This window comes from Lactuca sativa, chromosome 1, assembly GCF_002870075.4.
Source record: "Lactuca sativa cultivar Salinas chromosome 1, Lsat_Salinas_v11, whole genome shotgun sequence".
NCBI lineage: Eukaryota > Viridiplantae > Streptophyta > Magnoliopsida > Asterales > Asteraceae > Lactuca > Lactuca sativa.
In genome coordinates, this window is record NC_056623.2 from 5,444,617 (window position 1) to 5,516,705 (window position 72,089).

The window sequence follows — 72,089 nt, forward strand, 5'->3', positions numbered from 1 at the left end:
TGTACATACGCCCATCCTTGTTGTTTCTCCTTTCTGGATTGTTCCTTCGTTCCTCTTGAGTCCCAACTTGACTCACCATGCGACTATTGTTCCCTTCCTCCGATTGCTCGGGAATCAATTCCGGTTCCTCAATAGGTATGATAGGTTCATCCCTATTATTATGCAACATTTGTCGCATCTCCTCCCTTTGTTCGGCTAGCATAGCCCGAATCATGGCTTGCACCGCAGCCATTGTTATTGGTTCTGGTGTTGCTGCTACAACAGGTATTTGCTCAATCACTGGCGGTTGATTCCTGTTTTCATCTGCGTTTCCAACGCCACTCCTTGTTCTCACCATTTTTGATCTACACACCGAATAATTTCACCTTATTACTCCAAACGATTACATGCTAGTTCTAATATCGTATACATACGCTTAGAATCCTAAACACATAAACCTTCAGATCCGGTTGGCAACAAACCGTAGATCCGAACAAATAATATCATATATGGCAACATATAACATTTAGCACATAAAAGCATTTTAGGCAACTTTCCTAAAATAAACTAGTGCTCGTGTCTAAAATCCAACAGACACACATCTCATCATTACATTTAGCATTCTAAGTTTAAGTCTAGAAATCCTACAAATTCCTAGTTCGCTTAAACTAATGCTCTCATACCAACTGTGACATCCCCAAAATCTCGGCCAGAAAAGACCGATTTTCATTTATGCTTTTAAATATTTTCAGAGTAAATCCTTTTGATTTGAAAGAGTTGCGGAATTTGTTCCCAAAACAAAACATGATAAAATAATATTTATCAAAGCATTTCATCAAGAGATGCATTTCATTATATAATCAAAACTCGGGATGTCATGTTCCGATACAGACCATAAAGCATAAACGATAAACATTACAAGTCATTCAACGAATATATACATATACAGACTTGTAAACAAAACAACAAGATGATCCATCCATCTTACGCCCTCGTGCCACTTCCTGTAATACAAATAAAACTGAGTGGGTCAGGCTTGGGAGCCTGGTGAGCACATAGGGTTTTCAACCCACAATAAATAAGTTATATTTAATTCCACCAACCAATCACTATCCCGATTACCCATTCCCGTTATCCTCACTTTACGTCCCTAAAACAACTATCTCAAGGGACCTAATCTAGGATTTTCATCGGGACGGACATCACTGCGAAGGGGTTTCCTCAACAATAGATATCCTAAAGGCAACCATGAGGGGGATAGAGTACACCGGTGAACACATCGTTCACAACACCTACAGGTTATGAACCTGCTAGTGTTCCACTGGACTGTCTAGAAAGAGTCCGTGGTCGTTATCCATACTCCGCTGAATAACTAGATCAACAACAACAACAACATCGAGGCCTCTCATCTGTTTATTACACACCAACTATCTACCCATGTTCTACCCAACATATTAGTAGATAAAAATATATATTTTCATACGTAGTTTAAAGAAAACCTGTATAGCATGCTTTAATCAACACATATGTCACATAACAGATGAGGCACACACACATAACACATATCTCATAAAGAAATAAGCAGATCTATAAGATAGAAGAGAGTGAATACTCATTCACACATAACACAACCAAATATATACACATAGCACGTATTTTTATATAAAATACTTCGTATTATTGTATTAGAAGAAATAACTACACACTCACTTGATCAGAAGATGATCCGACAGCACTACGGCTTATAGAAGTAGTAATCCACAGCAGATCTGGAAGATCTCCTCGAAAATCGAACTTCTCGCGGGCAGAGCTTCGACTCGGGAACCGCGCTTCTCGGGATCTTCGGGATCTCGGGACTTGCCTCGGGGCTAGAGTATGATACCGGGGCTTCGGGGTAGCTTCGGCACGAAAAACGATGCAAAAGACTAGAGAGAAGAGAAGAAAATGAACAAGAAATGAGGCTGCCTTCGGATCCTTTATATAGAGGCTGGAACCTCGGAGTACGCGGGGCGTATAGGCGTACGCAGCGCGTATGCGTCCGAAATCGTCACTGCATGCGTCATCCGAAGTGTCGACACTATGCGGAGTACGCGATAGCGTACTCACGTACGCGGGGCGTACCATGGATCAGACGGGTGACTCGGCTTCGGATAATACCTCCGATTTTTGATTTAAAAATAAATACAAAATGATTAATAAACTTCGGAAATTCATAACTTCATCATACGAACTCCGTTTTCGACGTTCTTTATATCCACGGAAAGGTGAGACCACGCTCTACGACTTTCGTTTAGACTCCGTCGGCTAATTTTGACTTTATTTTTATTAATTATTTTTAATAGGCCGCGACAGAAACTTTCGTTATAAATTCATAACTTCTTCGTTTGATGTCCGTTCTCGCCTAACTTTTTATCGCTTCGATACCAACAATGAGACTTTCGATTCTCATTTAGATTGCTTCGGCTAACAACCGCTCGATCTTAATTCGAGTATTTCAGGCTGTATACCGCTAAGCCGGAACTTCGATAAATCATAACTTCCTCATACGAAGTCAGATTTGGGCGTTCTATATATATTCGGAAACCTCGTTTCGACTACTACAACATTAACCAAAGATATTAAGTTCATTTTAAACTTAAATTTCGACGCTTATTTTTATTCTTAATTAATCAAACCACATAATTAAGCAATTAAGCACAAAACACATAATACTCAAATAATACAATCTTATTATTTCAAAACGGGTTACAAAGGTTAACCTAGACTATTATATTGCTAAAAACGGCAATCCCGGAAACACAGGCGTTACAAGTGAGAAGACCCCAGGGTCCGATGGTCTCACCTTCAAAATTTTGAAAGAATATTGGAATTTAATGCAGGAGGATATTATGAGGTTCGTAGGCACTTTGAAGATATGAATTGGGAGGAAAGAGGATTCAACTGTTTTTTTATCACTCTCGTCTAGAAAGTAAAAGACTCTCTCTCCCTCGTTGACTACCGCCCATTAGCCTTATCGTGAGTCTTTATTAAATTACCGTGAAGGCTCTTGCCTCTAGATTGACTGATAAAGTCTAGACGAAATTTATTGTGGGTCGTAACATCCTTAACGACCCAATGATCATAAATGAAGTTTGTGATTAGGTTAAGTAACCTAAAAATAAGCTCTTCTTGTTCAAAGTTGAGTTCGACAAGGCTTTTGGCTCTTTTAGTTGGAACTACCTCGACTTGATCATAATGCAAACAGTATTCAAAAATATATGGAGATTCTTGATTAGGGGTTGTCTTGTCTCTGTAAGAGCCTCCCATACGAAGGAATTTCCCATCACTAAAGGGGTTAGGCAAGGTGATCCTCTCTGACCCTTCTTGTTCATTATCATCATGGAAGAGATTAACTTTGAAATGAGATCTTCCTGTAGCAATTCTCTGTTTCAGGGCGTTAATATCGGAACAATGGTCCTTCTCTTTCCCCCTTATTCTATGTAGATGATGCACCTTTTATGGGTGAGCGGTCATGGTTAAAATTTGTTATTGTGGCCCATATTCTCATATGTTTTCATGTTTGCTCTGGCCTAAAGGTTAACTTCCATATTCTCAACTGTAAGACGACTTCTTTCTCACTTATCTACTTAGGGTGTAACATTCGGATTCCCAGGTATTCTATGTTGTTAATTATTTTTGAGTTAGAAAGCGAGAGACTCGATGAGTTGGCGCTTAGACTCGTCGAGTAGGATCGCGATTTGTTGACTGGATTAATGATTGGACTCGACGAGTCGGAAAGGGTTGACTCGACGAGTCCTCGCTGAGGTCAGAAACCTTAAATCCCCGGGCCTGTGCCCTATTTAAGGGACCTTTTGGCCCTCATTTGCGGCCACCTTCACCCTTGAGAGCACCCAGAGAACCAGAGAGAATTGTGAGTGAGAAAGGATGCCATATTCACCATTTCTAGTGTGTTTTTGCAAGAAAGAAGAAAGGAGGGCAAGCTAGGAGGGTTGTGGAGCTCAGATCTACTTCCATTTGATCAGAGGAGACTGTTGGAGCCTTGGAGGTATTAATCTATGCTCATTCTCGTGTTTATGGTGATTTGTGTGAATCTAGGGTTTTCTTATGACTTATTTAGCTTGAATTCGTAGTATGAAAGGTCCCAAGGTGGAATGCTTCTTAGATCTACTAGTGAATCTATGATTACTAAGTGTATATATTGGAGCCCTATATAATTAAGATTCTACGGACTTAGGGTTGGTAATTTCGCTTTAAATCCTTTTCCTTGTTTGGATGTGGGCTTAGAATAGAATCACCGATTCGACTATCTTTTCAATCTTAATTATATACGACTTATAAACACAAAGAGATGATAGATGAATCAGTTATGAGTCATACCATGAACTCCATGACAAGTTACCCATGACAGTGGATGGACATGCTACCACTTGAGCGATCGTAGACGAATCAACCAAACCCACGCACTTTCTACCGACCAAGGCTACAAAGAAAAATAGAAAAGCTGACAAGAGCATATCACAAGAAGATTGCGAGACTGCAGAGTATACCACTATCTATCATTTTGGATAAGGGACAGGTGATTCGCCTCGTGTTTTCGATATTCATTAAAGAAGTCCTTAATATCACCCTCAAACTGACAGACAAAGCGGAAAAACCATTCATCGAATCCTTATACAACAACAACTATTACATTAATATCAAAGTCGCGTCATTCGAAGCTCTTTATAGAAGCAAGTGTAGATCGCCTCTGTACTGGGCTGAGGTAGGTGACACGCAACTAGCTAAGGGACAAGTTCCTAACAACACTCTCACCAGCCCCCAGATCATAAGAGAAACTATAGAGAAGATTGTTCAAACCCGTGAACAATTGAAGGCATCCCAGGATCCGAAGAAGAGCTTGTCTGATGAGACTCTTGTTATTCCAATTGACGAAATTGAAGACAACGAGAGTCTAAACTTCATCGAAGAACCGGTGGAAATCATGGGTCAGGAGGTCAAAAGGGCTAAACAAAGCCGCATACCCATAGTGAAGGCCCGTTGGAACGCCAAGCGAGGACCTGAATTCACTAGGGAACGCGAGAATCAAATGAAAAAAAAAAGAAACATCCCCAATTGTTTAGTGATATCCCGTCTACAAGTTGAATTTCGGGGCGAAATTCTTTTAACGGGGGGAGAATGTAACAATTGGTAAAAATAGGAACGATCGTACGATGATATGTTTTGATTATTAAGCAATATGAATATTTTATCAAAAATGGTTGAAGGAATTTAACCTCTTTTATTTAAATAAGTTCTTGTGAAATATAAAACAAGTAACTAATGATAATTTCGTTATGATGTATGACTACGAACCATCACCGGTTTGTGAAAATTAGCATATAACATCATTTGAACGAAACAAACTTAATTTTTGTATCAATATATAACTAGTTGATAATTAAGTTAGGTTCTATGTAAAACGTGTGCTTAATAGTTGTGGAGGATCTAAATTTGACAAATATACGAACCAAAGTGACAAAACGTGTTTAACGATATGGTTAACCGGTTAAATGTCACGAAATTATACATTGGTCAATGAATTTTATATTTAAATAAATTAAAATATAAAATAAATTATTATAAGGTATAATTAAAATGTATTTAAGAGTTTTTGAATAAAAAGAATAAAACATAAACATTAAAGTTCAAATACACAAAAACTACATTGTTATTTTATACTAAGTATACATGTATGTATTTGTATATATGTATTATTATCTAGTGAATGACTAGTTATGGGTCATGAATTAAAGTGATTTCATGTAAGTTTTATGATGTCAAATCAATTAAGATAAGATAATTGGTGGAGATAAGTGCCAACTTAACTAATAAATGCTTAATCACTTAAGACATTTTACTAAGAATGCTTCTTAATCCCTCTTCTATTTTTCGAGATTAATACATTCCCTCTCATTAACTAGAACTCCTAACTAACTAAATAACTAGTAGTTAGTTAGTTAACTAACCCAATCTCTAAGCAACCACCCAAGCAAGTGGCTAGACAAGATCACATCACTTAAACTCACATCCCATCACAAGCTAGTCTAGGTTTTGTCCCCTTATCCTCTTCCACTCTTTCCTCCTTCATATCCACAAAATTTCCTCTTCATTTTACCCTCATTTGACCAGCCAATACTCCAGAGAATTACTCTCAACCTTCATCTCATTTTCAAGCACAAGAACTTCCTTCCAAAGCAATCAAAACCATAAACTAAAGGGCTGCTGTCCCTTTTGTGTTTCAGCCACCATTTCACCCATCTACACCTTCCTTTTGCTTGATATTTTTACCACTAAATACCCCTGGAAGTTACTTGTTATGATACTCAAAATTATTGATTCAAAACAGTGAGTAAACTACCTTTTTTCTTGCTCTTTTGCTGTGAAATTTTCGTGACAGCAACATAGCCAAAAGAGTGGCTGTTTTGGAGCATCAAACCAACAACCAAAAGTTTATCTTCAACCTTCCATTCTTCAAGTATTCACATAAGGTGAGTTCATACCCCTACATTTTCATGTTTTCTTCAAGTTTTAAGGGGGGGAATACAAGTTAGAACACTAAACATAACTTAATTTTAAATGACAGCTTTCTACAGAAAAGTTGAGTCCTGTTCACGGACTGTTTTGAACATCTTAAACTTAATATATTTCAAAACTGTACAATATGAAAATAGTTCAAGTTTATACCTTTCTAAGGACTACTCCCACGCATTCATACGATTTTTCTAAAATTTATGGCGATTTTTATAAAACTGCCTGTCATTTCAGAAGTGATTTCGGACCAGTCTGTGAAGATGTTCATTTTCACACTAGTTTGAGACCACTAAAAATCATAATAAAAATTAGGAACAAAGTAGACTCATTTTATAAACTCTCAGAGGTGACGGATTCAGTTTTTGACTTACGATGATTTTTCTATGAGTTTTCTAAAAACAGGGACAGTAAATGGTAAAACTGTCAAAAGTGGTTTATAGATTTATTAACACCTTCTAACATTTTTGAGCAATGTTTATATATTAAGGAAGTTAAAACACAATCATTTAAATATGTTTAATTACCATTTTTACAAAAGTGATAAGTACAAAAAGGTCTTTAATATCAAACTTAAGGATTATTTCATGCAAAGTTTCTAATAAAAACATAAGAATATAAACAACAATTACGAAACATACCAAATCATCTTTTAAAATTTATACATATATATAACCATATACATATATATGTTTTGTTTACAAACTTGTCTTCTACATCGAAAATATACATATATATGTTTTGTTTACAAACTTGTCTTCTACATCAAAAATTACACTTTTCATAACAAGTGAACATTTTACTAGGAATTACTATGCAAACGAGACACATTTTTAGAAAACTATAATAGGTATAGTTTTACGAGAGCATTACAAACTTTTACATACTAGAAACACTATTTCAAGAAGTTTACTTTCATATACAAGAACAAACGAACATTTTCATACGTAAATATGTTTTATACTAAGTTTTGTGAGACATCAACTTCACGTACGTTCGAGTACGCATTTCAAGTCCTATATTATATACCAGAATCCCTTGGAGGGGGAGCATGGTGTTTGTGTATAGATCTATACGGGCTTGACAACCCGCGCCCTGACTGTTAGCTACAGTCCACCATTTGGGGTGACAAACGTCAGAACATTCCAACGCCTGAAGAACGTTGTGTATAGGCATTTCTAGTCAATAGCATGGTTATAAAACTCACATGGAGTATTGAAAACATTGATTTACGGGGTTTTTCAGACGTATTGGAAATTTTATACTTACATACATTTTTAGAAACAAACATTGGTCTTGAGAGAAGGCTACATTTATACTAGTAGAAAATATAGGATTTTCTAGAAGCAAACAAACAAGAACAAAACATTTCATTTCATACAAACATTGTCATTTAATACTTATGAAACTCACCAGCTTAAATGCTGATCTACTCTTTCAAAACTACTTGTATGTCCCAGGGATTCAGTAATTACAGGTAACAAACAGCTTTTGAAGAAGGGACGCTGCGGCGCCAGTTTAAATTCATATTTTGGCATCATATTGTAATTGGTTTTTGTAACAATTGGTAAAAATAGGAACGATCGTACGATGCTATCTTTTGATTATTAAGCAATATGAGTATTTTATTAAGAATGGTTGAAGGAATTTAACCTCTTTTATTTAAATAAGTTATTGTGAAATATAAAACAAGTAACTATTGATAAATTTCGTTATGATGTATGACATCGAACCATCACCGGTTTGTGAAATTAGCATATAACATCATTTAAACGCAACAAACTTAATTTTTGTATCAACATGTCTCTAGTTGATAAGTAAGTTAGGTTCTATGTAAAACGTTTGCTTAATAGATGTGAAGGATCTAAATTTGACAAATATACGAACCAAAGTGACAAAACGTGTTTAACGATATGGTTAACCGGTTAAATGTCACGAAATTATACATTGCTCAATAAATTTTATATTTAAATAAATTAAAATATAAAATGAATTATTATAAGGTATAATTAAAATGTATTTAAGTGTTTTTGAATAAAAAGAATAAAACATAAACATTAAAGTTCAAATACACAAAAACTACATTGTTATTTTATACTAAGTATACATGTATGTATTTGTATATATGTATTATTATCTAGTGAATGACTAGTTATAAGTCATGAATTAAAATGATTTCATGTAAGTTTTATGATGTCTAAATCAATTAAGATAAGAGAATTGGTGGAGATAAGTGCCAACTTAACTAATAAGTGCTTAATCACTTAAGACATTTTACTAAGAATGCTTATTAATCCCTCTTCTAATTTTCAAGATTAAGACCTTCCCTCTCCTTAACTAGAACTCCTAACTAACTAAATAACTAGTAGTTAGTTAGTTAACTAACTCTATCTCTAAACAACCACCCAAGCAAGTGGCTAGACAAGATCACATCACTTAAACTCACATCCCATCACAAGCTAGTCTAGGTTTTGTCCCCTTATCCTCTTCCACTCTTTCCTCCTTCATAATCACGAAATTTCATCTTCATTTTACCCTCATTTGACCAGCCAATACTCCAGGGAATTACTCTCAACCTTCATCTCATTTTCAAGCACAAGAACTTCCTTCCAAAGCAATCAAAACCATGAACTAAAGGGCTGCTGTCCCTTTTGTGTTTCAGCCACCATTTCACCCATCTACACCTTCCTTTTGCTTGATATTTTTACCACCAAATACCCCTGGAAGTTACTTGTTTTGATACTCAAAATTATTGATTCAAAACAGTGAGTAAACTACCCTTTTTCTTGCACTTTTGCTGTGAAATTTTCGTGACAGCAACATAGCCAAAAGAGTGGCTGTTTTGGAGCATCAAACCAACAACCAAAAGTTCATCTTCAACTTTCCATTCTTCAAGTATTCACATAAGGTGAGTTCATACCCCTACATTTTCATGTTTTATTCAAGTTTTAAGGGGGGGGGGGGGGGGGGGAATACAAGTTAGAACACTAAACATAACTTAAATTTAAATGACAGCTTTCTACAGAAAAGTTGAGTCCTGTTCACGGACTGTTTTGACCATCTTAAACTTAATATCTTTCAAAACTGTACAATATGCAAATAGTTCAAGTTTATACCTTTCTAATGACTACTCGCACGCGTTCATACGATTTTTCTACAATTTATGGCGATTTTTATAAAACTGCCTGTCATTTCAGAAGTGATTTCGGACCAGTCTGTGAAGATGTTCATTTTCACACTAGTTTGAGACCACTAAAAATCATAATAAAAATTAGGAACAAAGTAGACTCATTTTATAAACTCTCAGAGGTGACGGATTCAGTTTTTGACTTACGAGGATTTTTCTATGAGTTTTCTAAAAACAGGGACAGTAAAGGGCAAAACTATCAAAAGTGGTTTATACATTTATTAACACCTTCTAACATTTTTTTAGCAATGTTTATACATTAAGGAAGTTAAAACACAATCATTTAAATATGTTTAATTACCATTTTTACAAAAGTGATAAGTACAAAAAGGTCTTTAGTATCAAACTTAAGGATTATTTTATGCAAAGTTTCTAATAAAAACGTAAGAATATGAACAACAATTACGAAACATACCAAATCATCTTTTAAAATTTATACATATATATATATAACCATATACATATATATGTTTTGTTTACAAAACTTCTTTATGCTTTTATATTATAAATTGTATGCCTCTATATGTATAGTTATATAAGAAATGTTTAAAAGACTTAGAAAGGCTATCCACCCTGTTTCCTTTTCCTCGATTTGGATGTGGTCTGGTGGGATATCGGGTACTCCTCCGAAGGTCGTTTAAATATTAGTTATATATCATGTATACATATATGGTCATAAATGTTCCACCAGTTAATTTAGTTTCGATACTCCTGGGTAGCAAAGGTGTATAAACCTACTTGGACACTCATCAATTACATTCTAGTAAACTATTATAGGAATAGTTTAGAGTAAACAAAACATTTTCACTACTACAAGAAATTACACCAGAGTCAGTTCATTCATGAGTCCAGACTACATGTTATATGAAGGAATACTTTTACATGAATACTTATACATGAATGCTTTTACATAAACATTATATGGCAAATTACTACTACATGTTATATGAAGGAATACTCTTACCTGAATACTTATACATGAATACTTGTACATGAATACTTTTACATAGACATCATATGGCAATTTAATATTACATGTTATATGTCTAGATACGGTTATATTGTTCGCCTTTCTATCTTTACCTTGTGATTCAATCACATCATCGACGAGGTAGACTGGGACTTTATCTCCTAGTACCACATCATACTTTGAGGGACTAACCATTCCGATAACCACTGCTAGCTACAGAGGTAAATGAACAATCTACGGATGTTCTAGATTGATACCATCGTGGGTATACAGAAGGGACTAACTATTCCTAAACCCGGCTGTTAGCAACAGAGGTAAATGAACAGTCTACGGATGTTCTAGGTTGATACCATTTCAGGTATACTTAAGAGACTACTAATAAGAGTTAAACAAGGAAAAACCATCACATTTTCAAGAGATGCGTACTTTCAAAACAGTCAGGTCTAGGTAAAAGACTACTTTCAAAACATTCGAGTCTTGGTAGAAGACTACTTTTATACTAGTAGGAAATATGGGATTTTCTAGAGCTTTTCGTACTTATACTAAATGTTTCATCATTCATTTACCAGTCTTTCATATCAACTAATCAAAGCAATGACATTAACTACTTATGAACTCACCAGCTTAAATGCTGATCTACTCTTTCAAAATAACTTGTATTCTCAGGTTACAAATAGACAGGTGTCGATACAAGGTTCAGAGAAGACGGAGCAGTCAAGACTCGTCTTTTTCTTTTTTTTGATAAGTTATTATCATATCTTGTACAATGAAAGAAAACACTTGTAACTAAAATTATACTATTGATGCAATGGATGATGTTGTTGCTTGTTTACTACTTTACATTTGTTGTGATGCATACATGACGTCCTCCGCCCCAGAACGTTTCCGCCGTTCGTGGTTTTGGGGTGTGACAGTTTTGAACATGTACCTTTTAACAATGTAAACTTTCAATTATATATATGATGGTTGTATTGCTTTCTTCACTATGTATTCATTTGTTACGTTACCACATGAAGTCATCCGCCCCCGAACGTTTCCGCCGTTCCGGTTTGGGGGTGTGACACTTAAGCAGGGCACTGATTCTGTTACTGTGGTTACCAGGAAGTTTCATGAGAGGGCGATGTTCTGCCCTGAGCAGGTGTCTACCGAGCAAGCACGCATGGCCGACATTTGGTCATTTTGAGGAGGGATATTCCCAGGAGTTCTTGTCGAACTCGACTTACCGGAATTTGCTGAGCTCTAGGCAAATGCCCGGAAGAGGGAGATTGAGTTGGAGACTCAGGCCAGGGAGGAAGCCGAGTCTCAGGGGAAGGATCGACGGCCGGCACAGTCTCAGCCGGCAGCCAAGCGGGCAAAGCCCGCTGATTCAAGATCTGGAGGCTAGAAGGGCTGCACTTGTGGGAAGTGCGGCAAGGGACATGATGGGGTTTGTCGATCAGGTGTTTGCTACAAATGTGGCAAGGAGGGGCATATAGCCAAGGATAGCCCCAAGGGATTCATGGTTTGCTTTCATTGCAACCAGACGGGCCATCGGAAGGCTGAGTGTCCATAGCTGCTACAGGGCTCTGCGTGAGTTACTGAGGGATGGCCAGTGAAGGCCGAGGCACCGAAATCTCGTGGGAGAGCTTTCCAATTGACAGCGGAGGAGGTCCGCGCAGCGCCCGTTGTCGTGGCTGGTACGTATTCTTTCATTTAATTATGCTGAATTGAGATGTGATGCTTATTTTATGATATGTTTAGGTACTTTTCTTTTGAATTATGTACCTGCTTTGGTGTTATTTGACTCGGGTGCGAGTCGGTCATTTGTGTCTTTAGCGTTTAGTCAGCACATCAGTATCCGGCGAGAGGCGTTGAGTCGACCTCTACGAGTTTCTATAGATGACGAGCGAGCAGTGTATGCTATAGATGTGATTCTATGATGTGTACTCGAGATCTTCGGTGTTGAATTCCTGATAGATCTGGTCCCGATTGCGATGGAGGACGTGTGTGTCATAGTGGGCATGGATTGGTTGAGCCGATTTGGGGTTGTTATAGACTGCGAGCGACAGTTGGTGACGATACGAGACCCTAGTGGGGGAGTACTTACGGTATACGTCGAGGGTACCCGATGTGGGTCCACATTCTGTTCGGCTGCCAGAGCGAGACAGAGTTTACAGCAGGGCTGCAGCGTGTTCGTAGCCTATGTGATGGATACACGAGTGGTCGATGGTGGGCCAAGTTCGATTGATGATGTTCCGATAGTGCGCGAGTTCCCAAATGTTTTTCCCGAGGAGTTTTCGGGTGTGCCTCCCGAGAGGCAGGTAGAGTTCCACATCGATTTGGTTCTGGGCGCAGCGCCTATTGCCAAGGCGCCTTATCGCCTTGCGCCGCCAGAGATGCAAGAGTTGTCCTTGCAGCTTCAGGAGCTGCTGGGGAAGGGGTTTATTAGACCTAGTAGCTCACCGTGAGGAGCGCCGATCCTTTTTGTCAAGAAAAATGATGGTTCACACCGGATGTGCATTGATTACCGGGAGTTGAACAAGTTGACGGTCAAGAACCGTTATCCATTACCGAGGATCGACGATCTGTTCAATCAATTGCAGGGAGCGTATTGGTTCTCCAAGATAGACTTCAGGTCTGGATATCATCAGATGAGAGTGCGGGATGAAGATATCCATAAGACGGCGTTCAGAACTCGTTACGGGCATTACGAGTTTGTGGTGATGCCTTTTGGGCAAACCAATGCACCGACAGCGTTCATGGATCTCATGAACAGGGTGTGCATGTCGATGTTGGATCGATCAGTGATCGTGTTCATCGATGATATTCTGGTATATTCGAGATCTAGAAAGCAGCACGAGGAGCATCCGAGAGAGATTCTCGGGGTATTGAGGTCGGAGAGGCATTTTGCCAAATTCTCCAAGTGTGATTTTTGGTTACGAGAGGTCCAGTTCTTGGGACACCACGTTAACCAGAACGGTGAGGCGGTTATGAGGTGGGAGGTGTCGAGATCACCCACTGAGATCAGGAGCTTTCTAGGATTGGCCAGCTACTATTGGAGATTTATCAAAGATTTCTCCAAGATTGTCGTGCCTCTCACCAGGATGACCCGGAAGGGTGTTGCTTTTTTGTGGGGTCCAGAGCAGCATACCTCGTTTGAGACACTTCGCCAGAGACTATGCGAGGCTCCAGTGTTAGCCCTACCGGAAGGGATGGAGGATTTTGTGGTGTATTGTGACACATCGATATCAGGGTTGAGTGCAATAATTATGCATAGGGGGCATGTGATAGCATATGCATCAAGGAAGCTGAAGCCTCATGAGACGAGGTATCCCACCCACGATCTGGATTTGGGGGCAGTGGTGTTCGCCCTCAAGATCTGGCGTCACTATCTGTATGGGGTTCGGTGTACCATATACACTAACCACAAGAGCTTGAAGTATTTGATGGATCAGCCCAACTTGAATATGCGCCAGAGGAGATGGTTGGACGTGGTAAATGATTATGATTTTGAGATCCTGTACCACCCGGGCAAAGCTAATGTTGTAGCTGATGCCCTAAGCCGTAGGGCGGAGAGTGCCCTGATTCAAGACATTTGTATGCGGTTGACAGTGATGACTCCGGTGTTGGACACCGTTCGGGAGGCCCAGGCAGAGGTCGTGATACCGAAGAACCGTAAGAGAGAGCGGGCGATCGGACAGGTACCTAAGTTCGTTACCGATAGCCGCGGGCTTATGACCTTTCAAGGTCGGATTTGGGTGCCGTATGCAGGCGGGGCACATACCACTTTGATGGAGGAGGCGTACCGATCGAGGTTCTCGATCCATCCCGGGGCCAATAAGATGTATTTGGATCTGAAGAAAGATTATTGGTGGCCCTGTATGAAGAGGGATGTTGCATGGTTTGTTGAGAGGTGCTTGACCTGTCGCAGGGTTAAGGCTGAGCTCCAGTATCCGCACAACAAGTTGTAGCCACTTGAGGTTCCCCAGTGGAAGTGGGAACATATTTCCATGGATTTTATCACCAAATTGCCTAGGACTGCGAGGGGCATCGATGCAATTTGGGTTGTCTTCGACCAGCTGACAAAGAGCGCTCACTTCCTTTCTATCAGTGAGAGCTCTTATACAGAGAGACTGGCAAAGTTGTATGTGAGGGAGGTGGTATCACGGCATGGAGTATCGATCTCGATTGTGTCAGATCGAGATGTACGTTTCACTTCCAGATTTTGCAAGAAATTCCACGAGGAGTTGGGCACGAGGCTGCATTTCAGTATCGCTTACCACCCACAAACGGACGGACAGAGTGAGCGGACGATTTCGACGCTCGAGGACATGCTTTGGGTATGTTTGTTGGACTTCGTAGGAAGTTGGGACACGTACTTACCGTTGGCTGAGTTTTCCTATAGAAACAACCACAATTTGAGTATTGGTATGCCTCCCTTCGAGTTGCAGTATGGGAGGAGGTGTCGGACTCGCATTTGCTAGGGAGAGGTAGGGAAGCGCGTGATGGGCAACACTGAGATAGTGCTTCAGAAGACCGAGCAGATACAGTGAGGTTGTTGACGGCTCAGAGTCGCCAGAAGATTTATGCGTACAGGCGACGATCCGAGCTTGAGTTCCAGGTGGGAGATTTCGTACTCCTGAAGGTGTCTCCTTGGAAAGGAGTGATACGATTCAGGTAGAGGGGCAAGCTGGGGCCCCGATACACTGGGTCGTTCAGGGTGACCGCGAGGGTGGGCATGGTAGCTTATCGGTTGGAGCTACCTATGGAGTTGAGCCACATTCATGATACCTTCCATGTGTCTCAGTTGAGGAAGTGTATAGCCGACGATTCGGCGGTGGTATCGTTGGAGGATATTCAGGTGGATGCGAGCCTGAATTATGCTGAGAGACCAATCGCGATCCAAGATCGGAAGGTCAAGTTTCTGAGGAACAAGGAGGTGCCCCTGGTTCAGGTCCAGTGGCAACATCGGAGAAGGTCCGAGCTGACTTGGGAGCCGGAGTTGGAGATGCGGAAGCAGCACCCCGAATTGTGTGCCGAGCGAGACCTCGAGGACGAAGTCTGATTCTAGTTGGGGAGAATTGTAACATCCGGATTCCCAGGTATTCTATGTTGTTAATTACTTTTAAGTTAGAGAGAGACTCGAAGAGTTGGTGCTTAGACTCGTCGAGTAGGATCGCGATTTGTTGCCTGGATTAATGATTGGACTCGACGAGTCAGAAAGGATGGACTAGACGAGTCCGTGCTGAGGTCGGAAACCCTAAATCCCCGGGACTGTGCCCTATTTAAGGGACCTTTTTGCCCTCATTTGCAGCCACCTTCACCCTTGAGAGCACACAGAGAACCAGAGAGCATTGTGAGTGAGAAAGGAGGCCATATTCACCATTTCTAGTGTGTTTTTGCAAGAAAGAAGAAAGGTGGGCAAGCTAGGAGGGTTGTGGAGCTAAGATCTACTTCCATTTGATCAGAGGAGATTGTTGGAGGTATTAATCTATGCTCATTCTCGTATTTATGGTGATTTGTGTGAATCTAGGGTTTTCTTATGACTTCTTTAACTTGAATTCGAAGTATGAAAGTGTTGGAATAGTGTCTAAGGCTGCAATTATATTAAGCAAGTATTTGACCCGATTGTGCATGGTCCTTTTGGGTTGCCTTCACCATAGCAACTTGATAGGATAATTTATTATCAGAATAATATAAGGAATAATAATATTGTTATTTGATTAATATAAGTCATAGATTAATTAGTATTAATTTGGTGACTTAAAGAGATTAATTAAATAAGAGGGTATAAACTGTCAATTATTTGATAGTTGCACTTTGGGTTGTAAATCCTTAAGGGATAGAGGTTGGACGAATTCTAGGGCTTGGGATAGCCTCAAATTCATCCAAGGACTTATCATGGAAAGGATTTGGATTGCTTTAAGGAAAGATTATCCAACTAGGGTTTAAGGGTGAAACCCTAGGAGTCTTACAAGTATAAATAGACCCCTAGGGCAAGGGAAATCGGCACCTCTGCTAAAGCAAAGAAACCCTGGCCGATTTCTAATCCCTCCCCTCTCTCTGAAATCATCCTCCTTGCTAGTTGGTGTTTGTAAGCCATTAGAGGAGTGACAATTGTGACTCTAGAGCTCCAAGACAACAAGATCAAACAAGAGATTCAAAGGTAAACTTCTAGATCTGATTTTGTATTGTTCTTGTATCTAATTAGTCATTAGAAGTCTTGGATTCAATGCATATTTAATTAGAGAAACCTAGATCCAAGCATTAGGGTTTGCATGTGCACATAGGAATGTTCATATGGCCAAAACCCATCAGTGGTATCAGAGCCTAGATTGATTTCTATTAAATTGCTGCTTGTTTGTTTGAATCTTACTTGCAAAATTCAAATTTTGTGTTTCTGAGTCATGGACTCAGCGAGTCCCATGGTGGACTCGGCGAGTTGGCCTGACTCGGCGAGTCCCATGGTGCACTCGGCGAGTCCAAGCGTCAGGAAGGGCCAAATTCGGGATTTTTTGATATTTATCTTATGGAAACTTGCCTTTATCATATTAGATCAACCCTAATCCGATTTTTTGATATATATGACTATAATCTTGATCTAATTAAAGATGTTTATCAATTAATAAAATATTTAATTTCCTTATATTATAATTAATTAATTATTTTGATTAAATTGGTAAATTATTATGCAAGAAATCTTAAATAAATCAAATATGGATAATTATGGAATTAATTGTTAATTAAGATTATTTGTTATTTGATCCTCCATGTTTTTAAATGTTTAAAACTTGCCCTCAAGTTTTGAAATTTATGTTTTGTGGTTAAAAGTTTTAATTTAGACAATTTAAATTTCAAACCCTATAATTTTACAAGTTTAAAATACAACCCCATACTAATATAATATTACAAGATTAATATATATATATATATATATATATATATATATATATATATATATATATATATATATATATATATATATGTATAACTAAAATGCTAGTCTTACCGTTAGTAGGCCTCATTCACGAAGCCGATCTATAAGGTGGGTATAAGGGGTTGCGGCCTATAAAATGGCTTAATGGGTGTACACTCACACCCACCGCTTGCTTGATCGGTGGAGGGTCGTTAGTCGAACGGGTAGGATAGGGCAACCTCATACTCTCATTAAAAGTATAACATGAAATACAAAGTAACTACATGTTTTTCAAAAAAAAATTCCCAATCTTAGTTACTTTAGGAAAAGTGAATTGATGCAATCCCATAAAATTACACTTTGCACCTTGTTAAGAAGTTAGTGGAGCGTGTGTGGTTTACCGGCACACTAATTGGTTCTAAGCAAAGGTGGCAAAGGGTGATTCATTTTTTATCATAGTTCGATGGAGCGTGTGTGGTTTACCGGCACATCGAATAGGTGATCGTTACAATGAACATGTGAATTTGCATGGTAATTGACACCCGCTTTGTGATCCTCGGTATCCCAATCACAAACAAGAGGGGCATATCGAGATTTAAACATGCCATTGAAATGTTTCAATGAATCTCATCTAAACCTAGGAATTCTCAAATTCATTTAGAACTTAAAGTTAGGTTTTCATGGTGGAGAATTAGTGAATCGTCATTCACTTACCTTCAAATTGTTTGCATGTTAGATTACGGCATCCCTTTTCTAATATGTAAATATTGTTGTTGGATCCTAGCCCTAATTTTTCTTATTAGGTGATAATTAGGGATTCATATTCTAATTTATCTTTGTCCTTTCTAATTGTGGATGTCGAATGCAAACAACGCTGCTGCTAGTTCATTCACATTGATGAGCCTTTGTCAAAAGGTCACTTTCGATGGGACGAACTTTAGCGAATGGATAAGATACATTCGCACAATTTCTCGCTATGAGGATAAGGAGTATATCCTCGATGAGAAGCTCGAGAAGATCAACCCTGAAATCGCTACTCCGGCTGAAATGACCGCTTTTGAAACTCACGAGCATGATGCAACGAAGGTTCATTGCATCATGATAGCCACTATGAACTTCGAATTCCAAAACTCCTATGAGGACATGTACCCGTACGAGATGCACCAAGACTTATTGGAGAGGTACCATCAAAACGCGAGACAAGAGCGTTATGAGATTTTCACTAACATGATTTCCGCTAAAATGGGTCATGGAGAGTCTCTTACCGTGCACCTGCAAAAGATGCAAAGGTATGTCGACCATCTTCACAAGTTGAATGTTGACTTTGGGGAAGACTTGGCGATCGACATGGTGCTTCACTCTTTGCCTCCAAGTTACAATCAATTTAGGATGACATACCACATGAACAAAGAGGAGGTCACCCTAAGCAAACTCCAAGGTCTCTTGAGGGTCGCTGAGAGCAACTTCAAGGACAAGTCTGTTGCCCAACTCCCAATCCACCCGATGCTCCTGTTTTGGCTATTGGACAAGGAAGGGGAAAGAAGAGGAAGGCTCCGTCTAAGAACCATCGCAAGGTTAAAGCCCGAGATGGTGCCTCTTCTAGTGGGACCAAAGTTGATCCTGCTAAGCCCTGCTCTAACCCAAAGGAGGCAGAGTGTCACCACTGCCACAAGATAGGACATTGGAATAGAAGCTGCCCAGAGTACCTGCAAGCCATCAAGGAAGGAAAGATCAAGCCGTCTTTCGCAGGTATATACACAATTAAATCTAACGATTCATCTCATGCTATTTCTTGGGTTCTTGATACCGGTTGTGGTTACCACATTTGTTCTAATGTGCAGGGACTAAGAAGAAATAGGGATGTGGAGCATGGAAGGATTAATCTAATCATGGGGAACAGAAGATCGTCGCCTGTGACCAAGATTGGAGTGTATTCTTTAGTGCTTAGGAATGGTTTAAGTTTAAATTTGAACAATTGTTGCTATTCGCCAGGAATGGCTAGAAACATCATTCCATTTCATGGTTTATTTAGACAAGGTTTTAGATTTTCTTTTAATAATGAGAATGGTTCTATTTTGGCTTATCTAAATGGTGTCTTTTATTTTGAAGCAATACCGTGTAATGGAATTTATGAAACTGTTATGATTGTTGATAACTTAGGAAATGATGTTTTGAACATAGATTCTTCCAATAGTATGGATAAAGCCTCCTTGTGGCATTATCGTCTTGGACATGTCAACAAGAAACGCATAGCCCAAATCCAAAAGGATGGAGTGTTGGAGTCATTCGACCTTAGGGAAGATGACACATGCGAGTCTTGTTTGCTTGGAAAGATGACTCAGTCGCCCTTCACTGGTTCTTGCGAAAGGGGTGAGGGTCTATTGGACCTAATACATACCGATGTATGCGGACCGTTTAGATCAACCACGAAGGATGGGAACCGCTTCTATGTGACTTTTACCGATGACTATAGTAGATATGGGTATATCTACTTAATCAAGCAAAAGTTAGAAACCTTTGAAAAGTTCAAAGAGTTCAAGAATGAAGTGGAGAATCAATTGGGCAGGAAAATCAAGATGCTTCGATCCGATCGAGGAGGAGAGTACCTAAGTCTTGAATTCCACGATTATCTCAAGGAGTATGGAATAGTTTCACAATTGACGCCACCTAGGACACCACAATTGAATGGTGTGGCAGAAAGGTGTAATCGAACCTTGTTGGACATGGTTCACTCTATGATGAGTCGTGCTTCACTACCTATCTCTTTTTGGGGGTATGCCTTAGAGTCTGCCGCCTATATCCTTAACCGAGTCCTTACTAAGAAGGTTGCCAAAACACCTCATGAGATGTGGACAGGGAAAGCTCCCTCGTTGGCACATATCAAGGTTTGGGGTTGCGAGGCTTTCGTAAGACGAGAAACTCACGACAAGCTCGAACCTCGTAGTGAGCGATGTATTTTCATCGGCTACCCGCATAAATCCTTTGGATATCTCTTCTATAGACCGAAGGACAATGTTGTCTTCGTTGCGAGGAGAGGAGTTTTCCGAGAGCGAGAAATCATAGGCCAAGGAGACAGTGGGAGGCAAATCGAGCTTGAAGAGATTCAAGAGTCGATAGATGAAGGAACCTCTACCGCTGACACTCAACCCGAGGAGGAAACTCCGGTTGAACCGATTGACGAGTCCTTACCTATTAGACGTTCCGAAAGAGTTAGAGTTCAACCCCAGTTTTATGGTTTTCATATTACTACCGAAGGGGACACGTATATTAGTGATGGTACACTAATAAACCTTGATGAACCTAATAGCTATAAGGAAGCCATGGCAGGCCCGGAGTCTGCGAAATGGAAAGATGCAATGGATAGCAAGATCCAATCCATGTATGATAACCAAGTTTGGAATTTGGTTGATAATGGCCCGGACGTAAGACCGTTGGGTGCAAATGGATATTCAAGAAGAAGACCGATGTGGATGGAAAAGTACACACGTATAAGGCGCGATTGGTTGCGAAGGGCTTTACTCAAACTCCCGGAGTTGACTATGACAAGACCTTCTCACCAGTTGCGAAGATAAAATCTATTAGAGTGATGCTAGCTATTGCCGCATTTCATGATTATGAGATTTGGCAAATGGATGTCAAGACCGCTTTCCTTAACGGAAAGTTGACTGAGGATGTTTACATGGCTCAGCCAGAGGGGTTTGTGGATCCGAAGCATCCGAATAGAGTGTGTAAGCTTGAGAAGTCTATTTATGGACTTAAGCAAGCATCTCGCAGATGGAAACTTTGCTTCGATGAGAAAGTCAAAGAGTTTGGATTTGTACGAAGCGAAGATGAATCGTGTGTATATGTCAAAGCCAGTGGGAGCATAGTTAGCTTTCTCGTTCTATATGTCGATGACATATTACTCATAGGAAACGACATCCCAACTCTCCAGGAGGTTAAGTCCTGGCTTGGGAAGTGCTTCGCTATGAAGGACCTCGGAGAGGCTTCCTATATTTTAGGAATAAGGATAGTAAGAGAGAGAAGTAATAGACTAATAAGACTTAGTCAGAACACTTACTTAGAGAAGGTACTAAAACGTTTTAGTATGGAAAACTCGAAGAAGGGAGAATTACTGATACAAAGTGATGCCAAGTTGAGTAAGACTCAAAGTCCAAGTACCGAAGCTGAGATAGCTTAAATGAGCCGAGTTCCATACACTTCCGCAGTTGGCTTAATCATGTACGCTATGACTTGTACTCGCCCTGATGTAGACTTTGCTTTGAGCATGGTTAGCAGATATCAAGGGAACCCTGGCAGAGCTCATTGGATTGCGGTTAAGAATATCCTTAAGTACCTTCGGAGGACGAAGGAATGGTTCTTAGTCCTCGGAGGGAGTGATGACTTGAAGGTGCGAGGGTATAGCGACGCCAGCTTTCAGACCGACAGGGACAACTACCGTTCGCAGTCGGGCTGGGTCTTTACCCTAAATGGAGGAGCAGTGACTTGGAAAAGTTCCAAGCAGGAACCCGTAGCTGATTCAATGTGCAAATCAGAGTACATTGCAGCGAGCAAAGCGTCGAAGGAGGCAATATGGTTGAAGAACTTCATCGGTGATCTTGGAGTTGTACCTGCCATAAAGGAGCCCATGGAGATTTTCTGTGATAATGAAGGAGCGGTTGCCTTGACCAGGAACCAAGGGATCATGGTAGATCTCGACATATCGACAGAAAATATCACTTTATTAGACATCGTGTAGAAGAAGGACAACTCGTGGTGAAGAGGATATCATCAGAAGATAACCTAGTGGATCCGCTTACGAAGAGACTGAGTAGGGTTAAGCACTTGCAGCATGCTAGGAGTATTGGGCTGAAGGATGATATTAGCATAGATTAGCTAGTAGTAGAAACGTGTAATAGATAAATGTGATTGACATTTGATGATTAAATAAAAGAGTATTATTTATGAGTAATGTTAATATCTTATGTTAATTATTTAACTATTGTTTCATTTTGCATGTTTTGACTTCCAGAATAATTGAATTTATTAAGAATAATCGAATTATTCAAATTGTCCACAATCGTTCATATGTTGGAAGTAGATATGAATGAAGATTGTCGTGAATTGGTGCGTAGATTGTCTAAATGGTATTAGACATAGCAAAAGATTGTTCCGGCGTTCATGAGTGCTTATGAACTAGTTTTGAGCATTGGAACAAACCCGCGCTTGCTGGAATCACCTTATGGAATATGATATAAAAAGGGTGATCGCAAGACGATAATATCATATAGTCTTAAAACCTAGATATATGGTTTGTTATTTGTTAATTGATTGTACATTGATAATGCGAAAACGCATTGGTAACTCGGTGTTATAAAACGCATTGTTGTGTATAGTTGGTTAATGAATAAGTAAATGCATATAAGTCGAAGTTTATCTGTAACTTTTATCCCAAGAGGATAAAAGCGATATCTTGGTCGCTCGATGATTTGATTTGACTTATGTGCCGGGCCCGGTCAGAACTGAATTGATGTGTTCGATTAAGTTCTATGTCAAATAAATCGGAGATCGAGTAACCAAAATGCTAGACTAATTATTCCATAGAATTGTCAGCATGATATCTAACAGACGACTGTACGATCCCTTATCTAAAGGACAAGATTGATTAGATCAGAGTTTGACAGCGTCTTTGAGAGCTACGATTGCGAATCGGATTGTACTTGTGCATATAGTTGCTAGACTTATCCAAGTGGGAGACTGTTGGAATAGTGTCTAAGGCTGCAACTATATTAGGCAAGTATTTGACCCGATTGTGCATGGTCATTTTGGGTTGCCTTCACCATAGCAACTTGATAGGATGATTTATTATGAGGGAATAGATATTATTAATATATTATGAGAATAATATAAGTAATAATAATATTGTTATTTGATTAATATAATTCATAGATTAATTAGTATTAATTTGGTGACTTAAAGAGATTAATTAAATAAGAGGGTATAAACTGTCAATTGTTTGATAGTTGCACTTTGGGCTGTAAATCCTTAAGGGATAGAGGTTGGACGAATTCTAGGGCTTGGAATAGCCTCAAATTCGTCCAAGGACTTATCATGGAAAGGATTTGGGTTGCTTTAAGGAAAGATTATCCAACTAGGGTTTAAGGGTGAAACCCTAGGAGCCTTACAAGTATAAATAGACCCCTAGGGCAAGGGAAATCGGCACCTCTGCTAAAGCAAAGAAACCCTGACCGATTTCTAATCCCTCCCCTCTCTCTCAAATCATCCTCCTTGCTAATTGGTGTTTGTAAGCCATTAGAGGAGTGACAATTGTGACTCTAGAGCTCCAAGACAACAAGATCAAACAAGAGATTCAAAGGTAAACGTCTAGATCTGATTTTGTATTGTTCTTATATCTAATTAGTCATTAGAAGTCTTGGATTCAATGCATGTTTAATTAGAGAAACCGAGATCCAAGCATTAGGGTTTGCATGTGCACATAGGAATGTTCATATGGCCAAAACCCATCAGAAAGGTCCCAAGGTGGAATGCTTCTTAGATCTGGACCTTAAGAGGTCCAAAGAGTCCCAACCACCCTGCTTTATGCTATCCCTTTGTAGTTATGGACTTAGGTTGCCATTTTAGAAGCCATTTCACCAAAAGAAGCCTTGTAGGCGTTGCATGGGTGTCAAGATGTGACATTTACGTGATTATTGGACATGGGGAAGGCAGATCTATAGGCTAGAGAAGAAGATCTGACCTCAGAAGGTCGTTTGAGTGTTGCCATGGTAGAAACTCGCCGAGTCCATAAGGGGACTCGATGAGTCGAGTCGGGTTGCCCTGCGATTCGTGACATGCGTAACTCGTCGAGTGAAGGGGATGACTCGACGTGTCAAGCGAGGCTAGAAGGATTCAGAAGACCCGTATGAACTCGTCGAGTCACTCATGTGGACTGGACGAGTCGGGTCAAAGTTTGACCGTCGACTTTCGTTGACCTTAGGCTTTTGGTCAAGACTAATTCAAGAGAGTTCAGGGAGGGGTAGAATGGCCTTCTACCTAATCTTTAGAGATAAGACTATGAGAGAGTATTAATCGGGAATGTTATTTGAATGATAGGAGGAGGCTAGGTCGGGACGTTGAGCACGAGAGTTTATCCGACTTCGTTTGAGGTAAGTCTTCTCACTATAATGTACCTGGAAGGGTACCTATGTGTGACCGGAAGGTCTTATATGTTATGAGATGTATGAGCTGTATGTTGTTATGTGATATGTATGTGTTATGTATGCTATGTATGATAAGGACCGGAAGGTCAAGATGATATGGACCAGAAGGTCAAGAGGTTACGGACCGGAAGGTCGATACGGGTAGGACCGGAAGGTCTACCGGGATTTGGGACGGAAGTCCCCTGAGACACTTGGACCGGAAGGTACCATAGAGTTATGGCCTGGAAAGACGTATGTGTTGTATGTGGTATTTTGGGGAACTCACTAAGCATTTATGCTTATAGTTGTTGTGTTATGTGTTTCAGGTATTAGCGAGGATCGCGGGAAGGCGCCGGCATGATCCGTACACACTCATAGAGATTATGTTTGAGATTATGGGATTTGTTTGTTATGATAACATTGGCTACATTGTGTTTGATATTGTTTTTGATGATTAAAGGTATGATTTAAAAATGAAAAATTGTTTTGAAGATTCATGTTGCTACATAGGGGTTTCTGGTTGGGACCAATATGACCCTCAAATGGAATTGGAAGTCTATTATTGAGTGTGTTTAATGAAAATTATCATATTAGAAAGCAAAGATTCTCTCTTTTGGGGGTAGACCGACCTTGATTAAATCGGTGCTCAATGACCTTCCTCTCTATTAATTATCCCTTTATAACGCCCCGAACTCCATTATCAAGCTCCTTGAGAAATATAGGAGGAGATTCTTATAGGGAGGTATCGAGGAAAAAATAAAAGAAACTGGGTTTCTTGGAACGTGGTCATTGCTTTTAAAGAAAACTATGGTCTTGGATTTGGTTCATTACAAGAGCTAAATGCGACTCTCTTAACTAAGTAGATGTGACATGTGGAGGCTAAAATCGTAATGATCTTCGTTATGGTGTCGGTTCATAAGTCGGATTCACAATATTAACCTCCAATCGCTCTCAAACTTAGGTAACAAATCCACTACATGTGTTTGGGGTAATACTGTGAAGATTATAAACTCGTTAGATAACCTTGATATTGACCCCTTAAAGTTGTTCTCCTGTAAAATCAGGACAAAATCCAATATCCTATTTTGGCTCAAATATTGGTACGGTGGCAGCTCTTTTGCATCCACATTCTCTATATCTATGATTGGAGAAGATAAATCATGTTATATTTCTGAGAGGCTTACTTTATGTGAGCCTCAATGGGAATGGAAGAAAATCCCCAACAACAATAAGGAGGTCTCAGAGCTTGTGTAACTGTCTGCTCTTGTATGCAGTTTCTACCCTTTGGTTGGTTTCGACAAGTGGAACTCCAACCTTTCCATTGATGGTAGGTTTTATGTACATGATCTTCATGTTCTTATTGATTCAAAGGTGATTTGCTCTGTCATCAATCCTGTTGTTTGGAGTAAACTGGTCCCTATTAAAAGTTTTTTTTTTTTTGGCGTGCTTGTATGGATTGTATCCCTACTGCTTTGGCTCTTGCTCATAGGGGTATGTCTATCCGCTCCTCATCCTGTCGGATTTGCTTCAATAGGCCCGAATCTTCCGAACACTTAGTTGTTGCTTGTCCTTATATGCATGAGGATCTTATATGGATTTTCAATTGGCATGGCATCCCCCTCCCGTCCCTTTCTTCGATGAAATATGTCATCAGTTATGCAGCTAACTGGGGCTATTGCCCAATGAAAAGGAAAAGCTTACTAGCCGTCGTTTATGGTTGGTTGTGGTGTGTTTGGAGGACAAGAAATAAAAAATATTCAACAAGGTGCATAACTTTCCTACTAAAACGGTGGATTCGACCATCACTACGATCTTTAATTGAATGAAAATTAGTGGTAGCTTTGGTAATTGCAATTGGTTTAAATGGTGTTGTTTCCCATTTAGCATATTGTAATCTTTTTGTTGTTCCCTTTTTCCCTGTCTTCCTTCTTGTTGAGCAGTGTCATCACACAATCATATACATGGTTTAAACATAGGAGTTCATTTGTTGTGGTAGTTGGGTAGATTGGAGTGTTTCCCCCTTTACTCATCTTATTATGTAACATCCGGATTCCCAAGTATATTATTTTTATTCTTTTATTTTTGGAGGTTGTGAAGGGACTCGGCGAGTTGGTGCTTAGACTCGCCGAGTAGGGTCGTGGATTCTTATTCGGGTTCATGGCTAGACTCGGCGAGTTCATGAGTGGATTCGGCGAGTCCACGCTGTTTAATGAAACCCTAATTTCCTGGGTTGGGGACCTATTTAAAGGCCCTTAGGGCCGTCATTTGCGGCTACCAAATCCTAGAGAGAAACCCTAAAGGATCTAGAGCGTTTGTGAGAGGATAGGAGCCATTTCTCGATCTTTGTGGTTGATTCTTGCAAGAAGGAGGTGTTTCCAGCTTAGATGAGACCAAGGAGGTTGTGCATCTGTGGATTTCGAGCAAGAGACTTCATCTTTGAGGTATTATATCGCCCCTTTATCTGTTTTGTGGAAGGAATCCATAGATGTAGAGTTTTATGACCTTTATTGGAAGAAAATTGTGAGGATATGGCCCTATTCACTTTGATGCTTCAGATTTGGACCCATAGTGGTCTAAAGAGCTTATCCCAGCTTGCTTTATGTTAAGCTATGGAGGTGTTGAGCTACGGATGTTACTTTTGGAGCTAAATCACCAAGTGAAGCCTCTTAGACGTCCCATGAGTGTCAAGATTCGAACTTTACGTGTTTATCAGGCTTGGGAAGGTCAGATCTATGGATCCAAGGAACAGATCTAACCTCAGGAGGCCATTTGAGTTTGTGCATGGCATGAACTCGCTGAGTGCAAGGGCAGACTCGGCGAGTAGGGTTAGGGTTTCCCGTAAATCACTCAGTGAGTGGACTTTCCGAGTTGGGGGAATAACTCAGTGAGTCAGAGGGGGATTAGAGGACTGGAGTTCATAGTGGAACTCGCCGAGTTGATCTTGAGACTCAGCGAGTTGAGTCGGGTTAGCCCCGCGATTCATGCCAGGTGTGACTCGTCGAGCCAGGGGAGGAGCTCGACGTGCCAAACGAGCAAGAGAGTTAGTGGACACGTGTAGACTCGCCGAGTCGCCCAAGTGCACTCGACGAGTTGGGTCAAAGTTTTACCGTTGACTTTTGTTGACTTTAAGGATTTGGTCAACAATGTGGCCTTTGAGCCAAAAGAGGGGTAAAATGATCTTTTGCCCTTCTGGGGGTGCCAAGAGAGGGTTGAGTCTAGTCCCGAGAGTTATATTTATGAGAGTATTTACTTTATGTGATTAGGCAGAGGCTAGATCGTATTTCTACCGAGTCAGAGATTTACTGAGACATCTGAGGTGAGTCTTCTCACTATACTTTACCTAGTGTGGTACAGAGATATGTGACAGTGTATTGTAGAATTATGTGCCTGTGTATTTACATGTTATTTATGTGTTGTGATTTATTGTGATATGTGATATGCAAGAGTATACAGAGTAGGACCTATGGGTCCATAGAGTTAGGGTCAAAGGGCCCATAGAGAGTTGGGACTGGAAGGTTCCACTGAGACACATTGACCAGAGGGTCACAGAGTTATAGCCTCGAGTGGCTAATATGTGTTAGAGTGGTATTTTGGGGAACTCACTAAGCAATTATGCTTACAGTGTTATGTGTTGTGTTTCAGGTACCAACGATGATCGCGGGAAGGCGCCGACATGATTCGTACACACGCATACTGGAGTTCATATGATTTGATCTTGGGATTTTGTATTAAGATAATGATGATACAATGTTTTAAAATATGGATGTGAATGAAATTATATGGTTTTAAAATGTGAAAAATTGTTTAAATTTTTACGGTGTTACATATTATGTAATCTTTTGTATTACTTTTGCCTTGCGCTCTTTAGCTACTTGCTAAGGCTAGAGGGAGTGATGTCACATTTCCTACAGTCCACATAGGCGTCATATTAGATTTGCCCCACGACAACAAAAATTTGCCATTTACATGGCCTAATTGTCACGCTTGCCATGCTATTTTTTTTTTCTGAAATTACTTTATATTAAAAATAATCAATTCAACCAAATTATTTTAAAACTAAAATTTCAATAAACTTCATCGGAAATTAAAATTACTAAACCTAGATAGATCTAACGAACATCTTCATCCGAAAATTGACCGTCTAAATCATCGACTGGTTCCACTTTAAGGTCGATGTGGTTAATAATCCAAATATCTTCCGTCGAGTCTCTATGAAGAACATGATGGGTCTCAACATTATGAATTATTGCCCTCCTCGCCAATTACTCATCGCTTCCAACCTCAAAAATTTGTGTCAGTGGAACGATCTCATTTTTATTATACTAACATATTGTATTTTCTTCCTTTTTGAAAATCATATTATACATTATGATAAAAGTATACATCAACGTTTTTTATAAGCACCAAACGTTCGTTCAACGTTCTTTCTCGTGTTCTCTTGAGCAGTGACGACGTTATTAAGACCCAAGGTGGGTCACATGACGCTCCTAAAATTTCAATTTCATCTATAATTTCTATAATAATTAGTTTGGGATCTACCTTAAAATAAGTTTAGGACATACCTTTTCAAGGTACCACATTCATGAAACAATAATATAATTATCAACATAACCTCTTATATAAAGCAAATGATTTTGGTATTTTAGTCATTAGTTGTTAAGCAAAAGGTGATGAACATCCCATTTAGCATTTATTTACAAATTTTTAATCAATTAGGTTTTTTTTGCAATATTAAGCCTAGTTTGAAGTTGAAAAAAATAGATTTTTTTATCGGTATAACTTTTGGGTTCAACTAGTTTTTCATTAAACCGAAATGTTTCTTTCTTTTTAATTACAACTGATTTTTTTTTTTTTAATTTTTGAATTGGTGACCTGACAGGTTTCTATTTAACCGGTCAAAAAATTCTGGTTTTTTAAGGTGTACAATCCGACCCGAAACAAGTATTATTGATTATTTTATTTTTATCATATTCAATTACTTTCAATTACTTAGGGAACCATGTTGTGTCATGTTCTAGATTCGCCACTACTCTTGAGCAACTGTACCTCTAACATCCCGACGTTGTTGAAAATATGGACATACTGCCGTGACGTCGTTAACGATACGCAAAAACAAATGCCTATGCATACAGAACTGTCAGCGAAAGTAATATCCTTGAAAAGTTGCGCTTTCGTCAAAATAATCTTGCATGAGGTTTTTATTAGCCTCCTCACGATATCTTTGTATGTACCTTCTTTTTCTCCGACGGCGTTATCCGCATTTTGTTGGCATAGTTCATTAACCTTCTGTTCAGCCTCATGAATAACCTCTATGGTCGTTGAGGCAACGCATAAAAAACGTTTGATGATGAAGATGATATTTTTAGAAAGGATATAGGAGAATGTTTTTTTGTGTGAAAAATGAATAAAAAACAATTAAAATTAAAACATTCAAAAAATAGTCATTGATTGGTTGAAGAGGGGGATGGTCCAGGTGGGCAGGGTTGCGTATCGTTTGGATTTATCAGAGGAGCTCAGCCAAATCCATGACACTTCCCACGTCTCTTAGTTGTGGAAATGTTTGGTCGATGATTCCGCAGTGGTTCAATTGAAGTACATTCAGGTGGAGAGAGACTAGTGACGATCATCGAAGGAAGACGAAGACTCTTCGAAACAAGGTTGTGGAATTGGTAAAGGTGCAGTGGAAGCACCGAAATGGGTCAGAATTGACGTGTAAGCATTACCCATAGTTGTTTTTGTCAAACTCGGTGATTTATTATCGAGTATCGCCATCGAGTCGAGTTCACTGAGGTGGCGGTGCGGTGTTCACGGATGTCAAGTCAGATTTGACGGGCCCTCCGTAGAGGCTCTCCGTGAAGTCTAAGCGTTTAAGCCTATTCAATATTTGATGTTTCCAAAAGATATTTAAAAAAATGATTTAAGTAATAAGTTGGATTATTTGTGTGGGGAAAATACAAATCTAGCCAAAATCCTTAATTACTTATCTAAAAATAACAAAAAAAAAAAAACACATTAGTCAAAACTAGCCCACGAAAGAGTAGTTTGGACATAGGTGACTACGGTCAACGTTTGAAATCTACTATTTTGCTAATTCGTCTACTGTTTCGTGATTTGTATAAAAAAAAAATTATTTTGAAGAAATAAAACCGTAGGTTACTTTAAAACGTACGGTTTTCTATGTATCATTTACTGTTTCCCAAACCGTAGCCTACGGTTTGGGAAAAATCTATTTTTTTTTAAACTACGGTTTTAGGGGTATAGTCTATGGTTTTGTGTTAAAAAACTACGTTTTTTTATTTTATTTATTATTTTTTTAATAGAGAGTATTTTTTGAGAATTATTTTGATTAAAAATATTGTTTATAAAATGTAGAGTTGTTTTTTGACAATTATTTTTTTTTAAAATATTTTTTGTAAAATATAAAATAGTTTTTTAACAATTAATAGAATAAAATAATTTTTCTCAAAAAAATATTCTCTATTATTAAAAAAAACCGTAGTTTTCAACCCAAAACCGTAGTTTTCAAAAAAAAATAAAAAAATCGTAGCTTTTAACCCAAAACCATAGGTTACGGTTTGAAAAACCGTAGGTCTATAAAAAAACCTACGTTTTTATATCTTTAAAATGATTTTTTTATACAAAACATGAAACAGTAGACGAATTAGCGAAACAGTAGACGAATCTAAAAACTTACAGTTTCGTGGGCTATTTTAAGACAATTCCTAATTTTTAGCTAAAAATTATTACTTCATCCGTCCCATATTAATAGTCCATGTTTCCTTTTTGGTTTGTCTTAAAATAATTGTCTACTTCTAAAAATAAATATATCTTTTACCATACTGCCCCTCATTATTAGTTAAATTACCATAAAATTAAATGCAACTACCATAGAATTAAATGTAACATAAGGGTAAGACTGTCATTTCATTTAATAAAGTTAATGGTAATTAATGTTTTCTTAAACTGTGTGTTTTTTAATTGTGGACTATTATTTTGGGTCGGAGGGAGTAATTATTTTCTTTAATTTGGAGAGAGAGAGAGAGAGAGAGAGAGAGAGAGAGAGAGAGAGAGAGAGAGAGAGAGAGAGAGAGAGAGAGAGAGAGAGAGAGAGAGAGAGAGAGAGAGAGAGAGAGAGAGAGAGAGAGAGAATGCCTAACCATGATTAGAATAAAAGTCAAACTCTAGTTTGATTTCGGCGGAGGTTACGGCGCATATGTGCATAAAACGAAGCAAGTTTGTGGCACGTGTGCATCAATAACTAAGATCCACATCGATCTTTGGTACTTTGTCCCTTACCTTTTTCCAAATCTCATAAGCAGTCCTTTTAGTTTACAAAAGGTCATAGATCTGTCTATAATTTTATTTTATAGACATGAATTTTATGGTCTCAATTTCTTGTATGGATAAATTTTATGGTTTCGTTTACATATTCAACCATCCTTATGTGGAGTCAAAAAGTTTGATACCGGGTATAAAATTTTTTAGGAATAAAATGTAATAAATGCATAGAATTTCATAATATTTAAAGTCGGAAATCGAAAAATATAATTTAAGCGAAAGTTACAACTGAATTTGTCTAGTTGTCATGTCTTGAAATCCATCAATGCTATCATTGTCACAGTTTTGTAAAAGCACATCATTCTCAATAAACTGACTAAACAATCGTTTAAAACTTGATCATTTCCGCAACTTATTCTTTCTATACTTGATCTAGCAACCGAAAAAGATATATTTCATGTAATTATTCTATCTCAAACATCAAAAAACATGGTACGATCCCTTTAGTTGGGGTACAATAACATACAATTTGTTTATATAGTACCTTACCGTCTCATGTAGCTCCGCTACTACCACCCCGTTATTCTCCCTCTTTAGGTCTCCAACATCACCCCCGACATTATTATTTTCAACAATCATCAAATTTTAGCTATATTTACATAAGATATGAACTACGACTACTCGAAACAACTCTTAAAGATCATTATATCACATCCAATATAAGAAGTCTACATATATCACAATGTTCAAATTTAGCTTTAGAAGCTATATGAGATGAATATATTAATTTCTAAACTTAAGTAGTTTGAAAATTTTAAATCTAGACGATGATATTCTATGACAATGCATGTAATTCCAAATACGTTCATCTTGAAATGACTAACATTTAATATATTTTTTTCTAAATAAACAAGGTAGTCGGCATAACCAACAATACCTGATGATAATTATACTTTTTGAATAATTAAAGACATTTTAATGGTAAGTCATATATAAAGTTTAATTTAATGGCTAAATTTATATACGAAACGTAATATGTAAGTTGATCATTAACCAAAACGCCAACATAATCAAAGAACATATTATGTTTTCATTTGTATTTTAACCACAGAAAATGTAATATGTTATAAAAGCTAAAATAATGGGTATGAAGCTATAATGCTAACATTTATCTAGGTGATGAAGTATAGGAACTTAAAGGCACACTCCCGATCCTAATTTCCAAATCGCAATCGGCACTGGCTTATGAGGTAAAATCACTCTGGTTTCTTTGGATCAATGCAAGAAAAAGGAAAGGGCATAATATAAGGTGGTTTGAATGGTGCTCTGACCCAATTCTAAAATGCTATAAGAGTCTCTAAATTTTGGTTTTGTTGTTTGTTTTCGTCCTACCCTTTTTTTTTCCGCTTGTGTTTGTACTTCTAGCCGCTAGCTAGCTTTTTCTTTTTAATGCCAGCTTGCCGTTCAAAAAAAATGGCATTATTTATTGCATTGACTATTCAAATTAAATTTATTTTTTTGAATGGTTGACATATTAAAAAAAAAACTAGCAAGAGGCTAACACAAATTACAAAGTACAAGCAAGAAACGGAGAAATAGACTAATCCGACCAACAACTATTGCTAAACATTGATCTATTCTTAAACCAATTAAAGGATAACAACTTAATTTCATCTGCCGCCTTGACAAAGGAATTATTTCTTTGACATTTTCAAGTAATAAGATAAAAGTCAACATTGACTTTTCTATTTCATCTTCATACATCATACATCGTATGAATACATATTTGAATTTGCTAATCCACTTTCAAATAATTATACCACTATTGCGTTTAAAGTTGAAACACTAATGGGCCTTAAATAATTTATAACTCATATTAAATTTATAATACTTCCAAAGTCAAACAAAAATGGGGTATGATTTATTTGTTAACGAAGTCAAATACACATTTAATAGTACCAATGAAGTCGCCGAATATTTAATATTCATATTTTATTATTATTATTTATTTCATAATTAGGTGATGTTATGATATAAACTATAACTTGTTTAAGAATGAAACCTCAACCTTGACCTAATATTGAAATACGAAATGTATGCATATATGGTTTTCTAATTTCTATAAATGCTTGTTTTGAGCTTATTTTACTATCATAACGAAATATGAAAGTTCAAATTCAGTAGGAATTAGCAAATGATGTGTGTTACATAACCTTGTGGAAATTATAAAATGACAAGTTTACAATACTTTAAGGACCATAAATGTAATGTTGAAGCTGATGGTTCAAATAGTGTCATTGTTTCTTTGACAAATAGGTGTTTAACATGGAATTTTTGAAATTCTAGCTTTTAGTTTTTAATAAAAACGTTCTAATTCAAATAAAAAATTATGTTTAACAAGACACTTTAAATCTAAAAGCTACTATATTTAATGTAGCGTTTAACAAAACGCTATCGGGCTTTTAAAATCTATTTCCATAATTGCCCTTATATATATATGGGAAAAGTGAATATATGTTATAGCCTCACACAAGCTTAGATATGCAACATAAGAAACATTGTCGTTTTGAGCTAATTTCAACACTTAATTGATTTGCTTGATAACGTAATATTTCAAGCGTATCTTGTTTCCTTTATTTTCGGTATCACATGATTTCCTCACTTTCAGAAGTCGATTATGTTTAACCGGAAAAAAAATCTTGTCTTGTAAATTGAAATCGGTATTGTGATTAGAACGAGAAAGTATAAAGCGTTGAAATTGAAATTGAAATTGCAATTAAAATTATAATTTTTTGCTAATCGATTGTCAAACTCTTTTTGTTCTCGATTGTTGTTGTTTGAATATTCTACACCATATTCAAGACATTGTTGCAGGTTAGTTATTTTTTTTATAAGATAAATATTCATTCCTCACATTCATAAATTGATTGTCTTGTAATTAGAATTAGTATTTTTTTTTTAATAGCACAAGAGAGTATAAAGGTTCGAAATTGCAATTGAAATTACCATTTTTTGTTGATTTGCTGCCGCTCGACTTTTTCAGAATCATTCTGATCTACTTTATTGATTATCAAATTGTTTGTTATCAATTGTTGTTAGAATATTCAAGGCATTGTTGCTCGTTAGTTATTTTTTTGTAAGATACATATTCACTTGTAAAATTTATTTGTTCTTGTTGAATTATTTATTCCAAATGTTGGTGAATGATAAAAAAGAGAACTATGAACAACAAAAATTAAAATGAGTATAGACTTAAGAATTAGGAAAGACTCAACATACATAAAAAGTTTATATGTGATCAATCATAAAAAGTTTATATGTGATCAATCTTGGTGAATGATATTTTCTAATTGTTGGTTATTGTTTTATGTAATATACAATGAATGATGTCTAAAGCTGGAGCAGATGAGCCTATCGAAGAACATACAACGGAAGATGTCGATGCAAATGATTTGCTAGAAACAACTGAAGAACTAAAAGATGCAAATGTTGAATGTGAGGAAAATGAATGGAACAATGAAAGTATTTTTGGAAAGGAGTTCGATACACACAGGGATGCGTATAATTTTTATAATGATTATTCATTTGTACATGGATTTGGTATACGTATCCATCACAAATATAAAAATAAGGAAACAAATGAACCTTTTCGGAAGATATATGTGTGCAACAAAGAAGGTTTCAAAAGAAAGAATGATAATACTTCAAATGAAAATGAAAAAAAAAACGTCGTAGAGATGTAAGAACCGGTTGTAAGGAAATGCTTCGTATTACAAAAAATAAAGAAGGGAAATGGTTTGTGGACATGTTTAACGACACACACAATCACGACTTGAGCATGACACATGTAACATCCTGTTTCCAGGTATATTAATTTATGTTGTATTTCTTTAATTATGTGAGGTGACTCGACGAGTTGGTGCTTAGACTCGTCGAGTCTAGTCGTGGCTGGATGACGTGGTTAATGAGGGGACTCGACGAGTCAGGGGAGCGACTCGCCGAGCCAGAGCTGACGGAAGAAACCCTAATTTCTCGGGTTTGGGACCTATTTAAAGGCCCATATGGCCTTCATTTGCGGCTACCAGTTCATAGAGAGAAACCCTAGAGTGATTGAACGTCTTGAGAGAGAAAGGAAGCCATTCTTGACCTTTGTGGTGTTGTTTAGCAAAAAGAAGGAGGTCATAGCCAAGAGGAAGCAAAGAAGGTTGCTATTCTGTGGATTTGAAGCTAAGATCATCACATTTGAGGTACCATTTCGATCCATCTTCTGATTTATGAAGTGTATATGGATTTAGGGTTTCGTATGCCCTTTGTTGGATTAAATTGATGTCCAAATAGTCCCTTATGGCGAGGAGGCTTTAGATATGGATCCATAGAGGTCCAAGGAGCCTTACTCATCAAGCTTTATGAAGAGCAATGAAGGTTAGGACCTTGGGTTGAAGTAATTGGGGCTAAATCATCATATATGGTCATATAGACGTTGCATGTGCATCAAGATAGAGACTTTACGTGATTATTGAGCTAGGGGAGGTTAGATCTAAGGGTTAGAGGAACAGATCTGATCTCAGGAAGTCTCTTGAGTTTGAGCATGGCATGAACTCGCCGAGTCCAGGAACAGACTCGACGAGTAGGAGCGGGTTTCCCTGAGGATCACAAAGTTGATGAATCGCTGAGTTGAGGAAATGACTCGGTGAGTCAGAGGGGATTTAGGGGACTTGAGTTCACGACTGAACTCGCCGAGTCAACAGTCGGACTCAACGAGTTGGGACGGGTTGCTAAGTTGCACGGAAACGGATACGGCAACGGGAAACGGTTACGGAATGGAAACGGGAAACGGCAAAACTCAAAAATTCAAGATACAGATACGGCATAGATACGACAATATAAAAAATATGAAAAAACATATATATATATATATATATATATATATATTAAAGAAATTCCAAAATATGTAAAGTTTAAATTCCCAAAATACTAAATATTTCAAAAGTAACTAATTATCAATAATTAAATCATTTTCAAAATCAGGTTCATCTAGTGAGAGATCTGCAAACTCCAAAAACCCGACGTCTTCCATTGAATCAAAAGCATCTCTGCCCACATCCCACATCTTTACATCATCTTTCGGAGTCCTTGACAAAAGTCAGAGATTATTGTGGATGTAAACCAAGTCTTGAGCACGACTTGTAGTCAACTTGTTCCTTTTAAGCGAGTGAATAAATGCATAAGTACTCCAATTACGCTCAGCACAAGAAGAAGAACTAGGTTGTCCAAGTAATCTAAAAGCTAAAAGCCAAAGTCTGGAGAAAAGGAGTTTGAGCACCAAAGTTAACCCACCAATTCTTGGGTTCCATAGTAGCCATCTTTGAAATGCTTGTTAAATCTTCAAAAGGACCACTCTTCATTGAAAACATCGCATACTCATCAAGGACTCTGCCATACTCATCATCATTAGGAAACAACCTTCGAAAGCATTTCATCCTTTCTTGTGAAATTTCTCCATCCCTATGTGGATCACATCTTGTAGAATCCTCCATTAACCATGCATCACTATAATATCTACAACATCCACTACTAGAAAAAAGGCCTTTTACGACGCGCAAAATACGACGCTCATTGATCTATGTTACGCAAAGGAGAGTGACATTAGAAAAATGCCATCTCTTCAAAAAAATTAAGGATAGAAGACACGCATTATTGCGCGCCCTTAAATTAGTGTCTAAAAAAAACACGGAGGGCACCTATAATAGAATGCGCGCCGTCTAAGGATGTCGCTTTATATTTTTTAATGGAACGCGTGTTCCATCCTTTAATAGTGGGGGAAAGGGGGAAATGAAATTCTGAAAAAATTAAAAACCCCACCTTCCTTTTTTTCTCCTTTCCCTCTTGCCCAAATTATGAACGCTCCTTCCTTACTGCCGCCTACTTCTTCCCCCACTTACTTCTACCCACTAGAACCACCATATCTCCCACTCGATGTTGAAATTGTTAGAAAAAACCCTAATTATACTCTCAAGTCTCAATATTAGGAATGTGAATCTTGATTCTCGTTTGTTTCAGATTCCCCACAGATAAATCGAAAAACACACATATGAAGAACCGTAACTTTGCTCCATTAGCTTCCCGATTGCATCTCGTCATCACCTTTGAAACTTCTGCGTTAGAGACCCAGGTAATCAATTTAATTTTCATTCCTTCACATATCTTTTTCTATTTTTGAATGATTTGGCGGTTCTTATGTAAAAATTTGGACCGTATCCTGCAAAAAAATTGGGCATATTTGAATAGAAAGCGGATCTGAATCTAGCACTCTCGATATGATTATCAGGCTCAAAGGAGTGGGCGTCGTTAGGAAGGTCGTCATGGGTCACTAAGGGCGCTAAACACCGCCCGATATCTTCTGTCAAAGGGGTCGCTAGCCAAGTCTCGCCAGTAGCTTAACGAGAAGAGAGAGAGAGAGAGAGAGAGAGAGAAAGAGAGAGAGAGAGAGGAATAAAGATGTTCAGGCCTTCATAGTGGTAACTTCCATCCCGAAATCGACTTATGTTCTTTTGTTTTTTTACTTCTCGATTTATTATGTTAATCCATTGTGCATCTCTATTGTTTTTGTTTTTGTTCATATTTCAATGAATTATCAACTCCTATACTCCATTTTTGTGATTTATGTGTTTGATTTCTGCAATTTACCTTTGTCTTTCCATGGTGTTTAGACGAACACCAAGTGTTCGATGAAATTCCCCAGATATCATTAAGTCTTTAGCACCTATTACATATGTTTTATGAAGTGAGAAATGCTTCATTTGATAATATTCACATGTATTTTTATGTTTTTAATAATTTGTGCTCTGTGCCACTATATGACTACATGTGTGATTTAACTATATGCATTCAATTGTGGGTGTTGCTGCACTCAATGGTAAGATATTCTTGAAATTTTAATCCATTGTTACATTTTTTCATGTTAATTTAATGGTTGATGGCCAAAGATGTTTTTATTTTGTCAAATTTAGGGCACATCTGGTTTGTGTTTAACCAATGGATGGAATTTAGTTCCATTGCAATCATTTAAAAGACCAAAATACCCCTTTGTATGTATAACGATTAACCAAATATCTTAAATTAACTATTTTTTGTGCAAATGATTTTTCAGTCAAAGGCAAATTCGCAAAGAAAAGTTGCAGCTAAGGCACACCACTAAAAGGAGTTGTAGTGATTTTGTGTTTTGAATAATTCTTGATGATGAATTAGTGTGGCCATTGGCCATGTTATATTTTATCTTTTGCTTGTAACTCTTCGATTTTCAACCATGAGAAATGGTAATACGTTTTCTTAGTTTTTTTTTTCAACCATGAGAATGTATGTTTATTCAAGTATGTTAATTTAACTTGTTCTAAATGGATCCATGACATTGTGAATTTTAGAAATTTTTTATTTTTTTACACGTTAATTTGATATATAAATTGTTTATACATTGATCCCTAAAAATTTGTTCAATACTAGTTCTCGAGAAGTATTTTATTATTGAATCCCCAATATTTTTTTATTGAATTTAATTAATAGTTTATAATAATTAATTTTAGATATGAAGAAGCGGAAACATTTGGAAGGAAGGGCTAATGTACAAAAGGCTGTTTTCAGTATGATCTAGAATTCAATGAGCTACAGGTTTGTTACTCTTCAAACTTTGCTTGGTTGAAAATAGTGATCTGTTCTATTATATATATATATATATATATATATATATATATATATATATATATATATTGCTTATTTGTTAGAAATTTTCTAACAGGGGCAACTGTGTCATTTAACAGAGCTGATGTATTGAGAGAAAACATAGAAGCAGTGTTTGCAGCTTGTGATGCAGCTCATGGAAGATGGGCAAAACTTCTTGGTGTTCGTGCTCTTTTGCATCCAAGACTAAGGCTTCAAGACTTTTTACAAATATATAACATGTCACAATAATTTGTAACTGCAACAGAGAAGGTAAACAACAATTTGTTTGATTAATAATATTATTATTGTTGTTATAGATGACAAAACTGAAAGCAATGCTTGATCAAGAAACATGGGTTGAAGTAGATGTGCCTAATGAATTCCAGGGAATTATGGATTCCTTTTCTAGAACAATTGTTCACTATTTCTAAATTCCAATTACTTTGTATGTTTTAGTGGTCTCCTGACAAATCATCCATCTTTGGAAGCTTAGCAGAAAATGGTGTCTTGAACATCTGGGATCACAATAAGGTGTGTCAACTCAACCAAAAACCACTTTTACTTTTATTCCATTTTCCCCTATTCTTTTCTTCCAACAAATTGTTTTTTTTAATAAAAGGTTTGTTTGTTTGTCTACAGGTTGGTGAACGTTCTGGTCCAGCCTCAAAGTTTGCACCTGGCTTATTGTTCAGACACTCTGTACATAGGTATATATATTTAATTTTAATTAATGGTTTTCCTTTTTACAGAAATAAAAAAATAGATAAAAATTGAAACAAGATTATATTGTGCTATGATTGAAGGGATAAGGTGGTTGATTTCTACTGGAACTCGCATGATCCATGGACAATTGTCAGTGTGTCGGATGATGGTGAAAGCACAGGTGGCGGTGGAACTCTACAGGTATGTATATATATCACTTATTTATTATTATTTTAGTTTTTATTAAAATGTTATTTATATTGATTAGTTGAAATGTTTGTTTTGTTTGAATGATGATGTGTGTAGATATGGAGGATGATTGATTTGATTCATAGACCACAGGAAGAGGTGATTAACGAGCTGGAGCAGTTAATCACCTCATCCCTGTTTTTGATGTTGAAGTTATTTCCGACTTTGGGATTTGGAAATTTGATTCGAGTCTATTCAACTTGTGAAGTTTTCTTTAATTTATTTTCTTTTTAAAATTAGTTGCAATGGAGTTTAGATTTCGAATCAATGTTTCATCTGTTTGATAAAAAAAATGTTTCTCTAGCTTTCAAGGAATAGATCTGGTACAAGCACTTAAATAATTAGAGAAAAATATGACTACATCCACTAATCCATAGTTTTTTTTCAATTTTTCTATGAACGCAATTGGTATGAGACATTTCTTGCGGTTAAGTTTTTTTCATTGCTAACCAATAATTGTGACGTTGAAACCTTATGCTAGTTTCATTTCAAGTGATATAGATTCTGTGAGAAGAAGTTCTTGAGCTAATGGGAGACCAAAGAGTCAACATCCAGAAAGCATATTTATATCTTGCTCTGACCGATCAAATTATTGCTAACACATATTAATTAACTACTGTACGCATATCAAATAATTCTTGAATTGTTGGTTTTTGATTATATGCAGTCAGGTTCTTTTAACTTTTATCCCCCGCTTTAGTAGCCATCTTTGGAAAGCCCTTGTTCTCAAAACAAAACAGGTGATTCTTACAATTGTCAAACTGAATTTTATCTATGGTTCTGGTTGCATAATTATTGTATTCATCATTTTACTTGAGATCTTATTTTACTTTGTCAGGATATGGACATCCAAGATAGAGAACTAGTAAATGACTGGCTCATGATCATAGTTTACAAAGAACGTGGTTTTGGCTGAAAAACATATTACCATGTGGTATGCATCTTCCTTGAAACTTCATGATCTTAGGCCTCTGTGTTTGTTTATTTAAGGTGTTAGCATAAATGGGAAAGCATACTTTTGAATGTCACATTGTTGCCTTCACTTATAATTTGCATAATGTTGATTGTGCTTTAGAATATTATTAATTTATTTTTATTTCTCCTTAGTAACTGTGGGCATAGCACCACCTGTTTTTGTGTTTCTTTTATTGTGAGGGCAATCCTTAACTGTACCAGTGGTTCCGATTATTTTGGTCTCTTAATGGGGTATTTAACCCTTGGCTGGGAATTAAATAGTTAAGCAGATTTTTGTGATGCTTATCTGAACTTGAAGAGTTTTTTCACCTCTTGAACGTGAGAATAGAGTTTCTACCTGATCCTTTATAGGGGATACTTTTGACTGGTGCAGGGAAACTCTAATGTTACTATGGATTGTCTTAATTGCCTTAGTTTTGACTGATGCAGAGTGTTTAACCAACACTGATGCTAATGCCTAATGCCTAATGCTATACTGCTTTGTCTTTCTTTGTTGGTAAGACATTTGTATGCTAAACTAGATGCTAATTCCTAATGCCTAATGCTATCACTTGTGGTTTAATTCAGATTCTGGGACAAAAAGAGTCATAGCTAGGCTGTTAATGTTCCTGTTTGTTTTCATTTATGCAGGTAACAATCTTGTAGAAAGGACTTATGAATCAGATGTTAATGGTAACAAGTTTAACACTCGAGTCCATACGATTAGATGTTAATGGTAACAAGTTTAACACATGTGTCTTTGTTATACATACAGATTAAATGTAATGGATTGTATTTTTTATATATGGTATTTTATTTAATATTATGCAATGGATTGTATTTTTTGTATATGGTATTTTATTTCTATTATGAGAGATTAAATGCAAATTTAATTTATAAATTAATAAATATATAAATATATATTTTTTTTAAAAAAATTAAAATTACGATACGCAAAAATGTGTGTCATCTTCATTTATGACATGGCCTTTCTTGACGGAGGCTTCCTTGATACGCATTGCGTGCCATAAACACGTGTGTCGTAAAGCTACGACACGCAAATGCGTGTCGTCTTCCTTTATGACAGGGCCTTCCTTGATACGCATTGCGTGTCATAACCGCGCATCGTAAATGTGCGTCATAAATGCGCGTCGTCTCTCTTTCTGACAGGGCCTTCCTTGACGCGCATTTGCGCGTCATCTGAGCGTTTTACGACGCGCAATGAGCGTCGTAAAAGGCCTTTTTTCTAGTAGTGATCCAAAAGTTAAAACATAAATATATAATACAAATCAAGTTTATAATTTAAAATCATATACCTTGGATGTAAAGAGTGAGCTAAACAATGTAGGGGAGTGTTATTCTTCGCCCATCGAGCCACTAAAATACGATGCACAACGTCGTAAAAACAACTTATTTGAGATGTCGGACGTTTTTCTTTCTTGTAGATCTCAATCTTCACTTTCTCAATCATAGAATCCCACATCTCATAGACCAAGTGTAAACATGGCTTGTCAGTGTCACAAGCTCTAATCATCTCATATATAGGTCCAGTGAAACTAAGAATATATATTACTTTATCCCACCAATCATCATTCAAAATATATTCTTTCACAGAGTTTTCTTTCTCAGTGTCATCTCATCTATAAGAAGACCATTCTTCGCTTATGACCATAGCTTGAAGACCCCTTTTGATAAGTTTCAATCTCTTAAGCATCACAATGATGGAGGCAAAGTGAGTGTCAGCAACAGAAAGCAACCTAAGAGGAGTAAACTTGGTGAAAATAGAGAGTCTCATGTTATGGTTCATGATGAAATTTTTTATTGCAAACGCCTCTTCATGAACTTCTTTTATCCAGCGACACTGTTCATATGTTAGTTCATTTGTTTCCACATTCCTTGGTGAACAAATGTTCTTCAAAGCAAGATTAAGTGTATGAACAACACATGGTGTCCAATAGATGTGAGGAAACTGACTCTCTATAATCTCTCCAGCCGCCTTACAATTTGCTGCATTGTCGGTAATGATTTGCACAACATTTTCATGACCAATTTCATTGATGACTTCCTTCATCAATTCAGCAATAAAAAATCTATCTTTCACTTCCCCAAAACAATTCACTGCCTTTAGAAAAAAAAGGAACATTGCCTGAGGTATCCATGAAGTTGATTAGAGGTTTTCTTGTAGGATCACTCCAACCATCACTCACAATAGTCACACCTTTTTCTTTCCATGTAGACCTAAGTGGCTCCAATATCTTGTGAACATTATCTTTTTCTTTTTGTAGTAATGTTGTTCTTAGCTTATTATAACCAGGAGGTACATAACCATCAATTTTGTTGTTAGCAGCAAAATGAAAAGCCCTGACATAGTGTGGATTTCTTGCAAGATTAAAAGGTAAACCTCCAGTATAAAACATTCTAGCTATTTCTTGATCCAGTTGGTCCCTAATTTTAACACCAAAAGCTCTTTCAATAGGTGTTGAAATACCTTTTCTTTTCTTAAATCCAACACCAGCTTCACATGGCAACTGGACTTCTTTTGCTTGTGACTCGGTTTTCTTCTTTTCATACTCATCTTCTAATTGTGTCATGTTAAGTTTGTCAGCTGTTGTTGCTTTCTTGCAAATAGAAATTCCATTACCTATATTAAACAACATAAAAACATTGACATTCTCAATTACACAACACGAAAAAAATAAGTTCATCACTAACATTATAAATTCAATTACATTACATTAATCAAAACAAGAAAGTGAATCAAAAACCTCTTATTTCTTTACCATTGTTCATGAGTAAATAATTAAATAGCTCTATCGAATAACATGAATCAAAAGTGCAACAAATACATTGTGACATCCCCAAAATCTCGGCCAGAAAAGACCGATTTTCATTTATGCTTTTAAATAATTTCAGAGTAAATCCTTTTGATTTGAAAGAGTTGCGGAATTTGTTCCCAAAACAAAACATGATAAAATAATATTTATCAAAGCATTTCATCAAGAGATGCATTTCATTATATAATCAAAACTCGGGATGTCATGTTCCGATACAGACCATAAAGCATAAACGATAAACATTACAAGTCATTCAACAAATATATACATATACAGACTTGTAAACAAAACAACAAGATGATCCATCCATCTTACGCCCTTGTGCCACTTCCTGTAATACAAATAAAACTGAGTGGGTCGGGCTTGGGAGCCTGGTGAGCATATAGGGTTTTCAACCCACAATAAATAAGTTATATTTAATTTCACCAACCAATCACTATCCCGATTACCCATTCCCGTTATCCTCACTTTACGTCCCTAAAACAACAACTATCTCAAGGGACCTAATCTAGGATTTTCATCAGGACGGAAATCACTGCGAAGGGGTTTCCTCAACAATAGATATCCTAAAGGCAACCATGAGGGGGATAGAGTACACCGGTGAACACATCGTTCACAACACCTACAGGTTATGAACCTGCTAGCGTTCCACTGGACTGTCTAGAAAGAGTCCGTGGTCGTTATCCATACTCCGCTGAATAACTAGATCAACAACAACAACAACATCGAGGCCTCTCATCTGTTTATTACACACCAACTATCTACCCATGTTCTACCCAACATATTAGTAGATAAGAATATATTTTCATACATAGTTTAAAACCTATATATCATTTTCATTCAATATATATATTCCATATAACAGATGAGGCATACCACATAACACGTATTTCATAGAAAGCAATTCAGATCTATGAGATGGAATAAAGTGAATATCCATTCACGCATACAATCACAAAATATACACATAGCAAGTATATCGCATAAAATACTTCATAGTTACTTGTTAGAAGAAAGTAACTGCACCCACACACATATAAACCACAATTTACTTAATACACTCAAACCGCACTTGTATAATTATCGTGTTTATGAAAGGTAGTATACACTCACTTGATCAAAAGATGATCGGACAGCACTACGACTTGCAGAAGTAGTAATCCTCAGCAGATCTGGAAGATCTCTACAAAAATTGAACTTCTCGAGGGCAGAGCTTCGACTCGGGAATCGCACTTCTCGGGATCTTCGGGATCTCGGGACTTGCTTCGGGTCTCGGGGATATTACCGGGGCTTTAGGGGTACTTCTGGCATGCAAAACGATGTAAAACGGGAGAGAGAAGAGAGAAAATAGCAACCATAAACGGCTGGCCCTTCAAATCTATTTATAGGGCAAATTTGGCCCTTGCCACGTCGTGGCAACCTTGTTCCACGTCGTGGGCTTGGTCGTCACTGCATGCGTCTGTTGGATTAATGTCTAAGTCCATAACTATATTTGGTAAGACTTGACCCGACCCGGCATGGTCCATTTGGGTTGCATACCATCATGCACTTGAATGAGAGAAATAAGACACTTATGGTTATTAATATATTATAAGTTCTAGTATATTAATAATAAGAATAATAAGATTATTTAATTAGTATTGATCAAGAATTAATCTAGGATTAATTAAGTGATCAAAAGAAGACTAATTAAATATATGGGTTGATTGTGTAAATCATCCATACTTGTATAGTGGGCTAATGCTCCATGGATAATCAAGTTGGGCTAAAACCCATAGGATGGTCCATGGATGCTCCATGGTGTATTTGTACCCATGGATCCAAGGAAATGGAAAGCCATGACAATTAAGAGTTTACCCTAATTGTGTAACTATATAAGCATCTTATTATTGAGGAAAAATTGGCCACTAGAGATAGTGAAGAAAGGGCTAGCCGATTTTGATGAGTGTAGAATTCTCTCAAGTCATTCCAAGTGTTTTGATGATTGTGATTCCATTTGAGGTGTCACACTTCGGGCACTAAGCACTCAAGCTTCATGAAGACTTACTACTCCAAAAAGGTATGTATTCTATCCTACTATATCCATTGTTTTATATGCTAGATTAGGATAATACCTTGGATGTTCTTATTTGCATGTATAATAGAGAAAACATAGATCCAAGGTATTTAGGGTTGCATGTACACTTAGGAAGTGTTAGAATGCTCAAAACCCAACAGTGGTATCAGAGCCACGGGTTGTTTTCTGTTATATTGATGCAAATATTTTATTTTCAAAGTTGAAAAAAAAAGGAAAAAAAAAAAAACATGAAGTTTGTCAAATTTTAAAATAATTACTTGTTCTTGTGAAAAACTAATTATTTGTAAAATTTGAATAATTTGCTTTATGAGTTGAATTAGGTCAAATTTAATAAAAGATAAAATAATATGATTATTTTATTAGTTTTAAAAGTTTGATCTAAAAAGTTTTATTTTTTTTTTGAAACCTCCATAAGTTATGGATTTGAAAAGGTTTTAAAAAAAATGATTCAAAGTTTTTTTGGAGTTACAAAATTTGGTGTTAATGTTTTAAAGGATTACATAACTTAAGAATAAGTTATGGATCACCAAAAGTTTTTTGTGTTATCTTGTTTTATGAGTGAATTTGGATTAATGATGAAAATTATGTGATAGTTGGTTTTAATCCAAATTAATCTAAGAATTGATTCTAAAATGTGTTTTTGTAACTTGTCCTCAAGTTATATGAAAAGTCACATTTAAGAATCATAAAACTCATAAAAATTGGCAAAGGTTACAAAATGAAGAGTCTAGTTCTAATTAAATGGTTTTATGACTCCATAACTTGTCCTCAAGTTATGGAGGACCAAGAGTCTCTTCATTTAATAAAATAAAATAAAATAAAATAAGTGTAACCTTAATTAATTCCATAAGTTATAAAATAAAGAAAAGTTAATTCTTTTATTAGTTTAAAGTCTTCCATAACTTGTCCTCAAGTTATGGAACTTGAAGAGTTTTTGGATTAAAACTACTTTAAACACATAAGTTATGGAATTAATTAGTTTTGAATAGTTTCAATACTTGCCCTCAAGTTTTGGAATTTGTAAAGTTTTCACTTATGAATACTTTAATTCCAAGTTAGCCCTTAGAATTTTAAAAGTTAAAATTCAACCCTTATACTTTATAATATTATAAGTTAATAATATATATATATGTATAAGAGTAAAGTCAGTCTTACCGCTAGTACGCCTCATTCACGAAGCCGGTCTATAAGGTGGGTATAAGGTTGTTGCCTATAAAATGGCAACTTAATGGGTGTCCACTCTCACCCACCGCTTGCTTGACTGGTGGAGGGTCGTTAGCCGAACGGGTTTGACAGGACTAGAATTCTCCCTTCATTAAAAGTATTAATGATAATACTAAGTAACTAAACTCTTAATAATACCCAATCTTAGTTACTTAGGAAAAATGTGAATAAGGTGCTAATCCATGAAATTACACTTTACACTTTGTCTAAGTCGTTAGTGGAGCGTGTGTGGTTAACCGGCACACTAACTTGGACTTAACAAGGTAGGTAAAGGGTGACTTAATATTTATCATAGTATCGATGGAGCGTGTGTGGTTAACCGGCACATCGATTGAGGGGTAATTTATTAAGGGTACCAAGTGATTTGCATGGTTACTTCACACCTTGTTTTGTGATCCTCGGCATCCCAGTCACAAAACCTGAAGGGCACACTCGAGATTGAAACATGCCTTTGAAAAGTTCAATGAATCTCAAAGATCTAGGAGTTTCAAAACCAATTAAAACCTAATAATACATTTCGTTTATCTTGGTGGAAATTGGTGAATCGTCATTCACCTACCTTCAAATATTTTATAGCTTGGATTACGGCATACCTCTTCTAAGTTATAAAATAGTTTGTTGGGTCCTAGCCTTAATATTTCATATTGGGTGTCATATTAAGGACTTTAAATCAACTATCTTGAATATCTCCCAAAAGATGTCTGGTTTAGACACCTATGATCTTCCCAAATCTCTTGAAACAAGGTTTCCTAATGAAGATGATGTCCCATGGATATCATACTTCTTCACCTCTTCAAATTATTCTCCCTATCCCACAAGTTCTTGAAAAGTTTAAGGTCACTCAGGCCCTATTAGGCAAGGCAAGGTCTAGGTGTGGTCACATCTTGGAGATGTAGTCACATATTGACAAGCCGGGAGAGTTGGGTGTCAAAGTCTTGAGAAAGTTGGTGGTTCAACTACTTTCTAAGTCACATAGTGAGTTCTTTTGGAACACCTATGAAAAAGACTATGACAAGACCCTTAATGATCTTATCTATTTGTTAAGATCAACTTCCTAAAACTTTATGGACATTGACAATGATGACATTGGATATCCAGTAAAGCATTCTCTTCCCAATGGAAAGGGATCGGCTATAGTCAACTCGGTTGACCAAATGGTAAAGAGAAAAAGCTAAGTCTGTGATAGTCCTATGTACCATTATCAAAGGGTCCATATGTTTGTATTGCCAAAGAAAGGGCATTGGTTGCGAAGCTGCCAAATTTACCTAAGGATGTTAAAGTCAATAAGTTTGACTCTACTTCAGGTAAAATCCACTATCTAACTCTGTTAAGTTTCTATTCTGAGATTCTTGAAACATGATGTGACCGGGTCGCATGGTGATGGTTTAAGAATCAAAGGAAAGTGAAGAAACTTAAAGTAAGAATATGCTGAATCTGATCGCATAGATGGATTTCTATCGCATAGTTTGAAAAATCGGATTCTTGACCTACTTCTTAGGAGTTATGAGATATTGCTTAGGAATAGATAACAACAAGTTTTCATATGGATTGTAAGGATAGTTTTTCCGCAAAGTTTTAAAATAAAAGGAAATTTTTGATTTTATTTATTTTAAAATATCCTTACAATGGCATCTGTGGAAATTTTTGTTGCTTATAAGATTCCATTAGTAGCAAGAGTGGAAGTATGAAATTGATCCTTTCATTTGTGGTAATGTCTAAATTTACCAAATAAGGAAAGATTCTCATCACCCAAGTTTCAATTGGACCGGAACATGGAATCATGCAAGTTGTATAGCATGATGAATGAGAACTTTCAAGTTTTGGAAAATTAAGACTAATTACTTGTTCACATGGATCTGTGAGTCAAGTAAAGGACTTAGGGATCGAGTACACATTCTTGTACACTGATTAAGTCCACCACTAAAGATCGATAAGAAGAATCAAATAAGGCAGAAGGATAAAAGTTTCTCAAATCTGAAAAGATGGGAGAGTACTTTAGTATCAGTTTTGTGATCATCTTAATGATTAAGAAACCATATCAAAATTAGTTCTCTAAGGAAATCTTAGTGCATTCTTATGACTAAGAAGAGGAACTTGAATTGTTGAAATGGTTAAATCAAGAAGATGAGTCATACTTCGTTCCAATACAAGTCTTAGAGTCATACTCCAAGATTGTCATTTGAGTGACATGTCTTAAAGAAGGTTTAAAACACTTGTCAAATGTAAGAGTAAAAGTTTTCTACTCTTGTACATTTGAAATTAGTAAGTTGTGATGTTTTGGATAAAACAAAGACCAACTTAGGCCAATTGTGTGAAGTGTTTGTCTTGATTAGAATCCTCACTATCTCTTGGATATTTGACAAGGGAGTCTTATATGTCAAGAGGACAGTGGGAGTCTTAAAGGTCTTGAAAGTCTCAAGAAATAATCAAGAATAAAACCTGAAGTTCTTCGCTAGCACACGACTTGAGGTTTATAACCTATCGTGTTGACATATCTGTGCCCATTCCAGTTAAAGTTGGCTTTGCATATGAGTTCTTAGAGTTCTCAATTTGTTGCACAACAACTTGGAAGCAATGGCAGGCCCTTGAGCTGCCAGGTGGCAAGAAGTTAAGATTGAGTTCAATCCATATGGTTTTGGATTTGTCATTATCTTTGTCTTGTGATTATGGTTTGACAAATTCATATGGGTAGGAACTCATACACCATATAAATCTAAGTGTCATAAGGTTTCTCTCCGATTCATGAAAATGATGGTGAGGAAACACTTTCACTATGTAGATTTTATCTAGATAGCAATTGTGATATTTGCATTCTCAAAGTCGTTAGTGGAGCGCGTGTGGTTAACCGGCACACTAATTTGGACTTGTGAGAAGTGGCAAAAAGGTCTAAACATTATGATTACGGCATCCCTCTTCATAATTGTTTAGATACACAAGTGTGCTATCTAAGGGAAGGTGTATGATTTTGATAAAGTCTTATCAAAACAATCTAGTATCAGAAATCTGAACTTTGGTAAGAAAGTCAGCTGATTTCTGAGTACATGTCAAAGCTAGTGGGAGCATAAGTGTTATGCTAATAATCATCATGTTAGTGGGAGCATGATAATTATGATAAGTATTGCAAGTTAGCAATGTTAATTATAGAAAACAAAAGGTTTCAATTGGGAAAAGTTGTTTTGCTATAATTAAGGGAGAGGAAATTATGCTTCATCTCAAATCTATAAGCTTAGATCGTGAGGTTTTAATCATTTAGTCAAGCATATATATGAATTTCATGTTGGAATGGCTCAACATAAGGAAATTCTGTATATGGGTCCATTATTTGCGTTCTAAAATTCGATTATGATTACGGCATCCCTTTTCATAATCTGAATTATGAGAACCTGGCAAATTGAAATGGACATATTATAGCAAAAGACTGGTTTAGTCTTTATGTGAGACATCATGAATCGTGTCCCATATGCTTCGGATATAGGATCGATTACATGTGCTATAATCATCCGTTCTAAAATTTTCCAAATGCCTGGGGCATTAAGAAGGGAAAAGGTTTAGAACTGGATATGACTAAAAGGATTAAACAATTGTCGAGGACAATCTAAGGTTTACCAAAGATTGGTTGCTCAAGGACAGTTGGAAGTATAGTGATAATTCTGGAAGGACCATATTGACATAATCTGTAAGGAGGCAACTCTTGTTCAGAAGTGATAGTCAAAATGGAATCTGGAAATGTTTCAAAGTTAGAATTTTCACTCTGTGTAAGATTAAGGAAACTTAATGCAAGAAGGATGGTTCCAAGGAGTTGATCTCCTTTGGAATGATCTGTAACGTTTGTTGTCAAGTCTTTATGACTTTGTGCATAATCATTACAAGAGGATCAATGCATATAAGTTTAGAATCTGACAGATTCCAGTAAATGGCATGAATTTGGAATTCTTGCATTTGCAGTAAGGATTTGGGAGTGTGAAAAGAGAATCATTGAAGTTATGTTCAATGGATCTAGTTCACAAAGTAAAGATGATAGACAAACATAGTATGCATACTTAGTGTGTGGCATGACTAGTGTTTTGAAAAAAAACATAGTGTACATGCTTGGAGCATGGGACAACTATTGTTTTAAATTCAAGAATAAAGTTGATAGCTGAAACAGTGTACAATGAATAATGTGTAATCATATGGTGATAAATAAAAGGTGTTTTATTTATGTTCAAAGGGTTGATACCATATTGGATTCAATTATTATTGTGTTTCACTTTGCATGTTTTGACTTCCCGAATAAACTAGGTTATTCTTCCGGAATGACTAAGTTATTCAAACCATCCACAGTCGGTCGTATTTTGGAAGTAGATATGAATTAAGACTGTCATGATGGGTTGTAGAGGTCTAAGGTGTTGGACAAGGCTACAACAATCATGAGTGCTCATAAGTTCTGAGTATTGGATTCAACCCGCGCTCATTGGAATCACTTCATGGATTTTATCACGAGTGATCATGAGACGATAATATCTTATATTCTTCAAACCTAGAGATATGAGTTGTTACTATGAGTTGATAGTACATTGATAGCACGAAAACGCATTTGGTAACTCGGTGCTATAAAACGTGCCTTTGTGTATGATTCAACAAGTAGTAGAACAAGCCATATGAGTCGAAGTTTATCTGTTCCTTTTACCTTCGGGATAAAAGCGATATCTGTGGGCCCCTCGATGATTTGATGATGACAAATGGAAGTGCTCGGCCGGGCCAGGACTGATTTGATTTGTTCAATTAGTCAGTTGTCATAAATCGGAAATCGGGAAACAACAAATGGACAGAGAGAATGATTATAATCCATGTCTCAGTCCATATGATATCTAGAATGGAGGAATATATGATCCCTTATCTAATGGACAAGTCACTGACAAAGGTCAGAGTTCATCGACAAGGTCAGAGTTCGACAGAAGCTTTTGAGAGCTACGATTGCCGGTTGGTTCCTGAAGTCATACGCAATAATAGTTTTAGACTTATCCAAGTGGGAGACTGTTGGATTAATGTCTAAGTCCATAACTATATTTGGTAAGACTTGACCCGACCCGGCATGGTCCATTTGGGTTGCATACCATCATGCACTTGAATGAGAGAAATAAGACACTTATGGTTATTAATATATTATAAGTTCTAGTATATTAATAATAAGAATAATAAGATTATTTAATTAGTATTGATCAAGAATTAATCTAGGATTAATTAAGTGATCAAAAGAAGACTAATTAAATATATGGGTTGATTGTGTAAATCATCCATACTTGTATAGTGGGCTAATGCTCCATGGATAATCAAGTTGGGCTAAAACCCATAGGATGGTCCATGGATGCTCCATGGTGTATTTGTACCCATGGATCCAAGGAAATGGAAAGCCATGACAATTAAGAGTTTACCCTAATTGTGTAACTATATAAGCATCTTATTATTGAGGAAAAATTGGCCACTAGAGATAGTGAAGAAAGGGCTAGCCGATTTTGATGAGTGTAGAATTCTCTCAAGTCATTCCAAGTGTTTTGATGATTGTGATTCCATTTGAGGTGTCACACTTCGGGCACTAAGCACTCAAGCTTCATGAAGACTTACTACTCCAAAAAGGTATGTATTCTATCCTACTATATCCATTGTTTTATATGCTAGATTAGGATAATACCTTGGATGTTCTTATTTGCATGTATAATAGAGAAAACATAGATCCAAGGTATTTAGGGTTGCATGTACACTTAGGAAGTGTTAGAATGCTCAAAACCCAACAGCGTCATCCCAAGTTGCATCTGGGGGCCTTCCGGAGGTGACAGAAGATTTGCCACGTCGTGGCATCCGACAGTTTTGGGGTTTCGCGCCCCGAACTTCAGAAATTCATAACTTTCGCATACAAACTCCGTTTTCGACGTTCTTTATATCGCCGCGAAGGTGAGATTATGCTCTACAACTCTCGTTTAGACTCCATTGGCTAATTTTGACTTTATTTTTAATATATTATAAGTATATTACTTATATATTATCTTTAGTAGGCCAGGACAGGAAAACTCCCTTCGAAATTCATAACTCCTTCATCTGAACTCCGTTTTCGTCTGTCTTTCCGTCGTTGCACTACTATCGATGAGATCTTCAATTCTCATTTAGATCACTAAGGATAGATATCTATCTACCTTAAATTCACTATTTACGTCGCGCTGGGTCGCACTGGGTCGTGCCGGTTCTGTCGCGAAACTTCGACAGGTCATAACTTCTTCGTTATAACTCGGATTTTGGCATTCTTTATATATACGGAAACCTCATTTCGACCACTACAACTTTATGTAAAGATATCGGACTTATCTCATACTTTACTTTTGACGCTTAATTTTATTCTTAATTAATCAAACCATATAATTAAGCAATTAGGCACAAAACACATAATAATCAAATAATATACTTCTATTATTTCAAAACGGGTTACAAAAGTTAACCTAGACTATTACATTACTAAAAACGGCAAGCCCAGAAACACAGGCGTTACATACATGAATCAAAACAAAAATCACAACCTCTTATTTCATTACAATTGTTAATGAATCAATAGTTCAATACTTCAATACAATAACATGAATCAAAAATTGCAAAAAAATACATGAATCAAAACAAAAATCGCAGCCTCTAATTTTATTTATTTACATTTTTTCATGAATCAATACAATAAGTCAATAACATAAATCAAAATTTGAAAATTACATAGACACACACACACACACACACACACTAATTTGAATAATAGATTACCTTTTATGCCAAGAAAATGTGCTCTAACTCTAGAATATGATCCTTGTCGGGTTTCACTGCAAAGATTACACTTGAACTTCCAACATCCTCCTGCTCCAGCAAGTTTATAGAGCTTAGTCACAAAGTCCCACAATGGAGGTTGATCAACTGATGTAGATGATCCTTGTGTTTCTTGTTCTTGAGAAGAAGCCATATAATCAAATTAGAGAATAGAGAGTGGTGAATGTGTGAATGAGTTTTGATTCTTTTGAATTTATTTTTTCCTGTTCTTCTCTTATTGAATGACGACAAAAGACTGAAAGAGGCAGTAAATTAAACTAAAAAAAATCGATCAGCAAGGAAAAGTTGGAAAACCCAGCAGCGATCGGTGAAGCAATCTGCAATTACCCTTGCAAACTTTAATCGACTAATTGTAGGGTAATTATAGGGTAATACGTAATAGACTAATAGCAAGTAGCAACCGACATGTAAGCCCATTACTCTATCACCAATTCACCACGTAATAAAAGCCCATGCAAAAAAAGGAAACGTGAACGATACTTGCGAGAAACGTTTCTTGGATTGTCGATACTTGCCGGAAACGTTTCAATTTCTTGCACGTTTCAGATACGGGAGCGGCTACTTCATGGGCGTTTCCATGCATCGTAGACGGGTTGTCTCGCGATTCATGATCAGTGACGAGTTAAAGAGTGGGGGATTGAATCAGCGAGTCAAGTAAGTGCCAGGATTATGAAGGACACGCATGGACTCGCTGAGTCACATTGGTGCACTCGACGAGTCTGGTCAAAGTTTCACCGTTGGCTTCGTTGACTTTTAGGGTTTGGTCAACTTTTGGACTAGTGGACTGCTTGAAGGGTAAAATGGTCTTTTAGCCTTCTTAGAGGACATATGGGAGTCTAGTCTAGCCAGGAGAGCCGATATTAATTCACATGATTAATATGTTTTAGGCTGAGGCTAGATCCGTGTATACGCGAGCGAGATACTATCGGAGATATCCGAGGTGAGTCTTCTCACTATACTGTACCTGGAAGGGTACTTATGTGTGACCGGAAGGTCTTGTATGATATGATATATGTGTTATATGTTGTTATGTGATATGTATGTGCCATGTATGATATTTATGGTAAGGACCGGACGGTCAAGAGGGTACGGACCGGAAGGTCGATACGGGTAGGACCGAAAGGTCTACCGGGACCCGGGACGGAAGTCCCCTGAGACACCTGGATCGGAAGATCCCATAGAGTATGGCCTGGAAAGGCGTATGTGTGGTATATGGTATTTTGGGGAATTCACTAAGCAATTAAGCTTACAGTTGTTGTGTTACGTGTTTCAGGTATTAGCGAGGACCGTGGAAAGGTGCCGACGTGACTCGTACACACAGAGAGAAGACTTGATTTTGATCTTGGGATATGCTTTGAATTAATAACAATTGTGGAATACTTTTGAGAATTTTTATTATATGAAAATTTTGGTTGTTGAAAAATGAAAATTTTGTTTTAAAAATTACGTCGTTACAAGTTGGTATGAGTGCCTTGGTTTGAGGCACTCGGATGCACCTTCGGGCGTATCTGAACTCAAACTGAGGATTTGAGAAATTTTCAACATTAAAAACTAAATTTTTCTAAATAGAGTAAGAAGTTTTGAGATAACCAGAATGGAGCAGTGTGGACAGTCAGCCAGCGCCTGAACGGTGAATCCCCAAAATACCTTTACATTATGTGTTACGAGATATGATATATTATGTATGCATGCTAGAGTAGGCTAAGTATTCATATTAGGAATAGAGTGGCCTGATTTGTGATGCCTTAGCCTAGGAGGTTACCGCTGCTATGAGATGTCTCGAGTGTGAGTATGTAGCAGTGAAGAGCTTATGAGAGATCTACCAGAGGGTAGCCAAGTAGGGCGAGAGTAGTGTAGATGTATGTTGTATAATTCGAATAGTGTGTAGTGTAATGATTCGCATTTGTATGTTATTTTACTAAGTCAATTTTGTATGCGAAGTGTAGTATGCAAAGTGTCAATGTATAGACTTAGTATATTTTTTGTATGCTCCCTATAAATAGGGACTTAGGCTTGAAGTAGAGAGAGAATAGAAAAACACGAAATCTCTCTTCAGCTTATTCTGTAATCAGTCTTAATGAAAATGAGATCTGATTAATATTTACTTCGTGTGTTCATCATCTTTCATCATTAAAATCTATCATTTCTTTTCTTAATTCTCGATTACAATTCTCATCAATTGATTAAAGTCAAGTAATCGATTAGTATTTTTTGATCAATTCATTTGATCGAATTCTGAAATTCATCAAGTTTTCAAAGTTTTCAGATATTTTTTGTGTTCATCAATGGCGAACTTCAATATGAATACAATGACTTCTTTCTCTCACTTGCTTGGTTCCTCAACCCAAATTCCGATGTTGATTCCAGAATACTATGATCAGTGGGCTGATAGAATGGAAGATTACTTAAATGGAATTGATGAAGAACTTTGGAATTGTATCGATGGAACAGTACAAGTTCCTGATAATGTTCAACAACTTGGATCATCCACTGCATCTCCTGATGTTGAAGAACAACGAAAACGACTGAAGAATAATGAGAAGAGGTGCATGAGGGAACTAAGAGGTGCTCTACCTCCTGTGGTTTACAATTACATTCGTAGTTGTAAAACAGCAAAAGACATCTGGAATACTCTAAAAGAAAAGTATCAAGGTAGCGAAAAGACGAAGATCAATTCTGTGAAGCAATGTCTGGTTGAACTGAAGGAATTCAGACAAAAGGATGCAGAAACTCTCGAAAGTTACTATGATCGTCTGAATGAGCTTATGTTTCGCTGCAACAGGTATGGTATCACTAGATCTCTCATGGAATTCAATTTAACTTTCATTATGGGTCGTCGCAAGGAATGGCGAAGTGTGAGCATGATGATTAAGAATCAACAAAGTTTTGATACAACTACATTGAATGATCTCTACAATCAACTGAAAACACATGAATGTGAGGTCTCAGAAATGTATGAAGAATCAAAACTAGCGATTGGTGGTCCTTTGGCTCTTGTTTCAAAGGTATCAGAAACTGATGAAAAAGATGGTTCAGATGAAGAAGGATTTTTAATGAACTCCGATGATGAAGCTGTAGCATTCTATTCAAACAACAGAGTTAAAAAGTTATTCAAAAAGCCGTTTAATCCAAAAGGAAAGATGAATGATACGAAAAATGTTGTCACAAAGACTGGAGGAGAAGAAAGGAAGAAAATGGAGAAAATTGATGACAAACAGAAAAATGCGAATGGAGAGAAAAAGTTAAAAGGTGATTCAGGAATTTATTGTCATTATTGCAATGGTGCGAATCATTTCGCAGCTGACTGCATGTTGCGAAAGAAAGAAGAGAAGAAAGAAAAAGTCAAAGATGAAGCATACTACTCCGAGAAGATTGAAGAATTACGTGCAAAGACCAAAGGAGTGTCATTAGTTGCTAAGGGAGAAGCTGCTGAAGAAGAAAGTGGAACTTATTAGATCTGGTCTTCAGGATCTGATGATGAGGAAATGAGGCATCCCACACATGGAGCAATGTTCGCAAGTTTTGAGGATTGTGATAAGAACATTTCAGGGAGATGTTTTGTGTCTAAATCCACTGACAAGTCACCCATGACAACCAAGGTACGTGGAATTCTTGAATCTTTTAATATTCCTTTATCTGCTTATGATGCTGAAAGTGTTTCATTTGATGATACTGTGGCTTATTTTGATTCTGTTATTGTGTCTGCTAGTAATGAAGCTAAGAAATTAAATGTGCAACTTAGTGAGACACGAAGAGATTTAGAAATAAAGAAGAGCAGAGTTGAGAAATTGGAATTGCAAGTCAAAAATATAGATCGTGATAGGAATAATCTTACTAATGATGTTAGGTTATTACTAGCACAAAGAAACATATATTGTAATTCTGCAAAAAGACTGTATGCAAAATTAACAGCTTTACATCATTCTTCTGATATTAGCAAAGAACAACATAGGAAACTTCTGCCTTTTCTTGAGTATGAACGTGAAAAAGTTGATGTTGTTTCTTATGATTGCGAAAGCACAATTGCTCAATTTGACAAAATACCTGATGATAGATATACTTATGGTATTGTCAAAATTGATGAATTTCTGAATGCTGATGAGTTGGTTAACATTGTCAATGAAAGTTTGACAAAGAGTGAACAAGTGAAAATCATAAAGAAAACTGAAAATTCAACTCTTTTCTCACAGTTGAATTATGTTGATATTGATGAAAATTCTAATAAAATAAGTGAAATCAGTGAGATAGAAGAGGAAGAAGAGGTTGATTGTTCTCAATTGTCAATCATTAATATCACATCTAAGATCAAAGGTAAAGAAATAATAGTTGATTCAATAATAGAGGATGAAATTGATAAACCTTCAACTTCGCAACATTGTAAGTTTGATAATGTGGAAGTTGAAAGCTGGAAATCTGATGACACAGATGTAAATAAAGAAGAAAAGAAAGTTTCAACAGAAACACCTCAAAGGGTTGTGGTTGATCAAGTGTTTGAAGATACAAAAGAATTTGACAAAATTTTAAATGATAAAGGCGCACATTATTTGGAAACTAACACTGTCGTATTTCCAAATTTTGTATGTACTGATAAAATCATTTTTCCAAATCAAGTTTTTGTCACTACTGGAAATGCTGAGAAAGTTCATCCTGAGTTTAATAAAATGATTGAAAAAGATAACCAAAAGTCCACAACTGAAGGTTTTTTCGCAAATCAAAGCACAGAAGAAAACAATTTAACCAAAAATCATTATGTGTTTCAAAAACAAAAATCAGCACAAAAATGGGTGCTTAAAGGTGAAAAATCAAACAAAATTTTTGAAAAAGATGAAAATCCAAAGGTTGAAGTGAAACTAAATTCTCATGAATTCAAATTGATGGTTGGAAACTATTCAACAGAAAATAATGTTTCAAAAAGAAAAGCAAGAAAAGCAATATTCTGGCAAGTTGTGTCTAATGAAAAATCAAGAGATGAAAAAGAACAAATTTCAAAAACATCATCAAGTTTTCATAAACAAATAAACTCTGTTGACAAGGTTCCATATATTCGCAAATATGACAACAATCAAAAATTTGAGAATTCGCAAAAATTTGCGAATAATCAAAAGTTTCAAAATGTTGGCAAATTCACGAATGCTTCATCAAGTTTGAAGAACTCAACTCAAGCCAAAATGAAATTTTCACCAAAACAACCAAATTTTCCAAATCCTTCAATATCAAAACCAACCAAAGTTTCATACACAAAAGGAAAATCTGATATAAGTACGATCAATCATTGGTTTGAAGGAAAAGGAAAGAAATATCAAAGTGGGAAGTTTTCAGAAGAACAAATCAAAAGTGCATTTGATAAGTTCACAAATAACTCTTCAATTGCTAGTACATCATCTCATACTTTGCAAGTTCCAGTTCAAAAATGGAAACCAGTTATCAAAAATGCGAATGTTGTGAAGGATAAGATTATAATCAATGGAAATCCAAAATTATTGAATGACTATATTTCAATATCTAGAACTGATGATGTTGATATAATGGATTCTGTTACAAACAAAGTGAAAACATGGTTTTTAAATTCCAAAAATTTGTTTCATTCTACTAATGATGGACCCAAAAAGTCTTGGGTTCCTAAATTTTTCCAATAAATGCAGGTGATATGTGACGAGCAATATGATATGAAATGGTACATTGATAGTGGTTTCTCTCGTCATATGACTGGAAGAAAGGAAAATTTTGCGAGATTACAGAAGCTTGGAAAATGCTGGAGTAGTCAAATTTGGAAATAATCACAAGTGTCAAGTGAAAGGATATGGGAAAGTCACAAATGGAAACTTCACAGTAAACAGAGTTGCATATGTTGAAGGACTTCAACATAATTTGATAAGTGTATCACAACTTGTTGTAGGTACTGGAAATCAAGTGGTATTTAATGAAGAAGGAAGTATCATTTCAAATGCAAAGACGAATGAAATACTCCTCAAATCCAAAAGATATGGTGATATGTTTACACTGGACATCAAACCGATTGTGGGAAAACCAGCTGTGTGTTTACTATCAAAAGCATCCAATGATCTTAGCTGGCTTTGGCATAGAAGATTGTCACATTTGAACTTTCGAAATCTAAATAAACTTGTAACTGATAATTTAGTTCGAGGGTTACCAGTACTAAAATTTGACAATGAATCTTTGTGTGCAGCTTGCAAACAAGGAAAACAACATCGAAAGGGTCATCCGATTGTGATAGATTCAAAAATAATTGATCCATTGGAACTTCTTCACATTGATCTATGTGGACCATCAACTGTTGCAACAATAAAAAAAAAAGCGGTATATTTTAGTTGTTGTAGATGATTTCTCTAGATTTACGTGGGTGTTTTTTCTCAGGTTGAAATCTGAAGTTGCTCAGACGATGATTGATTTTATCAAAAAGATTGAAGTTAGTCTGAAAAAGAATGTACGAAAAATTAAAAGTGATAATGGTTCTGAGTTTAAAAATCAAACTCTTGACAGTTTTCTCAAAAGCAAAGGCATTTCGCATAATTTTTCATCACCATATACACCACAACAGAATGGTGTAGTTGAAAGAAGAAATCGATCTCTATGCGAAGCGTCCAGAACCATGTTGACATATGCGAATCTACCTCAATATCTTTGGGCAGAAGCTGTGTCCACAGCATGTTTTACTCAGAATCGATCATACATTCATCGAAGATTTAATGTTACTCCATATGAAATAATCAATAATCGGAAACCTAATGTAAAATTCTTTCATTTTTTTGGTTGCAGGTGCTTTATCATGAATCTCAAAGATAACTTGTCCAAATTTCAAGCTAAAGCTGATGAAGGCATCTTCTTAGGATATTCACAGAATTCAGTTGCATACAGAGTGCTAAATAAACGAACAAGAAAAATTGAAGAAACTTTCAATTTAACATTTGATGATTACTATCTTAAACAAATTGATAGTAAATTCGATAATAAACCAATACTTGTGGATTCAAATACTCAAATTGATAATTCTGAAATAAATGATTTTGATTATGACTTAATTTTTGGAATTTCTGACAGGGCAATTGATGCAGAAAATAATGCTCCTGATAATCAAACATCAGAATCATCAAAACATACTGATGAATCAACGATAACTTATGAAAGCACACCAGATGTTAGTAGGGAGGAAGAACATCAAGATGAGGGGGAGCCTTCGCAAAATCAACAAGAACATCAAGATGAGGGGGAGCCTTCGCAAAATCAACAACATCAAATTGAGGGGGAGCATTTGCAAAATCAACAAGAATATCATTTTGAGGGGGAGTATCAAGATACAGATCATGTTGAGGGGGAGCATGATGAAACAGAGACAATTAATCTTGATACAAATGAAGAATTTCATGAAGTTAATGATAGCTTTTCTGTTGTAGGATCTGAAAATGAAGATATGTATGAAGATGCGCCATTAGAATTTGATCCAAATTTTACACCACTCGAGAAATGGACACGAAATCATCCAAAAGAACAGGTAATTGGTAATCTACAAGAAGGTGTGTTGACTAGAGCTCAAATTCGTGCGAAAAATGAGGCACTGAATGCAAACCAAGAACTTTGTATGTTTAATGTTTTTATTTCGAAAATAGAGCCAAAAATTGTAAAGAATGCTATGGAACACTCAGATTGGGTTGTTGCTATGCAATCTGAATTGGCTGAATTTGAACGCAACAAGGTTTGGAGATTAGTTTCTAAACCTTCTGATGTTTCAATTGTTGGATTAAAATGGATTTTTAAAAACAAAACCGACAAAGATGGCAATATTATTCGAAATAAAGCAAGACTAGTGGTTAAAGGTTATTCGCAACAAGAAGGCATTGACTATGAAGAAACATTTGCACCTATTGCAAGACTTGAAGCAGTTCGCATATTTTTAGCCTATGCAGCTCACAAAGACTTTGATGTTTATCAAATGGATGTTAAATGTGCATTCTTAAATGGAAAACTCGAAGAAACAGTGTATGTTGAACAACCACCAGGATTTGTAAATAATGAACATCCGGATCATGTGTATGTCCTTGACAAAGCTGTATATGGGTTAAAACAAGCACCAAGGGCCTGGTATGCAACACTTACAAATTTCTTGAAACAATCTAAATTTAAACAAGGATTAGTTGACCCCACATTATTTCGCAAGAAAGTTGGGTGTCATCTAATGCTTGTTCAAATTTATGTTGATGATATTATCTTTGGTTCGACTGATCCAACATTGTCAATTGAATTTGAAAATTTAATGAAAAGTCAGTTTGAAATGAGCATGATGGGAAAAATTAATAATTTTCTTGGTTTAAATATAAGACAGAACAGGGAAGGAACAACATTGTCAAGAAAAATATACGAAGAACTTGCTTGAAAAGTTTGGAATGCTTAATAGCACAAAGCTCAGAGTACCTATGGCAGTAGAAACAAGACTAACTCCTTCGTTAGATGCTCCTGTTGTTGATCTGACACTGTATCGTAGCATGATAGCGTCTTTATTATACTTAACTACAAGTAGACCTGATATTATGTTTTCTGTTTGTTGTTGTGCTAGATATCAAGCTAATCCAAGAGAACCTCATTTGACTGCAGTGAAAAATATTTTTCGATATCTAAAGGGAACTGTTACTTTAGGACTTTGGTATCCTGCGAAAACAGGATTTTTCATTCAAGCTTTTTCAGATTCCGATCTAGGAGGATGTACTTTGGATAGGAAAAGTACGACTGGTGGATGTCAACTATTGGATTGAAAGTTAGTGAGCTGGCAATCAAAGAAACAGACTTGTGTGGCTATATCAACTGTTGAGGCAGAATACATATCAGCGGCTGCTTGCACTTTGCAAATTATTTGGATTCAGAGTCAACTTCGTGATTATGCAATAAACATGAAAAAGATTCCTTTGTATTGTGATTCACAAAGTGCAATTCGCATTTGTCACAATCCAGTACAACATTCAAAGACAAAACACATTGCTCTTCGATATCATTTTATTAAAGATTATGTGGAAGATGGGAATATTGAAATTCATTTTGTCAAAACAACTGAACAACTTGCTGATATTTTTACAAAACCTCTTGATGAAAAATCATTTGTTCGAATTTTAGCAGGTTTGGGGATGATAAATGCGAATTCAATTTCATCAACACAAGAGTAACAGTTTTGTTCAGCAGATAAGAGTCAACATCATTCAGAGGTTACTGTTCATTCAGAGGCTTCGTATGGCTTCGCAACCACATCTTTTCGCATTTGAGACCATAATCACTACGGTAAGGTTTACGCATAATTTTCTTTAATTTTGAAAAATCAAAAATACAAAAAGATTTTATTTTGTTTGTTCTTTAATTTTGAAAAATCAAAAATACAAAAAGATTTTATTTGTTTTGTTCTTTCATTTAAAAAAAATTCAAAAATCACAAAAATATTTTTTTTCTTTAAATTGTGTATGTTGAGAATTTACTACAGGGCTACAATGCGAAAAGGTCATATATATGTGTTTCTGAGGGATGGTATTAAATTTCTTTTAAAAACTAGTCAGGATGTCCCTAGAAGCATGCTGCTGTATGTAGACCAAAAGCCTCAACATGACTCTATGTGTGACAAGAAAGCCTTAATAAAACTCTCTCACGAAAATTTCTTCCCAAAAAGGCTTATATTCGCATAAGTAAAAACGAGCTACCTTACTCTTCTCAAATGAGTTAAGAGTTTTCTGTTTTGTCCAAATATAACAGAGGTACACTTCGATTCTTAAACAATCTTTTTAAACCAAACACTTCTTACATTCCAAATACTCAAATATTTGTCCTTGAGGTTTTTGATCAAACTAATCAAAACCTAGACAAATCACAACTCTGTGTTTATGATCTAACATCATGAGTCCGTGATGAAAGTGAAACCCAAAAATCATACACCTTAAGGAATTGACGGGGAACTTTGTTCCAGATTTTTTTACGAAACCTTTGTTTCAGTATCAAAACTTTCGAAACTTCAAATCACATTCAATTCGCATGCGTGGTCTTGATCAAATATTTACAACCAAGAATTTTGTTACCCAACAAGATCCAAAACAAATTTTCTTTTGAATATGATTTCAGTGTAAGTTTCATTCGCAAATTCTTGTCATGATAAATATTTTCACAAGCCAACTTGTCACTGACTACATTGGTCAAACAAGTAATTTCATTTACAATTTATCACCTTATGTTAAGGCTGATATGTAATGAAATTTCAAACCAACCCAAAATACCTTTTAAAAGAAGCCCTTTGATACTTCTTTACAAGTATTCGATTGTAATTAACGGGAAACTACACAAGCTGCTGATTATCTCTCTTGATGATTAACGAAGCAACCTTTGCCTGGGGTTTTACTGCATTTATGTCAAATTAACTTTTTGACATCACAACATTCCAAATTTTCTTGATTCTTATCTTATTCCATTGACACACTGCACACACGAAACCCTTGAGGTTTTGAGTAAAACCAACTCAGACTGATGATTTCGCAAGTCTGGCATATGACTTCACTTTAAATCCCAAAAGTGAAAGAGCCTTGCTTCCATGCGAAGGGTTTTACCGGTTCGGATTCTATAACGGATACTTGACAGGCAGTATAATCAAAATGGTTGGTATTCTATCCGCTTTTCGAGGAGATGTGACAGTTACTTTTTGCAGCATAGTACTCTTTTACAGTCATGATCCGAGTATCAAGCTGCCACATTGGATAACATTAATTGTATCCCGCTTTAATTTCAAATCAAGTTTGAGTAACCTATAAAAGGGGGATCAAGAACACTATGTACAGTTACGCAAACAAGAATTCTCACAAAACTTCAAAGCTTACACCTTGATCCAAACTTCAACTTTCTTTCAAACCCTAACAATGGCAGCAACAAATTCCAACACTGATGAGGTCCTTTCTCAATCACTTATGAAGATTCAAAGCACCAATTATCAGGTTGATCCCAACGTTTCTGCGTATCCAGAAGACCTGAAAATGCTTATTGTGGCTTTGAAACGATCACCGTTATCAACTGCCATGTTCCGATCATTCCCAGTTCCGATGGTGTGGTTATCTCGTGCTGCTTCCACGGCTTCATACAATCACACGGCGGATGTGATTACCTTCAACCTCATCAACAATAAAAGGGTTAAACTGTCAAAGAATTTGTTCGTGGAGTTCTTGCATATTCCAAACAACCCTCCCTTTATTAAACCTGTAAACTCCCAGATCATTCATATGTTTAATGAGATGGGACATCAACCGGAGTTAGAGAAGATCAGTGACTTCAGGAAGTCGAGATTGCCATGTATCTGGAATTTTCTTTTTGGCATTTTTCTATGGTGCCTTACCGGAAGATCAGTCGGCTTGGATAGAGGAAGAGTCGAAGTTTATGCCATGGTAATGGGTATCTACTATGACATTAATGTCGATTACGCCACTCAGCTATGGAAATAATTTGTGAAAAGCTTGGAAAACACAAATTCAGAGAAGGGGATATCTTGTGCCAGATACTGGAGTTTGATCTTGGAGAAAGTTTACGAGAAAGAAGCTATTCCAATAATGCAAGATGTCGAAGTTGCTGAATTTTCCTTCTACCAATTTCCCAAAGTGGTTGAAGATGATGAAGCCATCTTTACTCGTGTGGCTCGCATTCCAGATGCGATGCATCGCAAAGTTTCTCCCACTCACAAAGTGTTGGTGAGATATTTTCGAAACATTGATACAGCTGATCAGACCGGCGTATTACCAGATGTTGCTACACCATCGAAGAAGAAGGTTAGCAAGAGAAATGCGAAGGGTTCATCTTCACCAACTGTACAAGATGAAGTATCAAAGAAGGAAGTTTTACCTTCCAAGTCTGGAGTTTTAAAACAAATTCGCAAAGCGGAAGTGAGTAGTAAAGGAGTTACTATTCGCAGTATTCCCGTCCCAGTATCTCCAGGAAAGAAACGCCAACGGGCAGAAGATGTTGCGAAAAACATGCAACGTACGCTTGTTAAGAGGAGAAAGATGGTGATTCGCAATGAATCATTAGATGAAGAAGTTCTCCCAGAAACTCCACCTGTCACAACTATGGTAAATGTCTCTTTACCAATCACTTGAACTTCACAAATTTCTACTACCATTTCCAAACCACTCGAAATAGTTCTTACCAAGTCAGTTTCTGAGGAGGTACCTATTTCGGATATGGTTGTCAACGTATCTGATACGGGGGCACCTATCCCAAGTGTTGCATCCACAATACAAACATCCTTACCTATCACCACATTATCCACCACTTCATCCATCTTTGATCATGCCCTTCAAAACCCATTCACCACACTCTTTCCATCCCAATCACCTGAAAATCCTCCTCCTTCGCAACAAATGTCTGATCCTGAAGTCGAAGGAGGTGCTTTTGGAGGAATTCTAGATAACATTCCATTTGATTCAGACGAAGAAGACATTCATGATCATATGCTGATGACAGGAAAGCAGTTTAAAATATTGAATCAAAAGTTGAAGGCTATTATCCAGTCGCAAGCCGATTCCGGTAGAATGTCTTCGATCTCAGCAATGGAGGTGGATGTCATGATTAAAGGTGCTGAGAAAAGAATCATGGAGAAAGTAGATCAGTCTGATAAAAACAATGAGCTCAGAGTGAAAGCACAAGGGAACAATTTTACGTCTGCAGTTCAAGATCTTAAAGTTGCTACAAAAGAACGGCACATTCTTTTTGTACAAGACGTCAAGAAAGTTCGTGAGGATGTCAACTTCAAAATTCAGGAATTGAAGTCTGAACTTGCGAAGGATCTTCAAGATGTGCATACGAGACAAGCAGATCTTCAAAAGCAAATTGTGGAAATTTCTTCTCAACTCCACAAACTCTATAATATTCCTGTTGTTGAAGATCAAAAAGCTGCCACAATGGAGAAGTTTGATCACTTGATCAAATTGGTCACTGAGCTTAAATCAGCAGTTTCGCATTCATCATCTTCGCAAATCATTACTCCTGAATTTTTGTCTCTAAAGATTAACACTTTAGAAAAAGTTATTCAAAAGGCTCTTGCTCCGCTTACAAACTTCACTTCTTTACTTCCGAAGGATGCTCCACATGTTTTCACAGGGGTGCAAGGGGGAGAGAAAAGTCAAAGCAAAGAAGATGAGGCTAAAACAGTGGGCAAAGTGATTTCGACTCAACTGATTGCTACTCTTCCAATTCCTACAAAACCGATTTCTTCAACAACAATAACTACAAAAACAATTTCCAAGGGAATTGTTATTGGAGAAAACGAAAGAGGTTCAAGCTCAAAACATCAAAAAGATGTATCAGGAAAAGGTTCACTCTGCAATTCAAAAGCTTTTGGGTTGAATTGCATCCACTGTTTACAAAGGGGGATAATGTAGATGTATGTTGTAAAAGTCGAATAGTGTGTAGTGTAATGATTCGCATTTGTATGTTATTTTACTAAGTCAATTTTGTATGCGAAGTGTAGTATGCGAAGTGTCAATGTATAGACTTAGTATATTTTTTGTATGCTCCCTATAAATAGGGACTTAGGCTTGAAGTAGAGAGAGAATAGAAAAACACGAAATCTCTCTTCCGCTTATTCTGTAATCAGTCTTAATGAAAATGAGATCTGATTAATATTTACTTTGTGTGTTCATCATCTTTCATCATTAAAATCTATCGTTTCTTTTCTTAATTCTCGATTACAATTCTCATCAAGTAGAATACTTGTGATCCGGGATCCAAAGAGGAGGACTTGGGGTGAATGCTGATGTGGTGTGGTCGGTAGTATAGGGCCCGTACTATTGAAGACACCGAATCAGAGAGCAGTCCAAGTAAGAATCCTTAGGATACTGGGGAATGAGTAGGGTTACGTTATCGAGTGCGAGTATGCTCGATCGAGTATTTGATATTTTTATGCTGTATTTCAGAGACATCATGGTTGGGACACGACACACACCTGAGAGCAATGGTGTCAGCGACGAGGCGATTCGTCGGATGATTCATGAGGAGGTGGTTGCGGCCATACGGGCCGAGATACCAGAGATGTTTGGGTCTATCAAGACCACACTGATTGAGACTTTTGATGAGCGGTATGCCGCTCTTACTGATGCTGCTATTGCTGCAGCCTCCGCAGCCGTCGCGGCTGCCAGGCCGCAGGGGGGAGACTCGTTGCTCTATCGGGAGTTTAGCAACACGAAGCCTCCAAAGTTTGATGGGACGCAGGACCCGATTGCTACAATGAGATGGATATCTGACATTGAGGGATGCTTCTACACCTGTTCGTGTCCAGAGCACCTGAGGGTTCAGTTTGCGCTGAACTAGCTTCGCTTGGGAGCGAAGGACTGGTGGAAGTTTGTGACTGCGCATCTTATTTTAGCGGAGATTTCAGCGGTGACCTGGGAGAGGTTCACCACTATGTTCAGAGACAAGTATGTTCCCCCGGTGGGAAGGGAACGGTTGGCTCAGGAGTTCTTGACCTTTAAGCAGGGTACTGAGTTAGTTACTGTGATTACCAGGATGTTTCAAGAGAGGGCGATGTTCTGCCCTGAGCACGTGTTGACCGAGCAGGCACGTATGAGCCGATATCTGAGCATTCTCAGGAGAGACATTCATGAGTTTGCGGCGAACTCATCATACTGGACATTTACGGAGCTTCAGGAAAATGCCCAGAAAAGGGAGATTGATTTGGAGACGCAGGCTAGGGAGGAGGCCGAGTCTCAGAAGATGGATCGGCGGTCGGCACAGTCTCAGCCGGCAGCCAAGCGGGCAAAGCCCGCTGATTCGAGATCTGGGGGTCAGATGGGTTGCACTTGCGGAAAGTGTGGCAAGGGTCATGATGGGTTTTGTAGATCTGGTGCTTGCCACAAGTGTGGCAAGGAGGGGCATATCGCCAAGGATTTCCCCAAGGGGTTCATGGTTTGCTTTCATTGCAACCAAACCGGACATCAGAAGGTCGATTGTCTGTAGTTGAGGGGGACAGCATAGGGGACGCCGCAGGGATCTGCCCCTGCTGCTACGCGAGCTATCGAGGGTCGGCCAGTAAAGGCCGAGGCGCCAAAGGCGCGAGGGAGAGCGTTCCAGCTGACAGCGGAAGAGGTCCGTGCAGCGCCTGACGTCGTGGCTGGTATGTATTCTGTTCATATTTTTTTATGCTGTAATAAGATCTTATGTTTACATTATGTTATGCATAGGTACTTTTCTTATGAATTCTGTACCTGCTTTGGTGTTATTTGACTCGGGTGCAAGTCGGTCTTTATATCATTAGCATTCAGTAGGCACATCTATATCCAACGAGAGGTGATGATCGACCTTTGCGTGTTTCTATAGCTAACGAGTGGGCGGTGTATGCCACGGAGGTGATTTGAGGATGTAGACTTGAGATCTACGGTGTGGGGTTCCCGATCGATCTAGTCCCGATTGCGATGTGGGCGTATGTGTCATAGTGGGCATGGATTGGTTGAGCCAATTTGGAGATATTATAGACTGCGAGTGCCAGTTAGTGACGATACGAGACCCTAGTGGGGGAGTACTTACAGTGTACGGCGAGGGTACCTGTCCTGAGTTAGCATTTTGTTCAGCTGCTAAGGCGAGGCAGAGTTTACAGCAGGGCTGTAAAGGGTTTGTGGCCTATGTGATGGACACACGGGTGGCCGCTGGGAGGCCAAGTTCGATTGATGAGGGCCCGATTATGCGAGATTTCCCTGATGTTTTCCCTGAGGAGTTGTCGGGTGTGCCTCCCGAGAGGCAGGTAGAGTTTCTTATCGATTTGGTACCAGGGGCAGCGCCTATTGCCAAGGCACCCTATCGCCTTGCGCTGCCAGAGATGCAGGAGTTATCCTCGCAGCTTCAGGAGTTGCTGGGGAAGGGGTTATTAGACCGAGTAGCTCGTCGTGGGGAGCGCCGATTTTTTTCGTCAAAAAGGACGGTTCACATCGGATGTGCATCGATTACCGGGAGTTGAACAAGTTGACGGTTAAGAACCGTTACCCGTTGCCGAGGATCGACGATTTGTTCGATCAGTTACAGGGAGCATCTTGGTTCTCCAAGATCGATTTGAGGTCTGGATATCATCAGGTGAGGGTACGAGATGAGGATATCCAGAAGACAGCGTTCAGGACTTGTTACGGGCATTATGAGTTCGTGGTGATGCCTTTCGGGCTCACAAATGCACCGGCACTGTTCATGGATCTCATGAACAGACTGTGCAGACCGATGTTAGATCACTCGGTGATCGTTTTCATCGATGACATATTGGTGTATTCAAGATCCAGAGAGCAGCATGAGGAGCATTTGAGAGAGATTCTCGGAGTTCTGAGATCGGAGAGGCTTTACGCCAAATTCTCCAAGTGTGATTTTTAGTTACGGGAGGTCCAGTTCCTAGGGCACCTCGTTAACCAGAAAGGGATATTGGTCGATCTGGACAAGATCGAGGTGGTAATGAGTTGGGAGGTGCCGAGGTCACCTACCGAGATCAAGAGTTTCCTAGGGTTGCCTGGCTATTATTGGAGATTTATTAGGGATTTCTCTAAGATCGTCATGCCACTCACCAAGTTGACCCGGAAGGGTGTTGCTTTTTCATGGGGTCCGGAGCAGCAGACCTCATTTGATACACTTCGCCAGAGATTGTGCGAAGCTCCAGTGCTCGCACTCCCGGAAGGGATGGTGGATTTTGTGGTGTATTGTGACACATCGATATCAGGGTTGGGAGTGGTGCTTATGCAGAGGGGGAATGTGATAGCATATGCATCGAGGCAGCTGAAACCTCATGAGTCGAGGTATCCCACCCACGATCTGGAGTTGGGGGCGATGGTGTTTGCCATCATGATATGGCGTCACTATCTGTACGGGGTTCGGTGTACCATATACATGGACCATAAGAGCTTGAAGTACCTGATGGATCAACCTAACCTGAATATGCGCCAAAGGAGATGGTTGGATGTGGTAAAGGATTACGACTGCGAGATCCTGTACCACCCGGGCAAGGCTAATGTTGTAGTCGATGCCCTAAGTCGTAGGGCGGAGGGCGCCCCGACGCGAGATGTTTGCATGAGATTGACAGTGATGACTCCGGTGTGGGACGCCATTCGAGGGGCCCAGGTGGAGGCCGTGAGACCGGAGAACCGCAAAAGGGAGCGAGTGATCGGGCAGGTACCGGAGTTCGTTACCGATAGTCGAGGACTTATGACCTTTCAGGGTTAGGTTTGGGTACCGTTTATAGGCGGAACGCATACCATCTTGATGGCGGAGGCGCATAGATCGAAGTTCGCGATTCACCCCGGGGCCACTAAGATGTATTTGGACCTGAAAAGGGAGTATTGGTGGCCCTGAATAAAGAGGGATCTTGCATGGTTCGTAGAGAGGTGATTGACCTGTCGCAAGGTTAAGGCCAAGCACTAGCGTCCGCATGGTAAGTTGCAGCCGTTAGAGATTCCC

General features: G+C 37.4%; 1 protein-coding gene across 1 annotated transcript; it reads right to left on the minus strand.

The window, feature by feature from the left end:
• Nucleotides 1-43,311: 43,311 nt before the first annotated feature.
• LOC111909277 (uncharacterized) lies at nt 43,312-54,783 on the minus strand. Its single transcript, XM_052765039.1, has 3 exons — nt 54,591-54,783; nt 43,883-44,316; nt 43,312-43,797 (listed from the first exon to the last, which is right to left on the minus strand). Exons 1-3 carry the CDS (start codon nt 54,781-54,783, stop codon nt 43,312-43,314), a joined length of 1,113 nt encoding a protein of 370 aa, XP_052620999.1.
• Between the last annotated feature and the right edge of the window lie 17,306 nt (nt 54,784-72,089).

What these genes read in the sequence shown, in the direction of transcription:
- LOC111909277 (XM_052765039.1), bottom strand. Translation starts at nt 54,783, where the DNA reads ATGGCTTCTTCTCAAGAACAAGAAACACAAGGATCATCTACATCAGTT. An exon ending in ACATTTTCTTGGCATAAAAG is followed by an intron (nt 44,317 to 54,590) that starts GTAATCTATTAT and finishes TGTTTAATATAG; the next exon opens with GTAATGGAATTTCTATTTGC. An exon ending in AAGAAAAAGGTGTGACTATT is followed by an intron (nt 43,798 to 43,882) that starts GTGAGTGATGGT and finishes TTTTTTCTAAAG; the next exon opens with GCAGTGAATTGTTTTGGGGA.